The sequence below is a fragment of the Rhipicephalus microplus genome, unplaced genomic scaffold, assembly GCF_043290135.1.
Source record: "Rhipicephalus microplus isolate Deutch F79 unplaced genomic scaffold, USDA_Rmic scaffold_182, whole genome shotgun sequence".
Lineage (NCBI taxonomy): Eukaryota > Metazoa > Arthropoda > Arachnida > Ixodida > Ixodidae > Rhipicephalus > Rhipicephalus microplus.
The window spans coordinates 306,703-362,923 of NW_027464753.1; the positions used below are offsets into that span (position 1 = coordinate 306,703).

The 56,221-nt window shown below is 44.2% G+C and overlaps 2 protein-coding genes across 6 annotated transcripts; one reads left to right on the forward strand and one right to left on the reverse strand.

Annotated features, from left to right (window-relative positions):
* Positions 1-4,289: 4,289 nt before the first annotated feature.
* LOC119163184 (putative nuclease HARBI1) lies at positions 4,290-9,078 on the reverse strand. Its single transcript, XM_037415129.2, has 3 exons — positions 8,294-9,078; positions 6,440-6,998; positions 4,290-4,709 (listed from the first exon to the last, which is right to left on the reverse strand). Exons 1-3 carry the CDS (start codon positions 8,619-8,621, stop codon positions 4,409-4,411), a joined length of 1,188 nt encoding a protein of 395 aa, XP_037271026.1. The 5' UTR covers positions 8,622-9,078; the 3' UTR covers positions 4,290-4,408.
* Positions 9,079-9,809: 731 nt separating this feature from the next.
* On the forward strand, positions 9,810-39,916 carry LOC119165565 (BCL11 transcription factor A-like). Of its 5 annotated transcripts, none has more exons than XM_075885533.1 (3): positions 9,810-10,250; positions 25,592-25,683; positions 28,075-39,916. In XM_075885533.1, the coding sequence occupies exon 3, from the start codon at positions 34,329-34,331 to the stop codon at positions 34,830-34,832; it is 504 nt and encodes a 167-aa protein (XP_075741648.1). In that variant the 5' UTR covers positions 9,810-10,250; positions 25,592-25,683; positions 28,075-34,328; the 3' UTR covers positions 34,833-39,916. The 5 variants fall into 5 exon arrangements, with proteins under 5 accessions (XP_075741648.1, XP_075741647.1, XP_075741649.1 ...); XM_075885532.1 differs by lacking the exon at positions 9,810-10,250 and adding an exon at positions 18,716-18,851; XM_075885534.1 differs by lacking the exon at positions 9,810-10,250 and adding an exon at positions 18,716-18,851 and having other exon boundaries at positions 25,592-25,625.
* Positions 39,917-56,221: the final 16,305 nt, after the last annotated feature.

Here is a 56,221-nt window from a genome sequence, read left to right on the forward strand (position 1 = left end):
AGCGTACTCTAGTATAGCGCGTATGAGTTTATTACCTGCCCTAAGCAGAGTCTTTTACAACTTCAAGTGCACTATTACCTATCTCGAAGCGCTGCTCTTTTCTGAGATTGTTGTACATTACTTTCGTTTCCTGCGGATTAATTTTAAGACACATCTTTCTGCTCTCCTTGTCTAACTCCGTAATCATAAGTTGCAATTCGTCCCTTGAGTTACTCAGCTAGCTAACTGGATTCCCAGAGAAGGTAAGCGAGTTAGGGGGAGACAGAAGGTTTGGTGGGCAGATGAGATTAAGAAGTTTGCGAGTATAAATTGGCAGCAGCAAGCACAGGACCGGGTTAACTGGCGGAACATGGGAGAGGCCTTTGTCCTGCAGTGGACGTAGTCAGGCTGATGATGATGATGATTTTTACTCTTGTGCCCGGGGAATAATTGTGTTCTTCGAAGTGTACACACGCGGCAACGGGAAGTGGCTGTTAGTGCATGATACCACTACTGTTATCTGAAAGTTAATGTGCATCTGCCAATGCCTACACCATGTGCAAAAGCTGGTGAAAGAATCCTGAAGTATGGTACGATTGCCAAGAGATGAAATTACTTCATATAAGATGCAGTTGTCGGCATAATGACGGACTTTTGACTTCATATTGTTCGGAAGGTCATTTATAAATATTAAAAATAATAAAGGTCCTAGAACGGATTCCTGTGGAACACCCAAAGTTGCATCGACAGTTGAGGACGAAATGGAGTTGAAAGACTCATATTGAGATAGAGATTTAAGAAAGCTAGCTATCCCATTGGTTAATTCAGAGTTGTTTAGGGTAGCGTAAATTTTACTTAGCAGCTTATTGTGTATAACGGTGTCAAAAGCCTTGGAGAAGTCTATGAATAACGCATCAATTTGATTGCCAATGTCAAGATTGCTGGAAATGTCATGTACAAGTTCGACCAGTTGTGTTAGTGTGCTGAAACCACGACGAAAACCATGTTGAATGTTCGAGAGTAAATTATTCGACTAAAGGTATTCAGTTTTATGATTGTGAATGATATGCTCAAGCAGTTTACCGGAATTTGAAGTTAGTGATATCAGTCTGTAGTTGGACAGGAGTTGTTTGTTGCTTGATTCATGCAAGGGGAAGACTTTGGCTAGTTTCCAGGACTGGGGGACCGTGCTTGAAAGTTTAGATTTTCGAAAAATGATGGACAAATAATGTGCACACCAGAGTGAATATCGCACCAGAAAGCTGTTTGGAATGTTGTTGAGACCAGTGCACTTTTTTGTGTCTAACTTGAGTATCATCTTCAAGATGCCGCCCTCATTAATCAATACATCGTCAATAGCGAGCTCAGGATTAGGGCTTCTGAATAACGGCAGAGAACTGTTAACGTGCGTGAACACAGGCTGAAAGTAGACATTGAAGGCGTTGGCTATTTCAAGTGGGTCTGAAATAACCTTACCATCTAGTATAAACGATATGGTATTACTTTTAGTTGGTGCTATAGAAGCGTAAAATTTGCGTGGGTAGGATTGAAGTAATCTTGTAAGTACAACTAGATTATAGAAATCTTTAGCTTTTTGCCATTAGGTACGTAGTTGCAGCAAGGCACTAATAAAACGAAAGATACTGTCAGAATCTTGCGTATTTTTTTGGCGGCAAAGACAACAAACCCGATGTGATGTATGCAGAGAGAGTGCGATTCATCGAAGTAACGTTAGTATAGTTTTGAGGGGAACGAAGCTATTAATGCATAGTTTAACTATGTGCTCAAATTCTTCAACTAATTTGTCAACGTTTTCGTGAACACCAAGGTCTCGAAAAGAATCAAACTCAAATGCAAGAGTGTCCGTTATTGACTTGTCATCAGCACGAGAAAAATCAAGGAAACGAGCAATATTGGGCGGCACTTTACTCAGTGAAGAAGGAATTAAAACTAACACAGCTTTGTGGTCGTAAATACCATCGATCAAATTGCACTGAAAGCCAGTTTCTACTAGATGAGAACTTAAGAAAACCAGATCAAGGACAGATGTGTTTCGGACAGGTGTATGTACGATTTTAGTAAGACCAAGGGATAATGAAAAAGATAAAAGTTCTCTACAAGTGGCCAGATCATGATAGGTGCAACTCAGAGTTTGCCAATCAATACCCGGAGCATTAAAATCTCCCATGAACACAATCTACAAGGTGCCGAAGTCTTGTACACGCATGAACAAGCTAAGTTTTTCTAAAGTTCCTAATGGAGAACCAGGAGCTTTACAGCACACCAACAATCATAGATAGACCATTTAAACATAGCTTACAGCAAGTAACTTAAACATTAGGCGTTATAGGGAGCGCAGAAAATTTTATGTTCGAACGAAGAAAAAGAGCGTTTTACATATTATCGAGAACGAGCCCCTCAAACGATACCTCAGGCATCTTTCGAATTGACTAGAATAGTGTTTTCTGGGAAATGTGGCCTTTCCATCCCTGTAATTGTGAAGGCTACTCGTAATCAACACCATTCGCGTAATCAGTGATCATCGACTCTCCAGATGCTGCAGTCAGCTACCTTCCAGATTCATAGCACATTCAGACACTTAGCTGAAGACATAAACTCTGGAAGCTCTATCTGTGGTGCGGATAATTGCACACTAGGTCACATGCTTTGGTGGTGCCCGGCGTTACGTAGCGCGAAGTTCGGCACAGAAGAGGACTGGGAAAGGGCCCTTAAAGGCCAACTTCAGCAATTTTTTGAAGTCAATAGATCTCAATGAAATTCACTGGGCACGTTTATTTGCACGTTCGCACCATTAATGCTAAATTGCAGGCTTGAGAGTTTTACAGATTCTTTTGAAATGAATTTTATAGCTTGCCTCCAAATGCTGGCCTTACTTGCCAAAATTAATGGCGACGTTCTGTGTGTCACGTTGATATTTGCTAAGCAAAAGTGACACAACTGATGTGCACTTAGCATCTACTTGTCTGCTATGCACTGTGTGGGTTTGGCCAGCGCTTTCTTGGTTGAGCGTGCGATTTCCTTTTCTGTGTGTATGGGTAAGCGAAGGGTGGCAAGCGGCCTTGCGTTGTCGGGCACACGATTCGCCATATATTCACCATAACAGCGCAAGTGTTTCAGCCAATTGCCACAGGCACCGACATGGATGGCCTGGGCAAGTAGTGCCATCCGGCGGCGTTATGCACAGCCAGGCAGGTTCTGGCAAAGTATTATATCATACATAGAAGCGCACTCTGTTGGGCTTCGGTATTGCGTTTTTTTGCTAATTAAAAATTATTTTCGAATTTGTTGTGCATTTCAGCTGTCGGGAACGCGACAAGAGTGTCTCAGGAACACAAAAGCACCATTACTCCGACATGGTAAAAAAATCGTCGGAGTTGGCCTTTAAAAGCTCAGAGCTTTCAATCAAGCTCTCGGCAGTCCAAGAGGCCTGTGGACGATGGAGGGCCATGGTCTTCCAGAACCGGTGTGGGCGCGGCCAGCAACTGCAGCGGACCTCCCCTGGGGGGGGTGTCTGATCGAGGTTTCCCAGGACCAAATAAAGTTTATTTCCTCACTGAAAAACCACCCTGCAGTTTGTGTGCCACCTCTGTCATGTCACGAAATGAACCCTGAAGCTCACATACATTAAGCAACACTGACCTCAGTGCCTTCAATCTTTTCTTTGCCTCTTGCTACTAAATCATGCTATACAGACGTAACCTTAATAAGTTCTATCATTACGTCTAGACGTAACGGTAGACTTTCTATATTTTATAACTACCACACACTTATGTGGATTTAGAAGGACAGTAATGTGAAACAAAGAACCATTTTTAATAAAGTGAACTCAGAGAAGTCGAATTTGCTGATTTCCCCATAATATTTATTAATAGATAACGAAGTCAAAGGTTCCAATGTTTGACTTTGCAGCAAAATCGGCACAAATGACGTCACAGATTTCAAAGTGCATTTGCCGTATTTTGATAGCATTGGCTCAACCAGGTTTCCTGAAACTTGGTATATTAATTCTGTATCCTCCTCAGAGGTAAAGTGCACCATATTTACCAATCAGGAACCACGCAGGACCTGGTAGATGCCATCAAGATCTAGGACATTGCGACATTTAGTGCAGAAATTTCACGGTGACGTCGCCACCTCCAATTCTTTTTCTGCGTTTTCTCGTCCACCAAGTGAATTCTCGTGCCATGCATGGCGATTATGGAACTGAATTGTGAAAAAGTAATTTATAATAAAATAAAACTTTTCTCTTTAGCCTCCCCTCAAGCTCCAGAGAACTTGAAGCAATCAAATGCAGTCATTTGAACACCGTTTTATTTAGGCGTCCAGCCTCTTGAACGCACCTAAAACGTATCGCCATCACTTATTAAATACACAACCTCAGTCTCGCCACAGCACAGCAACTGATCTCTCAGCTACTGTTGAAAAATGCCGTTAAGACGTCTCTCGTGGCAGACCCGTCCACGGAAATGTTTCCGCATGACGAAGGGAAGCCGAAGAATAGCTCCGTGGGGTTGCTGCTGCTGCTTGCCTTGGCACTGGCACCCGCAGGAGAAGGCCCGCTGTTGCCCAAGAAGTTGTGCAGCACACAGGCTGCATTCACAATGGCGGCGACTCTCTCGGGTTTCTCTTGGATGACGGTTCGGAGGCACCCAAAACGACTTTCCATCGCCCCGAAGGCGTCGTTCATAACCTCGTGGACTCTAGATAACCTGTAAAGTGACACAAGAGGTGATGCTACTAAGCATCACACTCGGCAGTGAACGTTACTCCCAAGTAGTGCAGTCATAGAAGTCGCCTTCTGCATCCTCGCACTACAGCAAATAGTCTATAGTTAGCAATACAGTCAAAACCCTTTACAAGAGGCACTGATACAAAAGACAAATGGGTATAACAGACACCAGTGTGCTTACTAGACTGATATATGGGTTGATAGTAATTCGCATGATTTTCTTTATATTCTTTACTTTTTAACCTACTTGTGCTGAGATGCAGCAACTGTGTAAAATAGTATTACTTGTTGTTCTAGGCATCTTCTAGTACAGAGTTCTGTTGTCAATACGATGGCTGCTTTTGTGAATATGTATTTTTCTTGTAGTAACTCTGTTTTTCGATTGTATATGCAATGTTCTTTTCAGTTGCGAATGTCTATTTAGCACTACTGCTGGTACGCCCAGCGCGAGAAGGACCTCGTCAGAAGGCAAACCACCTCCTTTTGTCCTGACTGCGAGCAGTGCAATTGTACTGTCCAAAAAAGAAATAAATAAAAATAAATAAATAAGAGGATGCATGTGTCGTACCCCGCTTATAAGAGACATCTCATATAAAAGACAAGAATTGCTGCCCAGAGTATGCCTCTTATAAATGGGCTTGACTGTACTCCGTAATGACAATAAAAACAATAATAAATGAGTCTAGGGGTGTTGGAAATACTATTAAATTTAAATACAACCAAGTCGATAAAATTAGCAACTATTTTATGACATTGAAGCTATAATAAACTTATTCCCTTTTCGAGCAAGTAATTACAAAAGGCCTCTTCCTTGCTTTGGGAATACCAGAAGAATGCTTGATCAATACAACAGCAGAATAAATTAATTTCAATAACGCAAACTAAACAATATTTATGACTCTTGAGATACAGCGGGCACAGGTCGATGCTGCGCCGGCAAAGACCTTTTCACAGTGTCCGAACACATTGGCATGACGAGTGCAGCTAAAGTGGTTGCTTGGGCATGTTGGTACAACACATTGGAAGGAAACAGCGCGAAAAACAAGAAACCAGACAAAGAACCACACATACAGAGACAAAGAAGGACACATGAAGAGCGCTGCATGTGTCATTCTTTGTCTGATTTCTCGTTTTCCGAGCTGTTTACTCCCAATATAGTGAGTGCATCGCTTTGTGCTTTCATGAGGCCAGCTGCATTCACAGACAAACCGTGCTCTCTCGACACATTCCAAACTGCGACTGGGCGCTGCAAAGACATCCCCAAATAATGAACCATCACGGGCTCAAGCAAACAAGGTTTCCAGCCGTGATAAATACATCCATTAGCTAATCATTACTGCAGTAAGAACAGTATGAAAAATGTTCTACCCCTTTCATAGATAAGTAAATTACGTAATGTTACGTGCTGAACCCGCATTAAAATAGTGAGTTACACCACAGTGGGATACTGAATAATTTTTGACCATGTGGGGTTCTTTAATGTGTACTGAAATGAAACTACATGAGTGTTCTTACTTTGGCCCCCATTGAAATATGGCTACTGTGAATGTCAATCGACCCCTCAAACTTGTAGCTGACAGGACTGCACCTTCCACAATGGCTGTCGAAGCAACATCAACCTGCTCGACTCTCTCTTCACATTATACAAGACTTTGTTATACTTGCAATTCTGCACAAGTTCAATGGGTACTTTGTTATGATGGTAATTACCTGTGATTGAACCATCTTTTCTCTGTTGTGAGATTGGATCCTATGAAGGGCTTCATCACGTGTTTTTCAAGGGGCAACGTGTCGTCTGCTATGAACACTGGTGGCAGAAGGATGTCAGGAGAGTTTTCCACCTTGATGGCTTCTGGTAGCTGGGCCTTGTTGCTGCATATGGCTCTTTGTAGGGCTGTCATCTGCCACACGTCATTGCCACCCTTTGCTCCGGCTGCACCCACATCCGTGTAGATGAACTTCCCGTTGGCATCGACGACAGCGAAGAGAATCAGGCTAAACGAGTTCTTGTAGTTCGTGTAGGCTGCCCGGCACTTCGCCGGCGCCTTCATGACCACGTGCCTTCCACCGAGCGCACCAATGCAGTTTGGAATGCTACACTTGTCTTTGAAAACTCTCGCTACTTCCTTCCAGTCATCTTCGCTCTTCGGTGCTCTCATGAAGTCGTCCTTCAGTTCCTTGTAAATTACGTTGCACGTCTTTTGGATGAGGGCGCCCACGTCTGCACTTCCAAGCTTGAACTGATTCCTCAGCGACTCGGGCAACTCTCCTGCAAAGTGCACGCAGAAATGGTGAATGATTAACCCCATATGGCAACACAGGAAAGTGCGTAGCAGCTATCACAGTAAACACGAGCACAGTGTCATTCGTCACAAGTGCCATCACTAGTGAGATCAAAGAAGCATAAGTGTAGGCGTACAGTATGGATGTTGAGACACTCGATCACATATAACTACTCGCACAGTAACTAACATGCAGGAACAATTCCTGAAATTTCAATTATTTTTATTTACCACTTCAGGAAGTGGAATTATGGGAAGAAAAGGTAGTGAGCTTGACTAAGCAAACAAATTTCAAATACCATTTCACAAACCTTGAATATGTATTAAGGGCATTTTCTAGAGTGCAGCAGTAGTAGTCATAGAGCCAAAAGGCATGCTAAGCTCGGTTAGTACGAAAAGCAGTAATCAAGCCCAAAAGTGGCTAAGACATGCAAGTGATGGCAAGGCTAAAAGCTGCTAAATATTGTTCATCTGACATATAGCAAGAAATAATCAAGCCTAAAGGCGGCAAAATTTTATATCAAGCCAAACAGCGGCTAAAATTTGTTTGTCTGGCATACGACAGACCAGGCACAAAGGCAACTAAAACGCTCATGCATGTACGACAAGCAGTAATCAGGCCCAGAGGCCATCAAGTGTTTATGGCATACCACAAGCAGTAATAAGGCCCAAATGCGGCTAAATTTAGTTCATGGTGAGCATGAAAAACAGTGACGAGGCCAAAAAAAGCTAAATTTTGTACATCTCGCGTACAGCAAGCAGTGATCAGGCCAATAAGCAGCTAAATTTTGTTCATATGTGGTACAGCAAGTAGCGACCAGGCACAAAGGTAGTTTGATGTTCATGCGACACATGACAAGCAGTGATCAGACCAACAAGCAGCTGAATTTTGTTCAGCAAGTAGCGACCAGGCACAAAGGCAGTTTGGTGTTCATGCGACATATGACAAGCAGTGATCAGGCCAACAAGCAGCTAGATTTCGTTCATAAGCAGTACCGCAAGTAGTGACGAGGCACAAATGCGTCTAAATTTTGTACGTCTGACATATAGCAAGCACTGATTCAGGCACAAAGGCGGGTAAGCTTGTTAACCTGACCTACAGCATGCAGCGATAGAGCCAAAAAGAAAGCGTAGTTTATCTGTCATAAAAGACTGTCGATGGTTCGATTACCAGGTGCGACAAAGAGGAAAAAGGGCACGCAGAAGCACAGTGGCGATCGCGCAGCTAAAGACACGCGTTTTCGGGGGAGCAAAGAAACAATGAGCACGTGGAGATGTTTACCAGACGTCAGATAACGGAGCGTCACTTGCAGCCTCGTCTGCGTCGATACGTGACGGTTGGCGACAGTCTTGTCCCTGATGATGCCCATACGCACACGGGACATGAGGTGCAAGAACTGCTCCCTGCTCACGGAGAGCAGGTCTCTGTAGTCTTGCGGACCAGCGTTTAGCCGAGTGACAAGGAGCAGCTTGCTCGGTGTGCCGGGCTCCTTCTTGGCCGCGCTCTCCTTCTTGTGCCGCTTCGCAGCTTGGTGCAAAATATCGTCATCATCCGCGTTCGCCAAGAGAACCGCCGCCAATGCTAGGAACTGGCGCTTGTGCGAATTCATTGGTGGAAGCAACAGGCAAGTGGCGATGAAAGCCTGCTCGAAGCTGACCGTGCTTCGGGCGATGCAAGTAGAGTTGCACGTGCGTGCGCGAAGGATTACACTTGGCAAACCTGCAATCGGTAAAACCGCCGGAACGCTCGCAGAGATCTACCGGAAAAGCAAAGATCGGAATTCACGGGAGCTGGCTATCACCGCCAGTAGTTCAAATGGGCGAGCGTCTCGGAAACTTTTCGTAGCGAAACAACAGATGACGGCTAGTTGAGTTGATCCGCTGATGGCGCTACTGTTATTTTGTCTCCTTCTGTTATTTCTCTTTACCTTTATTTGTTAGATAACATTTGTTATCTAACCCTGCTATGATTTCCGCGACCGAAATGCAAATGTTTCCTGAATTAGTAAAAAAAAAAAAGAAACCACATCTTCACTTATCATCATCATGTAGAATTACAAATGGTCTAGTTGATTCTCCGGGCATAGCCTCCTCTATAACTTTGTGCCCGAGCGGTCGGTCCCTCAGCGCCGTCCCCCGAGCTATTATGGGATGCGAGCGCTCCTGGCGGAGCGCCGAGGCGCAAAACAAGAGAATGGATGGCAGCTATGGAGAAAAAACCGGCTTTGAGTAACTACCGAAAGGGCAAAAATGAAATAAGGAGGGAGGCATTTTACGATAATTCAAGGGGAAGCGCTTTACTGTTTGAAGCGAGATCGGGTTGCCTTAGAACGCGTAGTTATAAAGCAAGATTCAGTAAAGAAGAAGAACAATGCACATGCTGCGGGAAAGATAAGGAAACGGCGGAGCATGTTCTGATTGAATGTGGAGATATCCACCCAGGTGTACTCCTGTATCCGTCAACTGAGCTCGTAATGGTTCTAAATTCTCTAAAGAATTACGCGGAAGTTTACGCGGAAGTTACGCGGAAACGGCGGAAATTTGGTGTGTGCGCACTTCTTAACGTATACGCATAATCCAATGCAATGTAGACGGTTTCTAGACCGTCATAAACGCAAGCGTGCATAGGCCGCGTCGTCTGCTGTTATTATGGGATCGGTGCGGCATCTGGCGGCGAGCGCCAAAACTATAAGGGACGGATGGCGCGTATGTATTTAGCGCTAATGCGCGGGCACAAAAAAATATAGGAGGCTATGCTCCGGGTCAGGATCGTTCCCTGTGTACGGCCTTGCTACACAATGATGACTTACCTCTTGACTTGTTTCTCCGCAGTGGCGTGAGCTATATTCCCGTCGCTCTGGTACCTTTGGGTAGAAATTTCATTAAGCTGAAAAACCCCAAGGCAGCACAAGAACATCTGCATGCCGTGAACCCAAACTACCAGAGCATAACCGTCGTGCGGCGGTTTGGTCGCGATGGCATTGTATGTCGAACACCGGATCAGCAATGTGTAAAGGATCTTCTTAAGTGTTCTTCCTTTGCCTCGATCCCGGGAAGTGCGTACATACCGCAACATCTCGCATGCACTTAAGGCATTGTGCGTGGGGTTGACGCATAAGTAAGCCCTGTGGAGACGCTCGAGAAGCTGTCGGTGACAGGTGTGGTTGCAGTTTACCGGTGCAATCGACTGGTTAACAACAAACGACATCCCACAGAGTCAGTGATTGTGACTTTTGCAGGTATGTCGTGCCCTTAAGAAATTGAAGCATGGCCATTAGTATTTAGAGTAGATCAGTTAGCGTCCCGCCCATTGCAATGTCAGAACTGCTGAAGGTCTGGACACAGCTCTCGTGGCTGCAAATCGGAGGGTCGATGTGGTAGATGTGGCGAACGCCACTCAGGTCAAGATTGTAAGGCTCAAGATGACTTTTGTTGCTTGTGCGGTGGACATCACGCAGCTGATTTCGTAGAGTGCCCAATGCACCATAAAGAGGTACAAATTCTTGAAATTCTGGACAAAAGGAGATGCTCTAGAAAGGAAGCCATTTCAGCTGTTTATGGAGAGATCCCATAGCTATGCTGACGTTACAGCACGTCATTCATGTCGGGATACTAATGTCGCGCAAGCAGTTGAGGTAGCGGTAGGAAGAGCTATGGCTACAGTTATGGATCAATTGGTAGCTAGCATCTCCGAATGCATAGCACAAGTTTTAAGTAATCAAATTACTGAGCTGTTGATTCCAACTGCTTTCGGTAGTCCCGAGCACAGTAAAATACCGACCGCCAGTGATGCTACTGCAGTATGTAATGATGAGATGAGTAATCATGAACATCCAGCGCACCTCACAGTGCATGACATACGTTGAACAAGAACAAGTGTTAGACTTAAATGTGTCTACTGATGTCGAGCTGGATGCTCGGGCGCAGAAACGCAGCCGGTCCCCGTTGAACCATGAAGTTTCAAGTTCCCTTCCGTCAAATCCCAAAAAGACTCTACTAGTAAAATACTTGAAAGTATTTTGGAGAAAGTTATCTCAGCAACAATTCTTACACCAAAATAACGTCCCTGAGTGTTCTGCAGTGGAATTGCCGTTCTCTATTTGCTGCTCTTACTGATTTACATTTCTTGTGTGATAAACTAAATTCCCATTTAATCTTACTTCAAGATTCTTGGATTGCTCCTGATACTACTATTCATTTTAAGAATTACCGTTTGTTCAGACTAGACAGCCCTACGAGAGGTGGCGGAATAGTGACAATGATTTCGAACAAACTTAAAACGCTGGCGTAGGCAGAGACACAATCGCAAGGTTAAACTTCACGTTGCTCAACTCACTTTACAAGCTGAACAATACGCCACAGAGCTCACGAGGAACAATTGGCACAACTTTTGTAAGTCACTTAATGGAACACTAAGCACTGCACGCACGTGGGCCATACTAAGAGCCCTTGTTGACCCGAAAAGTACCAAGTCTTATACGTGCAGTACCATCCAAACACTTCTTCACAAACAGGATGGGGACGACAACAGCATCTTACAGACTCTTCAAGACAAGTACATCGCTGCAGGCCCTCAGCCAAAATATAAAAACTACCCATATACAGAGTCAACGCCACTGGATGCTGATATCACTGTGCACAAAGTTTGAGCTGCCCTTCTGAATATCAAGCTCAACACAGCGCCAGGGAAAGACAACATCCAATACTCTCTCATACGAAACCTCTACGACGAAGATCTAGAACAGCTCACAGATTTTTACAACACTCACTGGAAATCCGGAACGTTACCCCAGGAATGGAGACATTCCGAAATAACACTAATTCCTAAGTCCGGCAAACCCCTAGAGCTTGGAAACCTGCAACCAATCTCGTTGACATATTGCCTCGGTAAATTAATGGAGCATGTCGTCCTCCAGAGACTGCAACCATATCTGGAGGCCGAGGGATTTTTTTTCCGGACTCACTGTTTGGGTACCGGGCCCATCTTTCCATGCAAGACGTACTTCTCCCTCTAAAAGAGGAGGTAATGGACAGGCTCAGTTCTACGCAAACTAGAGCTCTGCTTGCCTCGGACATCCGCGGTGCGTTTGACAACGTCTCGCATGACCTAATACTGGGGAATCTCATGTCAATACGCTGCGGACGACGAGTTTACGACTATGTGAAAGCATTCCTAACAAACAGAACGGAACCATAGGATTAGGCTCTCTTCGCAGTGACATCATTAAGCTCATGGGTAAAGGCACGCCACAAGGATCGGTGTTATCCCCGACACTTTTTAACATCGCCATGGCTAAGTTACCGCCTCTACTCGCCACCATTCCGAGTCCGCGACATGCTTAATACGCGGACGACGTCACTATATGGGTGACCAAAGGCTCAGACGGACAAATACAAGATGCCCTCCAAGAAGCAGTACATACAGTTCAAGCATACGCACAAGCAGGTGGTCTAACGTGCTCTGCAAATAAGTCGGAACTTCTACTCATTCGTCGTCCCCAGCAAAAGCCCGACAACAGCCCGCAAACCACAGTCACATTAGAGGACCATGTGATTCCCTGCGTACAGAAACTCCGCGTCCTTGGCCTTCATATACAAGCTGATCTCAAGGCAACGCACACCATGAAAATATTAGAACAGCAAGTTTCTCAAATCACGCATATGATCCGCCGCATGATCAACCGAAGGCATGGACTTCAGGAACAAGACATTCTACGTATAGTTAATGCCTGCATTGTAAGTCGCATCACCTACCACGTGCCTTATCAAACCCTAGCGCTTGCACAAGAGAGAAGACTGGACATTCTCCTCCGTAGAGCCGTCAAGGCGGCGCTTGGACTACCTACGTACGCATCCACCAACCGTCTCCTAGCCATGGGTGTATACAAAAACCTGAGGGAACTAACCGAGGCACAACGTAATAGTCAGCTACGAAGACTCCGCAGCACTCAAGTGGGAAAGCGACTACTCGTCAGGCTAGGGTACCCTCCGAATCGATGTGGATACAGCACACAAGGGAAGCAGCTACCCGCTGACTTCCGAGCAAGAATTACAGTCGCGCCACTTCCATGCAATATGCACCCTGAGCGCAACGCTCAGCGCCGGCGGACAAGAGTGAAAAACCTCACACGCCTCATCAATCAGTCTCCTCCAAACACACTCTTATACTGCGCCGCCGCGAGACACCACTCCCGCAGTTTTACAGTTGGAGCAGTGGGGAACAATGATCACGACGTAGTAGCCTCAATCAGCGTACCTACAAAGAACATATATGAAGGCGAAGAGTGTGTCGTCGCTCTGGCAATTTCCCACGCTGCCATAAACCTTTCTCACGAAGATGTTATTCTAATCTTTACGGACTCAATGTATACCTGCCGTGCCTTAACACGAAGTATTGTCTCACAGCATATACACCAAATTCGAACACCTTGTTCCACACGCCACACAAGTTCCGACTTGTCTGGACCCCTGGGCACGCCTCTCTCCCCAGTCATGACTGCGCTCATGCAACTACCCGAGCACTCACTAACCGGGATCCGGAGGAAGAGCTGTCCAACCCAGATGAGGAGAACACAAACATGGAACTTCTAGGATATCGAGACACTCTCAATTACTATAGACGAGAACGCAATCGGTACCCTCTACCACACCACACGCTCACACGAGAAGATGCAACTGCAGTGTGTCAACTGCAGGCGAACACGTTTCGGAACCTCTATTTCCTCCACATCCTCCATCCCACTTCTTACCCTGACAAATGCCCTGGCTGTGAAGCGGTACCGACGTTATTTCATGTAATGCTGGAATGTCAGCGTCTGCCAGCCAGGCTTTCTGCCAACTCCTCTCCTATTCCTACCCTACAAGACTGGGAGGCCATGCTGCTTGATGAAAGCCCGAGTGGCCAGCGGGCGCGGGACGCAGCAGCGGCTGTTAGAGCTGTGGACTGAGAGCCCCACCCGACATTTTTCTATGCTTGAAATAAAAAAGTTTCTCTCTCTCTCTCTCTCGAACAAACTTAGCCACAAAGCCAAACTGATGTTAAAGTTCCTCTCCCCTGTATACGAAATATTAGTTGTAGGCTTAAGTCTCCAGATCGGTCAGGTTTTGTCAGTAGTAAATGCTTACTTTCCTTCAGGCGTACATGACACGCGGTCATTAGATACTTTAATAACCACGTGTGAAGGAAATATTTTACTAGCAGACAACTACCACCACGTTACATGGGGAGTAAAAACTGATGTGTGGCAGCCGGTTGTGGCATTGGGCCTAAGATAACAATTTTTCATGTCAGGATTCGGGAAGCCCAACACACGTGTGCAGTCAATACTTCTTCTGTGCTAGATTTAACTTTTGCAAGCTCCAGCCTTTATGTTTCATCTTAGTCAGTCGTTGATTGCGCAATAAACAGCGACCACTTATCGATAACTTTTAAAATAGAAATTCAGATAGCCTCTTCAATCTCCATTACTGGTGCCCATATAAACTACTTGAAATTTAAGGATTCCTTCTTTTTTTCACTGTCTTCTTTGTCAGATAATAGCACAATGCCAAAGGCTCGGAGCTTATATTTTTTATTAAAGGAATTCCCGGGAAAAATCTGAATTCGTGGTGTCGTCCGCTAATCATAACTCGAGTTCTCCTTGGTGGAATGACGATTGCTCGAGAGACTACAGTCGCAAAAAGGCAGCATGGAAAAAAGCTTTTGTACAATGAGTGCCCTCAAAATTGGAAAGACTACCGGTTCGTTGCAGGTGTTTTTAAGCGTCAGGTTGCCAATTCCGCCGCGGTGGTCTAGTGGCTAAGGTACTCGGCTGCTGACCCGCAGGCCGCGGGATCGAATCCTGGCTGCGGCGGCTTCATTTTCGATGGGGGCGGTAATGTTGTAGGCCCGTGTGCTCAGATTTGGGTGGAAGTTAAAGAACCCCAGTTGGTCTAAATTTCTAGAGCCCTCCACTACGGCGTCTCTCATTACGATATGGTGGTTTTGGGACGTTAAACTCCACATATCAACGTCACGTTGCCAAGTCAAAAGAAGATTACGAAAGGCGGAAATTCAATTATCTTTCTAAATCCAAGAACAAAAAAGCATTATTCAGATTCCTACGTAAAAATAAAATGATTCCACAATTAATAAATGCAGACTCTATCATTTTGTCGGCCGAAGAAATGAAAGCTTCATTAGAAATGATTGGTAAGGGATTGGAGCAATGTTTTTCCAGCCAACTATCACCACCTTCTTCACATGCGCTTAGGGACCAGGAATTCACAGAAGTTTCCAAGTATGAATTGTCGCAGGTGTTAGCTAACTTGCCACCAGCTGCTCTGGGCCCTGACGGAGTTACGTGGTTCATGTAAAAAATGATGCATAAAGAGTGCCAAGAGTACCTATTGGATATTATCAACTATTTTTTAAGGACGGCGTGGCTCCCATTGAAGTGGAAAATAACAAAGGTAATACCAATACTGAAAGTTCCGGGTAAAGAATATGTTTGGATAACATTAGGCCCATTGTGTTAACCTCAAACTTTGTAAAAGTAATTGAGAGAATCCTAAACATTCGAATACCAAATTTCATCAATGAGAGAGAAATTCTGAATCTATCCCAAATTGGCTTCAGATCCGGATGCTCCATATGGCAGGCCCATATAGACCTTGAAAGTCGCATAAAATTAGCTAAGCTTGAAGGAAAACAGGCTGTGCTCGTCACTCTTGATATAGCAAAAGCGTACGACAGCGCTGAGCATATAGTCTTAATCAACCAGCTGCACAACCTTAACTTCCCAAACTACATACAGTCAGGGATAGCAAAATTTTTACGCACTAGAACGTTTTACTGTTACAAAAGCGGCACCTCATCTTATAAATATCTGCAAACAAGAGGTGTCCTGCAAGGGGCCGTTCTTTCCCCGGTATTGTTCAATATCTTGATGAGCTTTGTGCCACGGCACCAGGACATCCACACTTATGTGTATGCAGACGACATCGCATTTTTTTCAGCAGCAAAGGACATTCATAAGCTACTTCAAACATTACAGACATACCTATCTGCCGTAAAAATGTGGCTTGATAGTTTACATCTGTATTTAAATGTCAAGAAATGTTCTGTTTTAACATTTCCACTCAAAGACCCTTTACACATTTCGCTCTCCTATATCATCTGGATCCTATCCCTCAAGTAGTGTATGTGAAATATCTGGGAGTAATCTATGACCAATCAATGTCTTGGAAGACACACATTGAGTACATTGCAGCAAAGGGAGGCCGTGCAGTGGGAATATTAAGCAAAATCAGTAATAGTCGCTTAGGTATGCGGAGAAATACTCTTATTTCAGTGTATTGTATGTATATTCGCCCGGTGCTTGAGTTCGGGTGCGTGTTATACGCGGGGGCACCTGCCTACAAGATACATCCTCTGGTAGTCATAGAGAGACAAGCCTTGAGACGCTTAGGTCTCCCTAAGTTTGTTTCAATCAAGATCTTGTATCTGAAAGCTAGGCTTCCCTCACTTGCGACCCATTTTAAATTGTTAGCTACACAGGCATTTTTCGGACGGTATGAATCGCCGGTAAGGCGCTTAGAAACAGTTTTTATTGAGCGTCCTAACTTGTTTTTTGGACAATACTGGTCGAGATTTCGTATACCCCAAATTCTGGTTATACAGCGCTTTTTAGATGATTTAGACATAAAATAATGCTGTTTTTTTAATCAGTACCAATAACAATGCTATTAAATTACAGTTTGATGATATATTTCCGAAAAAAATTCAAAAGTGATGCCGCTCAGTTTTTAGAAGCTATATCAAGCGATTACTTGGCACATACATCAATACAAGCAGTCATAGCAACTGATGCATCACAAAGAGAAGAAAAATGTGGAATTGGTATTTTTCTCCTACCCTAGACTGGTCCTTTTCGCTTCCCCTTCCAGATTTTGTGTCCATATTTGAAGCAGAATTTTTTGCAATAATTCTAGCTCTCAGTAAAATAACTGCTTCACTAAGGCCCGCAGTTATTTTAACAGATTCACTATCAGTATGTGCCTCCCTTACTGTAGATGAGAACTCGTATGCTCAGAATGCTTTCAAAGCATTAGTTCCCTCGCATTTAAATCTGATCGAATCGGTCTTTATTCCAGGACATAAAGGCATTTATATGAATGAAATGGCAGATGCACCGACAAAGTCATCTTTAAATTGGCCTGTTATTGAGGTATTACCAGCATCATCTAAGGTATTTTATGCTAGAACGAATTGTTTTGTATCTGATGGCGGAATGCACGAAGTGCATGCAACAGCTCTCGCTTCGTTCTTTTTCTCCTGGGTGGCATAAGCTCTATCTTCAATAATTTTGTTTATTTGGTGTGTACGCACCCATGAGGTGGCACATGACACGTTACATAGTCCTGAAGTACATTTTTTGTTCCAAGGTCCTCGCTTCTGTGGCATATGGAGAATTCGTGACATACACAGAAGTATGCATCAATGTTGCATTTTAGATAATTTAACTATGCAATCATTTATGGGTTGCTATTTAAAGCTGGAAAATGAAAACAATTTTCATTTGCTTGCCAGTTTGATAATTCCGACTCTAAAAGGTGAAACGGTGTTGCAGAGCCCCTTTAAAGTGGGCTGAATTGTTGCCTTTTAAATAATTTTCTTTTGAACTCAAATTGGCTGTGAACACTTACATTCCTGAAGGTTAGCAAATTCTGTTGCTCTTGAAATTGAGCTGAGGCACTTATTGGCTACCTCATGACATCGGTTGACGTTGCCAGTGTGACGTGCATGTGCTGCGGGGTAACTACATGAAAGTGCCATGGAGCCTGCCCATCCTGCCAGGCTCATGAAGGCAGTGGCATACTGTGGCTCATTCCACTTGTAACTGTACTAAATGGCTGTACCATAATCATGCACCTCTTACGAACCTGTTTCGCTGTTGAAGAACTGTCTTTAGCAGTTGTAGGTACATTATGAATATCATAAAATTTTATTACAAAGAAGCAAGAAGGGTGGTATCACATAATGAGCCTTTGTGAGTGTTGTATAGCAAAAGCTGTCATGAGATTACAACTCAGGTCTCGCGCAGCGCAGTAGTTGTCTGCCGCCGGTGTAACCACATCGCGCAAAATTAGCAAAAAAACTTAGTACCAGTGGCACAGTGGGACTCCATAGAGTTTCACACAATAATGCCTAGAGGGGAATCTGGCGCTAGTGTCTACGCAGGATTCTTCAGTGGCACTTGTACCCCTATGGGAATTATGGGAAGTACAGGCTTCGGATCTGCTTTGGATGGATTACATTCTTGGAATTCGCGACGCTTCTTTTCCAAGTGTAAAACAAAGTGATATTCACTTATATTTCATTAAAACTTACTTGATTTATTTGTATGCAAACTTTATTGCAAAAGGTTTTCGTTACGAGGCGACAAAAGTGAAACCGGGCAAATTTAACCACCAGGGTATGCATCGCTTTGCCATTGCGTTCCAGATTTGGCATCAAGATTTATTGAATATTTCTTTACAGCACTTGAAACCAAGCATGCTTGTTTTTCTCTCGAAATTACGCATTATCTATTAATGGAAATAACAGTACAGTATTAAGTGAGAAACAGTGAACGTTTCGTCATCTGTGACGCTAGGTGCGTCTGTCCAAGTGGTCTGCCCCCAACACAGCTCTGGTTCTGTTATGAAGCCAAGTCAGCGGAGCGTGACAGTGTGTCTACTTAGCTTCGTCACCATTTTGCAGTCGATATAAAGGAGTTTAGGCAAGACGCGCTCATTAAAAAACATGAACTTGATGCGATATCCTGCACCGGCATGAAATGCTACATCTATTCACAGCGGTGAGTTCACGACGCCTCGTTTAAACTGTCAAATATGACCCCTAAAGCTCGAAAATGTCAGCTGTACAAGAGACCTAGTGGTCTTCAGCCTCTTCAAACAACAAAGGCACTGCTTCACCGCTTTTCACCGCACTCACTACCTGTGCTGCGCGAAGAACGAAACTGAAACTGTGGAAAAAGGTTTGTAGACAGTTCGCTAGCTAACCCTATCCAATCCGAAGCCTGTACTTCTCATAATTTCCATGGGGTACACGATCGCAGCGACAAATTTCTCTCTAGGTGTTATTGTATTAAACTTTATGGTGGGGCTCGAACCTGGGTCCTCTGTGTGCCAGCCCAGTATACTACCACTGAGCTGCGCCAGTGCTTGGGACTTGTTGGCAAACATGCCCTAGGCAGGCTTGATGTTGAGAAAGGAATCGCGTTATTGTAAGTGTAAAGGGGGTTTATTGAAGGAACTGAGCAAGCGGGTGGTAGCTCGAAAGGAATGCAGGCGGACTCAGATGACGGTGCTTGATCGCCGATCTCGTGCCTTTTTCTTGTGTTGATGATTGTTGAGCCGATGGCATCGTCTTTCTTATTCACTATAATTACCCCCGGTGAAAAAGTTGAAGCCATCCTGGCAATCTAACACGTGGGGACAAGCGGGTCGAAGTAGGGCTTGAGACGGTTTACGTGAACAATATCACGCCCACGCTGATGACGGTCGCTTGGTGGTGTGAGGGGTTCAATGGCGTAGTTCACGGTTAAGGTATGCTTGAGGACGCGGTAGGGACCATGATAATTAGAGAGTAGCTTGGGTGATACACCAGGGGCGCAGGGCGGTACATGCAGCCATACATGTGCTCCAGGAATGAACGTTGGTGCAGAACGATTGTCGTCGTCACGGGTCTTCTTCCGGCACTGTTGGTCGGGTGTAGTAAGCCGCTTGGCTAGCTTGCGGCACTCTTTTGCGTATCGAGCGGCTTCCGAGACAGGCTTTCATTCGGAGGGATCTGGCGAGTATGGCAGTAAAGTGTCGATGGTGTGCGATGGTTGGCGACCGTACAGGAAAAAAAATGGGGAAAACCCGGTAGTGACTTGCGTAGCGGTGTTATACACGTATGTCACAAATAGGAGAAAGAGGTCCCAGTTTGTTTGATCAGAAGCGACATGCGTCGCGAGCATGTCCCCCAGAGTATGATTAAACCGCTCAGTCAAGCCGTTCGTCTGTGGGTGGTAGGCTGTACTCTTCAGGTGTACAATATGGCACTGTTGAAGAAGTGCTTGGATTACATCGGAGAGGAAAACACGCCCTCGGTTACTGAGGAGTTCGCGAGGAGGACTATGACGAAGCACAAAACGATTTAGTATGAAAGTTGCAACGTCTTGTGCTGCAGCTGTAGGGAGAGCAGCAGTTTCAGTGTACCGTGTAAGATGATCCACAGCCACTATAGCCCATCGGTTGCCTGCCGTTGTCATTGGTAGTGGTCCGTAGAGGTCAATTCCTACGCGGCCGAATGGGTGGTCTGGGCATGAAAGTGGCTGCAATGAACCTGTTGCAGGATGGGGCGGGTTTTTCCACCGCTGACATTTGTGGCAGCCACGAATGAATTGACAGACGAGGGTAAACATTCCACGCCAGTAATACCTTTTTCATAGGCGCTCGTAGGTCTTGAAAACACCGGTATGAGCACATTGCGGGTCGGAATGAAACGACGTGCAGATAGTAGAGTGCAGCGTTCGGGGAATGACCAGTAGCCATTTCCTACATCTGCTGAATAGTTGCGCCGATACAAAAGGCCGTCCCAAATACTGAAGTGCGAGCCTGGCGGCGCAGGGTTCGAGTGGTTGAAAGTGTCGGTGCCTCGGATAACGCGTCAAGAAGCGAAGGGATCCACGGGTCATTGCGTTGTGTAGAAGAGATGGGTGTATTTGTCAAGAGCTGACAAGGTGTTGTCCGAGGAAACAGATGCGATGTCCGGGGACAGGGGAGATCGCAACGGTGCATCAGCATCAGCATGCTTGTGGCCGGAACGATATACAACGCGAATGTCATATTCTTGAAACTGAAGAGCCCAACGTGCAAGACGACCCGATGGATCCTTGAGTGAAGACAACCAGCATAATGCGTGGTAGTCTGTTACTACGTCAAAAGTACGGCCATAAAGGTATGGGCGGAACATTACAAGCGCCCAAACCATCGCCAAGCCGGAACAATATACAACGCGGGTGTCATATTTTTGAAGTTGAAGAGCCCAACGGGCAAGACGACTCGATGGATTTTTGAGCGATGACAACCAGCATAATGCGTGGTGGTCCGTTACTACATCAAAAGTACAGCCATAGAGGTATGGGCGGAACTTGACAAGTGCCCAAACAATCGCCAAGCATTCCTTCTCGGTGACGCTGTAGTTCGATTCAGCCTTGGTTAGAGTTCTGCTGGCGTAGGCGACGACATACTTGGCGAATCCAGGCTTGCGCTGCGCGAGAACCGCACCGAGGCCGACACCACTGCCGTCGGTGTGAACCTTAGTTGCCGCCGTAGGATCGTAGTGACACAGTATTAGTGGTGAAGTGAGGAGACGACGAAGGGTACAGAAAGCTTGGTCGCACTCAGAAGACCATGACGAAATATCACTGGCGCTGCCTAGAAGTTCGGTCAAAGGCGCAATGATAGAGGTGAAGTTGCGCACGAACCGGCGAAAGTAGGAACATAACCCCATGAAGCTCCGTAACTGCTTCATAGTTGTTGGGTTGGGGAAGTCGGAGACAGCACGTAATTTAACGTGGTCTGAAAGTATACCGTCCTTTGATACGATGTGCCCGAGAATCGTTAGTTGCTGAGCAGCAAAGTGGCACTTCTTGAGGTTGAGTTGGAGCTGAGCATTCTTCAGGCACGTGAGGACGTGTTTTAGGCGCTCGAGATGTGTTGCAAAGTCTGGTGCAAAGATTACAATATCGTCGAGATAGCAGAGACAAATTTGCCACTTCAAACCTTAAAGAACCCAGTCCATCATGCGCTCCAAGGTGGCAGGCGCATTGCAGAGGCCGAAGGGCATGACATTAAACTCGTATAGATCGTCGGGTGTCACGAAGGCTGTTTTTGGTCGATCGGCATCTGCAAGAAGGACCTGCCAGTACCCTGAGTGCAAATCTAATGATGAAATAAACTCGGCACCTTGTAAAGTATCAAGGGTATCGTCAATCCTGGGTAAAGGACAGACGTATTTTCGAGTGATCTTATTTAGGCGCCGGTAATCCACGCAGAAGTGAACAAAGCCATCTTTTTTTTAACGAGCACTACAGATGAGGACCATGGACTTTGTGAAGGTTGAATGACGCCGCGTTGCAGCATATCGTCCACCTGTTTGGTAATAACTTGGCATTCTGTCGCAGAAACACAGTATGGTCGTTGCCATAGTGGCGCATGGGAGCCGGTGTCGATGTAATATAGAGTGGTAGAAGTGCGGCCAAGTGAAGGTTGAACAACATCGAAAGATTGGTGGTACTGGTACAGCAGTTGGAGGAGTTCAGATCGTTCAGATGGTGACAGTCCGTATGCGATCACCGAATTGAACACTTTCGAAGCCTGTAGATCAGAGTGGTTAAGAGCACTGACGGCGGCGAGGTCACTTTGGGATGATTTTTGCGGCAGGGTAAAAATTTGTCCGTTATCAATGGGCTGTACATTCGCCTTTAAACAGTTTGATGGTATGCGAAAAGGGATTGGTAAGGCAGAGAGCACTGGCTCCTTTAGAAATGGAGAGGGCTGAATAAGAGGGCAGAAGTGGTTTTCGATTTAGAAAGAGGCTTCATGGCTCAAAAAATGCTATCTCATTACGCATGCCGTCGGAGACCACAGGGAGCAAAACAGCTGTTGTCGGTGGAATGTCAGTGTCGTCTTTTACAACTAGCTTGTGCGCGACTTGGTTCATGTGATCGTAGGGCTGGTCGAACAACGAAAGCAGTTCAAGTTTGGAACGGGCACAATCTATAACGGCACGATTACGCGATAGGGAATCCCAGCAAAGTATGATGTGAGAGCAGGAAGAAAGGTCGATGAACTCAACAATGTAGTGGTCCTCCGCAATTGTAAGTCGGGCAGTGCAAGCGGCTATAGGTCAAACAGGTTCTCCATTTGCTGCACGTAAGGACATCATATCAAGCGCGTGGTCACCTTTCGGAGCTTGTGGCAGTTTGGCGTCTATAACAGACACAGCGGCACCGGTATCTACAAAAGCGTATGCATGGGCGCCGTCCACAAAAACTTCGACGATATTTGACGGCAAAGGGCGATGACTTGAACGTTAGGACAGCACAGTTCTTGCCCCCTGAACTGCGACGGCTAGTTTCCCTTATTTTGAGGGGCTGGTCGTGGACGCATGGGTGACAAGGAGCGACGATTGGGTGAAGGTGAGTGACGAGACGAAGTTGCCGGATAGTCACGGAAAGGCGTGTTTGACTGATGATCCGATCTTTCATAACCAAAAAAGGGTCGGTCCATGTAGTTGCTCCGTGATCGGACGTCTGTGTAGCCGGGCACGCGACGACGGCAGTATCGGGAGATATGGCCAGGACCGCCGCACGCAAAACAGATCGGCTGGTTATCGCGCGTTTGCCAGGCATTCGCAGCAAGGGGCGCCATCCACGCGGCATATGGCTGAGTCGAGACTGTTGTAGCGAAGAGAGGAGCCCATGCGATGGAAGACTGAGTAGGAGCGGTGACATGCGGCAGTCCATTGAACGGTGAAGGCTGGTGTGGCTGCTGCCTCTTACTGCGTCAGCATAAGTAAGAAACGCGGCGACAACTTGCTGCTGAAAGGGCACTGGCATGGCCTCGGCAATCTGGTCCTGAAGCACATGTTGGAGCATGGGAGTTAACGGGGTCGGTGGTCGCTCTTGCTGCTGCTGCGGGAGCTCTTGGTGCTGACCAAACGGCAGGAGGGAAAACAGACGTGCGACCTCCTCGCGCACAGTCTTTCATTTGTGCTAGAAGGCAGGAGTGGTCAGGCACGACGTCTAGTGCAGCGAGTGGTTGGTTAGGCTGAAATGGACGACGGGTGAGAGCTCATTGCCGTCGCAATTCGTCGTAGCTCCGGCACAGAGTTACCACTTAAGACACCGTGCTAGGAGACTTCGCGAGGAGCATTTGAAGTGCGTCGTCATCAACACCTTTCATGATGTGCTGGATTTTGGCACTTTCGCTCATTGTGGCATCGACGTGCCTGCAGAGATCGAGTACGTCTTCAATATAGGCGGTAAACGTTTCGCCAACGTTTCGTTTCGTTTCTTGTGCCCATGTATGCAAGTGTTGTTCGGCGCGCAACTTCCGCACGGCAGGTCGACCGAAAACCGTGGATATTGCCTGCTTGGAAGTGGCCCAGTTTTCTTACTTGGATTAGTGGTTTGTGTACCACAGCTTCGTCACATTCACCAAGTAAAAGTTGACGGTGCTCAACTTAGCAGCGTCATTACATGTGTTTGGTCCACTGACTTTTTTGTAGGACGACAGCCAGTCGTCGACGTCGTGGTCTTCAGTGCCTGAAAAGATTGGGGGGTCTCGCAGGTGAACTGGGCCGGGGCAAGTAGTGGCCGCGAGAGGGGCTGTCTGTTGGGCTGCGTCAACTTGCATGGTCGACGGCAGGATGCGGGATCGGAGTTCCAGGATGTAGGTGATGTAGTTACCCAGCACGATCCATCAAATGTAAAGGGGGTTTATTGAAGGAACGGAGCAAGTGGGTGGTAGCTCGAAAGGAACGCAGACAGACCCAGATGACAGTGCTCGATCGCCGATCTCGTGCCTTTTTCTTGTGTTGATGATTGTTGAGCCGATGGTATCGTCTTTCTTATTTACTATATGAGTAACAAAGTATTTTAGAACAGCAAACAAACAACCAGGCATCACACAATGCGAATAGTGTAACGAGTGGGTCGTCCAATGCTCCAACCCACTACGAAAGCTTGTTCTTGATCACCTATTAGCTGTGGCGTATACCCACTTCAGGCATAATTCCTCATCGTCGTCAGCCACTGCATGAACAATTGGCATTAGTGGATACCACGCTTCTCAAAAGAAAGATGAAGAATAACATAGCAAATGCTAGCCTACTACCCTAAAATTTTTATTAATAATGCCGTAGTGGGTACCCAGCAAGTGTGCTTGCAAGAGTTACCCAATGAGTGTTTAGAAAAAGCTCTGAAAGGCTGCTCATCTACGCTTTCGCTGTGACTGTGCTGTGCCTTCTGCGCAGGCCTGGCGTTTTTTTTTTTTTTTCATTGGAAAGTGGTGTCATGGTTACATTTGTGGTGTGTCCTTTAACTTTAAGGGTGAGAAGTGAGGGAAGGCTCAAAACTCTAATAACGTGTGTGTTGAGCCATGTTCATGAGTTTCTTTGGGGTTGATGGTCACCTGCAAAAGTAAGGTTGCTGCTTGTGAGGGGGGCACTTGCGCTACGTCTGCACGTCAAGTGGGTTCTCTGTTTTGTCGGGACCAGCTTTCGCTTTTTACATCTCGTGTGTTCATATTGCATAACCGAGATGCCGTGTGTCCTGTCACGACATTTTCTATGTCTGCACTGTTTCAGCTGCCATACTGTACGCCTTTTCTGCTCATGTTTTAACTTCAACTATTCGTTTCGATATTTGCAGTTACAAAGCATGCGTGAAATTCCATCGGCAACGTTTCTTGAGTCAACCATATATTGCTTTCTTGTGCTTACAGACACTATCAAATCAATACTACTGTTTTCTCTTTACAGATAATATGGGACCCTCAAGCCGTGCTTCCTCATGGTTAGCAAGCTCTTGGGATAGTATGGCCCTGTCCAGATACTCGGCTGCTTCATTCACGGTTTTATGCTTTGATCATCTCCTCACTGTGTGGGCACATTGCGAAGCAATGGGAGCATACTGGTATCCTTTTTTGGTGGTGGTGGGACTTGGGCATTGCACTGCTCTGCATGTGTACTAGGGTTCTATTCCAGTCGCACTGGGTGCATTAAGTTGGCACTCTTTCAACTCCTAATAAACATGCTTGAATGCGCTCAAGTGTGACGCTTTTGTAGTTTACCTTAAAGTGAGCGGCGTCCTCATTGGCATTGCAAACTTTTTTTGGTGTCCCCAAGTCTTCGTGTAGTGCCGTCGCTATGTGCTGGCTTTATACAGAACAACAACGGAACGCATGCCTCATTGACCGTGATGTCACATTTGGCACGACCAAATGGTTGTGTACAGTTTCCAGGCTGGTGGGCTAGTGGCGGAGCAGTGTATGGGCTAGTGAAGGAGGCACATAGCTGTGCAATCATTTGCTATGCAACGCAAATGGTTGTTGTAGTGCCCTTTTTTGTTTGTTTGTTTCTTTATGTTAAACATAATACAGCTAGCTCAAGCTTCTGCACTTGGGTAACCGCAATGTCACTCATTTCACCATTGTAGCTTTAATAACAAGAGAAATGAAAGTCAAATTTCCATTTTTAAATGTGTGCTGAAATCTCGAAGCAGATTTCTAAGTGAATTCATTATATTTTCTCTGCATTGGCTCAACGACATTTTCTGAAGCTTGATCTGTTAAATTCTCTGGCCATCTCAGACTACCACAAACTTCATTTTTAACTACCAGAAACTACATCAGCCCAAGTAGACACCATCAAAATATATGACATCTTGGTCATTGGTGTGGAAATTTGAAGGTGGCATCACCACCTGCATTTTATTTTTTTGTGCCTTTTCTTGCTTCCTTCGTGTGTTCTCACTGCAAGCATGGTGATTGTGGTAGTGTGTAAGCATAATTTAACGCATAATTTACTAATATGAGAAGGTTATGCTTTCTTTTTGGAGTCTGTCTAAAGCCGTGTCCCAAATCTGCGGCCTGCCAACATCTCGCTTGCGGCCCACAGCCTGCACGTGGCCATGGTTATACCATGCTTTTTTTTTTATTTTCATAAAAAGCATGTGCATGAGCTACGCTGACACGACTGGTCTAAATCGTTTTCCCGAGGCACACAATGTCGTCACCATGTGCCGAAGTGTAACCAAGAAACAAAAACAGTATTTCAGAATCGGTGTCCTGATTTTACTCATTTTGAAGATCAGCATCGACATGTTGAATGGAATCCTGGATTCAAATCTTGCTCAGAAATGACCCGTATATAATGTATGAGAAAAGATTTCTTTTCATTGGTAACGATTGCTGACGATATGTATGAACTACCTCACTGCCTCTCTTGCCACCACTTGTATACTTTCCTTTCTGACATGGTTCTCGCGAGACTAAATTCTCTGGCTACGGCCAGCTACCTGATATGAGTTTGAGACCCCTACTCTGAAGTTATTATGGTAAACTGAAAAACTATTAGATTTTTCTTTGCTTACAGTTGACATTTGTGAATGGGCAAATGTGTCTATCATAATTATGTTGGAGGCCTTGTTTTCCTCCAAATAAAATAAAAACACAGTGTCAATGCTGCTTTAGATTTGCTACTCCGATGTTCCTTTGTTACTTTAGATTATATGGCTAATAGTAATTATGTTACACATAATTTACTGTTGAATGTTGCGAATTCGCAACATACCGAAAAACTTTCAGCAAGCAAGTCACGAAATGCGTGCCGCCTTTAATGCCGGCTGTCAAGCACTCGCGGGGAGCGTAGTTTTCAGCTTGAAAAATAAATATAGCGTCGTCTCGTGTGAGACATTTTATGCTAGAACCAATACTTTTGTAGCTGATAATGGAAAGCACGAAGCATGTGCAGCAGGTCTTTCTTCTGGCCTAGGCGACGTAAGTTCTATCTTCAGTCATTCTTTTTATTTGGTGTGTATACACCCAAGAGGTGCCACAGAACATGTTACACAGTCTTGAAGCTTTTCTTGTTAAAGGTCCTCGATTCGGTGGCGTATGGAGAATTCGCAACACACATATATAGCGTCCACATTCATGTACATATATAGCGTACACATTCAAGTTGTATTTTGTTTAATTTACATGTGGAATCATTTAAAGTTTGCTATTTAAAGTTGGCACCTGACAAGATTATTTGTTTTGTTCAGCAGTTTCATAATATGGGCATTAAAGGTTATAAGCCTACACAAAGCCACTTAAGCGTATAACCTCTCAGTCTATGTTGTTTTACATTTTCTTGTTGGAGTTTATTTTGAATGCTTCTAAGCAAATCTGTTTTTGGAAGTGATCCTTACAGCACAATTGTTTGGTAGGTCTTAACTTTTAAAACGTGATGTTTTGCAGGAAGTCAAGGCAGACAGAATTGTACCTCTTGATGGCTACTTTCTCACCTGGCTGCAAGAGTGGGAGGTTGGAGTAGCAAGAAAATGAGGCACAGAAGGCATTGCATGCCACACTCGTTCGCTCGGCAGTGTAAAAGCCCACTGCATAAATGGCTCGTAGTTATATGAACTCTACAGTGACTACTCGCCACTTGCAAGTGGAAACATGATTGTAGCTAGTAAGATGTGAACAGAAAAAAGTTCATTAGTCTTGGGTTTGATGTACCGTTAAGCACAGTACATACGTGGTTTATAAAAAGTTTTGATAAAATTCATTCTTCGGTTAGGTTTTTGTCATCAGCGCTACAACTGCTCAAGTGTGGTAGCTGTTAGGATATGGCAAAAATATGAAACATTAGTAAGGATTGATTAGATGTGATGGTTATGAACCTTGTGTATGTTATGAGAAGCAATGTGGTATTTAGGATGGATAGGAAGAACCAGGGGCTTGGGTAAAAATTTGTATTTCAGGAGGGGGGGGGGGGGCAGTGCAGGGGATAGCACTTTAATGATGTGAAGTGGGGGCCGGGCTGGCAGATGTGGAGAGTGTCAGTTCATGCTCTGCACCTTGTGCTAAAAAAAAAAAAAAATTGTGGTGGTTTGGGCATCAAGAGAGTGTGCAAGGCTGCCCAGCCCCCCCTCCCTTGGAAATACGGGGGATATTTTTCTGTGCTGTAGCCATAAACTGCACAGCTTGTTCGCCACACTCAGGTCCTAGTTTTCAAATTTCTCATTCAATTTCACATGTTTCACACTGTTCATTAACTTGGTTATCATGTCATGGCAGCGAAAGAAAGATTACCAGTGCTGGATGATACCTTCTTTTTTGGGCATGGACCCCCCTAGAAAAAGTTCTGAGGACATCCTTGATGTGTTCGGTGTGCCATCCCTGGGCTATGCCACTTACAGAGCACTCTTTGTGTGAGCGGTGCTTTGAAAAAGGACTCCTCTTTTGTACTTCCCCCTTCAACAGGTTGCGCCATCTAGATGCACATGTGCAAACGCCACGCCTGTCTAGCGGTCGTGGCATTCAGCTGTTAACCCAAAAGTTGCGCAATCGAATACCAGCTGCATTTGGATCGATACAAAGATGCTTGAGGCCTGTGTACTTGGAATCGGGTGCAGGTTAAAGAACACCAGGGAGTCGTCATTTCTTGAGCCCTCCATTACACGAAATCCCTCGTAATCACATTGGGGTCTCAGTGTGTTAAACCTGAATACGGTTGTATCTCTTTATAAGATACATGCACAAGGGAGCACTTCTTTTATATGTGGTGCCTCCTATAAGCAGGGTACTGTGCATGCATTTTCTCGTCTACCTGTTGTTCGTGCTCTGGTGTTTATTATACGTATTTATCTGTTTTATCAGTGCCCCCTATAAAGGCATCTAACTGTACTGATTATTAGTAACCATTAAAATAAACACCCTGTAGATTTCGTGTCTAGGCTGGAAAAGGTCTTCATGGGGACACAACATAAATACCATTGCATAAAGTGAATCATGTTTAGAGATCTGCTTTAATGATTGGCAGCCTAATCATTGAAGGTCAGGTGTGTTACGAGCTAGTGCAGCCACAGTGCTAGATAAGCTGGCTGGTGTACTTGTTCACCTATCTGTGCTTGAGGCACATGCTGTTTCACTCATGGGTCTGAGCTTATAGGTGGGATTCACACTCACGGTCGCTCCACTATGATCCGTGTTACTAGATCAACTTTATGTTCCTTCAGCTCAAAGCCATTGGCAGTGTATTAGTCGGTCAATGTAGGTTCTACAGGGTTTGGATAGAAAGGCGGTCGAGTAGGAAACGGTGCATACTCGAAAAATCGGCGTGAACATGCCAGACGCACAAGACTAGAAGGACAGTGCTCGTATAGTGTCCTTCTCGTATTGGGTGTCTATTGTGTTCATTCTGATTTTTTTCAGTATTTTTTGTACCATCTTGCATGCTATTCTATTTGGACCAATAGCCTTCTCAGCTGTTCCAATATACTAAATAAAAAGGCATTTTAGGACAACCACGTGCATGTTAGAAGATATACAGTTTAATAAATGCAACCTCTTCATTTTTTTTATCCTTCTGTGGACGTAAGAATGAGCTGATTATAAAAGCACCTAAAATAATGACTGGTGCAGCGGCAAGCAAGAGCATGTTAACAGCACCAGGCTGGCTGGTAATCGAGATACAAGTGTTCACATACAAAACTAAATTTTCTCATGGCTACTTCAATAAGCACATCATTACAGTTATTAAAGCATTATAAAACTAACAAGTTACGTTTCAGTGAAGCGCCTGTTGGCAGTGATGGATTGAATTCTTGTACGATGTTGCCCTCTCTGTGAGATCGCCAGGGAGATTTTCGTGAAGAATGAGTGCTCGTTTTACTCTTAATGCCTGTACAATGTATAGATCAAGCTTTTGCTGCCTCCTGCATCTAATGTGGCGCCTGTTCATTGTAGCTTTTTGGCTTGTTTGCAGCTGCAAGAGGAGACATTGATTCTGAGCGGACTACGTGGCGTCGTAGTGCCGGAAAGGCAAACACACAAATGCTTTGAAATGTAGTAGCCATTGAGTGACCATCGAAGACTGCGGCCTTAAAAATAGAGTGCTGTTTTATTGCATGGTATCTAAACCCAAATCGCACAAAACTTTCTCCTTTATCTTCACAAAATGTTGCAGCGAAATTTCATTTTACTTGCTTCAACATGTTCACTTCGGCATGCATTTTTGTGGTCTTGTTTGTGGCGCGGAGCGACCCGCCAGTGGGCTATTGGATATATCCCCCGGGTGCAACGTAGCCAAGAATGTTTTGAAAAAAAAGAATTATGGAGTGGAAGTTCTCACTGTCTTGGAAGCAGAAGTGAAGCCAGACTTTGCCTGGAGTCTCAACACGTGGCTTTCTCACGTGATACCGAATGCGAGATAAAGTGCCTATGTTCTGCTAACATGAATCCTAGCCTAAACACTGAATAACAGATCACTGCTCCTGACAAAATTAATAAATATTGATTAGCATAAGCAGCTTGCTCCATACTAATGTTTTCCAAGACTTCAAGGCTTCTTAAGAAAACCAGTAACACTAGGACACATGTTCAACATTATCTATCCAAGAAAATTACCGCTATTAAGCTTGTACAGAGTGTAAGGCATGTGTGCTCTTTGCTAATGTATTATTGTGCCTGGAGTGAGATGGTGGTGGTGTGACTTCATCATCGAAACGTAATTTTCACTTCAGCAGTTTTTTTTTTTAACCTCCGTGGTCGTGACCCACTGGTAAGACATGCACCTATGCCTCTTTTGTTTTTCTCCAGCGATATGGCGCCGCCAGCTGTGCAGCGGGTGTTTCGCGCACTTATTTGAAAGACGCGCAGCTATTTTCTGTCTTCTTGGCATGAATTTATGTTTATGTGCAAAGTGCTTGGCTCAAGAAAACGCACGAAGTCCGTTTCTGCGATGTGTGGGTTTCTTTCCTCCATGCTGCACTTTCTTTGCGCCTGTCGAGGGTGCGAGCCTCCATTCGGTACTTTGAAAAGTTTTGGATGGCACATGTTTCAAGAACTGCAGGAAAAGGATTTACAAGCAACTCAATGGAGGAACGTGCCGCCACTCGGAGAAACGATCGTGCCATCTCACGTCCAATGCCATAGGCAATATATATTAGTTGCAGTTTTGAACTTCAGGCAGCATCAAAAGATGTAGAGCTTTCACACATCAGTCACCGGTGGGTCACGCTGCACACAGTACAAAAATATTAATTATTTAAGTGCGTCATGGGTCACCAGTGGGTCTCAGCCTTTGACATCAGGCAAGTATTTTCCTGTTCATGTGTATTCTCCTGCAGCATAAATCGCATCTCTTTGTTTAAATGTCATAAAGTTATCGCAGCCACAAGCAGATAAATGCACGTAATTTGGCAGCCGCATGCGGCGAGCACAGGCTGTAACCCACCAGTGACCCGCAACGCAGTGAATGTGTTAATGACTGTTAGTGTGTATTCCCAAGCACTATTTCTTGATACAGTATCAATTATCATTACATTAAAGTATTTTTCCTAAATGTTTTACAATTTTTATGGTCCTTTATAATTTGAACGAAAAGTGCAATTTTTTTTACTTATCTGAAAAAAAATTGATTGCATTTTAACTACCTGTACTTTGTTCTGAATGGTCGAGATTCACATGCATATCATGTCATATCATCATCTTCTATAAAGTGGTTTTCTTTTTGTTTCACCTGTTTCTTGCGAATTAAGCTCTGTATAGCTTTTTCTCTTACCTCTGGGGGTTTCTATAATTGCTGATCATTGCACAGAATAATGATTTCTTTGCGTATGTCAGCATTGCAGCATACCCTTTTAAAGCGTTCTTCTTCATTCCCGAAGCGTGACGGTTGTTTCATAGACATTGACATCATAAAGTAGAAATGCTGTGTTAGAGAGACAAAGTCTTAGATCATTCAAGTGCACTCATACCTCATTATAACAAGGTTGCGTTTTACATAAAAGTAATTTTGTTATAGTATTCAAAAACTCGTTATAAATGTATATTTCTAACACTATTATCTATTGCATGACTGTTCTTAATTTACTTTGTTTAACCGATATTTTGTTATATCCAGATTCGTTATATCGAGGTTTGAGTTTAATGTGCAGCTTTGCATGCATGTTAAAAGTTTTTGGCTTGTAAAAGAACACTGCATTATCTCAAATGATATCACCAGATGTGCTGTGTAATTGATCGCGTGATGGCCATTGCGATTTGCTTCATAATACTTCTTAGCATTTCTTGTATGATTATCTTTGTTGACATTGTTTTAGTGCATAACACCTACACTTCAGCTTGAGCAGAGTAGATCATAGTTAAGATTCGCTCCAACGAAATCTTTCCTGATCCCTTGTACTCTTCACTTGTACGAAATCGCTGATGAGAGCTAATGATTGCAATAATGTGGATGTCATGCTCGGCAGTTAATTTTTTACCCTGTGTGCAATCTGCCAATGTGCACATTGATTGGATCCTCTTAATATCCTCGTTACATTGTCTTACCTTTTGCCAATTTTATGAGATGGCGTTTGCATTCGATATCAACAACTACAATTGCACTTCGAGTGGTTGAAAAGTAATTCAAATATGTTTCGACGCATATGTGTTCTTTATGAAGAAGTTATATCAAGAAAGCAATACGAAAATAAAAGAAGTGAGCAATGTATTGCGAACTTTGGTTTAGAAATTAAGTTATTGTTCTTAAGTGAGCAGGTACTGTGCAGTCTTCGTAGCAGAGCAAACCGTTTACATCTCTTTGTCGTGCTCCGAGACCTCAAAGTTTGCTTGGACCACATTTGTACTTAGTATGAATGATCGTCACTATGACAATATATGTAACTTTGACATGAATACAGTATAAGTAAAAATACTTTCTATGAAATAATTTCATAGAAAGCACTTAGAATGGCACATTCAATATCTTTTATTTCTTTTTTGGCAAGAAATTGCTTATGCGTAGTTAAAATTTTGCTACTACAGCACTACATGAAACATTATTTGATGATGCATAAAATGTTATTTTACTGAAGTGTCGCGACTTTTTAATGATTCAGCTATTGAAATTTGTGATATGCTGCACTATCTCTGCTTTGTGCACTATCAGGTTCAATACACTTGACCGCAGCAGCCTCATGTAAGGAATGCTTTGCTTGTTGACAGCACTTTTTTTCCAAGGCGAGTTTACTCTGCCATACAAATATCCTGCATACGGAGACGGCTGTGGGCAAGTGTTAAGCTCTGCAAATGCTGATAAGATATTTCATTTTTGATATTAAAGTCAATTTTTTTCGTGGTGCACCTTACTGACAGCTACCTTCACGTCAAGCTACAGTGCTAGTTCTGGTGACTTCATGCTGCAATCTGGCTAGTTGTAATGACAACTGAAACTTTTCGTATCAGTTCTTCTTTAGTTTCTAAGAACTACTAACTAGCCATTCTCCCCCATTAGACTGACACTTGTACAACACCTGTTTTTTTTTAATCATCATGACATGTTGAGCTAGCATTCCTGTGAGTCATACAAAATGATGTGGGCTTCTTTGCAGCAATTTTCCTAACATCTACAGTGGACCAGCAGTACTTTTGAAGTAAATCAACTTCATGTGCCAAACCTTTTGTCTTTTCATCTGGCCGCAGCATCCGAGGCTAATTCTTGGAGCTTGGACCAGTCCCGTATGTTCCTCAGTGCAATCCCAAGTACAAGCTTCAGTGATCACGTGCCTGGAGCGGTGCAGAGCACGTTACGGGAGTTCGACGACAGTGGACCACCAACTTCAGAGACGAGAGTGGACCACCAACCAATCGAGTCGCAGCCGGAGACCCCGGCAACAGACAAAATGTACAAGTGCCATGTGTGTTCACTCGAATTCCAGCAATGGGTCGAGCTGAGGGCTCATCGGCAGATTCACAATGCCGAGAAGCCCTATAAGTGCAACTCGTGCCCTTACAGGGCGGCCGAGAAGAGTGACCTGATGACCCACGTTTGCACGGGTGAGAAGCCCTTCATGTGCAAACACTGCCTGTACAGGTTCAAGAAGAGGTGCCAACTGGAGTCACACATGCGGACGCACACTGGCGAGAAGCCCTTCAAGTGCGAACACTGCTCGTACAAGTGCGCAAGGAAGAGCATGCTGGATTCGCACATGCTCACACACTGGCAAGAAGCCCTTCATGTGTGAACACTGCCCATACGCATCTGCGTGGAAGATAAACGTGACGTGCCACATGCAGTTGTGCTGCAACAGGGTGGGGCAGATGCAACCACAAGACGAAGTGGGTGAGCAGAAAGCGAATGCACAGTGCTGAAAAAAAAAAAAAAAAAAAAGCTAGCGAAGTAGGTGTTTGTGAAGTGACACTTTTTGAAACTGAAATGGGAAAATTTTGGATTCTGCTCATACCTGAAGAGTACAGGGCTCATACGACCTTAGGGAGCAGAGATTTGCGTTTAGATTTCCATTCATCGCTCATTGTTAAAATCACTCAAGCAAAGTCACCACCTTGAAAAAAGAATCACGCACTGTTTAAAGCACTCACAGCAATGTAGTAGACAGTCCCTGATACGGCAGCTTCATTACCTCATCCCACCTTGCCACCAAATTTATTGAATGCGAAGCAGGTTAGGGTCGAGCTCAATCCGGTGTACGGCTTGACTACTCTTACTGCGCATACATGTCCGCTCCCACTCTCTCCTTTCCTGTGCTCTTTTTCTGTCGCATTGCAATGCCAATGCAGGGAGCGTCTGCTAACCTACGCTCGCTCTCCCCTTTCTCTCCTCGAGGCATTGCTCCCAGCAGTGCTAACACCACCATTGTGCATGCACGTCCTCTCCTTCTCTCTGTTCTCTCCTACGCTCTCTGTTCTCTCCTACGCTCTCACCTGGCAATGCCGGCGCAGGCAGCGTCTGCTAGCGAGTTTCCTGATTGAAAAAACTGACTGCTCGTTCTACAGAGCCGTTCGTGGGCCACTCCGTATATATAGGCACTGGATCTTGACCACCAATGTACGGCCGGTGAGAGCTTCTTCTAGTGCGTTGTTGAACAATGAAAATTTGCAATGTGCACGTTAACTAAAAGCGGTCTGTGGGTGTCTGTGTCCAATCCGAGTTTTCTGTTGCCCATTAGCAGCAATTGGCATGTTCCAGTAGGAAATACCGGTCCATCACTGCGTGCTTTGCGTCTCTCTAGATTTCTCTCCTGCGCAACGCCGTGATAAGCGCCTGCATCAACGCCGCCTCCTGTGTAAGTGTTACCGCCCACTGCTTCGCATCTGAACTTGGTTCCCTTTAGTGGGAGGTGGTTTAATTTTTTTATTACAGAAGTTGTTCTCACTGATTCAGTTGAAAGGCTTACTGATGAGAACTTTGTTAGTTTTTGCACTCACCATTGCCCTCATGCTGTAACTATCAACCTCAAATGAAGCACAAACAGTGGCAAGCATTATAAGATATAGTGCATGCCATCCCATCGTTGCTAGTGGAAGGCTGTGCAATGTTGTACCCCTGTAGTGCAATGTTATAGATCTGTGCTAATCGAGCTGCATCGACGTCGCCATCGGTGACATATCCAATAGACAAAAAAATAAAACCGATAAAAAAATACCTTGAATCTAATGTGGTTTGAACCCAGGCACATTGCATGGCAGTCGAGTATTCTACCACAGATCTATTTTGCCGCTCTACACCTGCAAAAAGACTCTACGCGGGTATTGTGCCAGCTACGGAATCTCGTTAAGCTTGTGTGGCAGAGCAGTAAATACTCACAATGCTAATTGCACAATTAGTGTGGTTTAATGCTTCCCGCCCACTGCATAGTGCTCAATCATTAGGGGTTCGAGGCTGAGGCTAGCCCAAGAGCCTCTCAGGAAAGAGGCAAAGTCCGACAGAAACCATGTTTATTGATCGGAACCTGGCCCGTAAGTGCCCGCAGCCAGCGGCTGCCACGTGCCACGAACGCACCCGGAATTCTCGTCTTCCTCTTCTACCTCCGATCGGCTCAGTCACGGTTGCTGCTCTCGTAACCTTCATCATTAGCCTCGTGAAGCATCAACAAAGTGCACAGTACCATACATATGTGTGGCATCTACCTTGCTTATCCACAGAAAGATAAATTGCATTGTGTGTTTTGTCCGTCTTCACAAAAAATGTGATTTATGGTGGATTCGGCACCTTGTGGAAAGCCAAAACTTCAAAACACAGCTGGCCTTGCCCCAACATGAAGCTGCGCTCAGAATTCGCATTATGTCATATTGTAATAATCGGTGAATTTTTCTTTTTCCTTTCCAAGTTCTGATATGGTGATTAGCATGGGCGTGCAAAAGTGCATGTGGTCTTTGAAAGTTTTTTTTTATTATTTTAGTATTTCGAATTATCAGAGCTAGAACGCAAGTGAAATTATTGCACTACGGCACGATGGCGCAGCTTGGCCAAATCAGACGCGCGCTTGTCTGGGGTGCTAACTGGAAGGCATGCTACACGCCATTGCTAATGCTTGTCGCAGTTCACATTTCGTTTGGCGCCAATAGTACATTATGTGCAAATTGTTCAGCATTTAACGGCTGCTGTTGAAACACACTGTAACTGCAGTCACCAATGCTTCATTTGCAGTCATCAATGCCTGACGGTTCTGAATTATATCTGGTAAACGTGCCCTTTTGTGCATACTGGATTCTGCATGTATTGAGTATGGCTTTCCCTCACAGCCCCTGTTTAATTGCGCAGTGCTCTCACCTTGGGGAGGGGCCCAGCCAGAGCTCTGTTGATTCTGACTTAGCCCTTGGTGTGACCGCCATATGTTCTGGTGTTGGAGAATCGAGATTCACTATAATTTAAGGAGCATGTAAATAAATGACTGACTGCTGAAATGTATTCGCACAGTCACCGAGAAGAGGGTTAGCTGAGGGAACATTCATTTGGTCGTGCAGCAGGGACGGAAGCATTGCCCCATGCCTTGTGTACTGAAACATGCACAACAACAACAAAGAAATTCCATTTTCGGGAAAGCTTGTCAGGTTTTTGTCTGGCAAGGTTTTTAAACTTCTTATTTTGACCTTTGAAAATTAGTTTTCTTTTTTTTCCTCTCATGTGTTTATCTGGAAGCAGTCTCAGAAAAGGAACGGCATTTTAATAATTCTTGAAAAAGGCATGTTAGATTTTTCTCTGAACGTGCATGGAATAGAATGAGAAGCTGATAACTGTGATCAAACTCTGCTCTGTGACACTTTCAACACCAATTGACAGATTGTAATAGAACTCATTGGTCCCATTAAGAATTGTGCAGGCACTGGCATTGGTTGTGATTACATGTAGCATGAACAGAGCACAATTCGTTGCATGAACTCTACTTGTGTTGTAAGCTCTCTAATGCCGTTTAAGTTTCCTAATGCTAATGTATTCAGATATAGTGCTCTCTCTTAATATGTAATCTCATTGAAGGCAGTGGCATTAAACTCACTTGGTTAATCAAGCAATTTACACTTCTATGCTGATTTCATGTATGCTTTTCCTTGCTTATTTGCACTTGCTACATCACAGGGACAGGTTTATTGTTCTCATTTGAAGCAGAGTTTTCACCCACAATAGCTTTCGCCCGAGATTATGCTTGTGAACAGCAGTTAAAGACAAGGCTGGAGCAGTTGTACAGAAATGGGAATCATAAGTTTTCACGCAGGATAGCAACATCAAATTGAAAACAGTTTTACAATATGGTACTGTGTGAAAAAATGTTCTTAATGAATAGTACCAGAAATCAGAAATTTGTGTTTTTTCAGTCATGTTGTAGCACTGCATAACGAAATATAAGCAGGGGTACACATTCGATGGCACAATGCTGAAACATCATGTTCTTAATTTACTGCTGTCTTTCACTGGTTACCTTTACTTTTCTGCTAAGGCATTATGCTAATGATGCTTGGAGTAAGGCACAATAAGGGGCTCGATTCTGTTCCTATTTGCCATTGTCACATGTTCAGGAGAATTGTGATGTATGAAATTACAATTGAGGCTAAAATTTGTTTGAGCCAGGAATCTTGGTGACCGGGCTCAATTTCAGGATTGCCTAACGTCATGCTGACATCAGCATGAACAACTACATTCACTTCTTGGCAAATGCAGTGCTAATGCCAAAAAATGGTGCCCAGCATCGCATGGAAATAAGGAACCCCATCTCCTCAGAATATGATAGTTCTTGCGAGTGAGGGCAACACGAATGTGCCATTTATGATATGCTCTGTTGAGCTTGTTAGCTGATTATTCCAAGGCCGTAGCAGTATGTGTTAGTTATTGTATTGAGATGGTAATGCAATAATGTGATATTTCAGAGTACTATTTAATGAAATGCAAATACTAATGAGTTCCTAGGGTTGTCAAATTTCAGCTGCCTGTATAGAAATTAGAAAATGGTTTTGACATTCATGCTTTGATTGCACTATACTGGGCTGTTTTTGTTTTTAATGGTAGCTTTCACTGCCAAACACGGCAAGGTTATTGAGTTGTTCTTGTCCTCCCATCCGGATGTCGTGAGGCTTGTGTTTTTGTTGGTTCAGAAAATGAAATCACATGACTAATGTTTCTTTTGCATGTGTGTCAACTTATTAAATGAGTAGGTGTACACTCAAGCCTCATCGAAACAAAGTTGCATCTTACACAAAAATAAGTTTGTTATGTCCGAAAATTCATTATAAGGGTATATTCCCAACACTGTATATATTGCAAGACTAATCTTTATTCACTTCGTTATAACTGATGTTTCATTAATCTGGGCTCATTATATCGAGGTTTGAGTGTATTTGCTTTTTAATTCTAAGGCTAAGAATAATAAAATGCAAACTTGAGCAATTATACACTTGGGAATCGCTACATCCCAATCAAAGTAGACTTGAGAAAGGAAGAGTGAATCATAGACTTCTTGAGTAAAGAAAATGCTGTGCTTTCCTATATACGAGACACACCGCCTATTTTGGCGACATTCAAGCTAGAAGAAATTTGGTTGAAGAGTACACCTAGCATCAACATGGTCGGAACGGGGACATGCAGCTATGCATCCTTGGGCATTCATCAAGTGTACCTATAAGGCATCGCTACGTTTATAGGCCTTTTTTTACTAGCACTTACCGTAATTCGTTGTCCACTGTTGCTTTCGCCTTGTATAGTTTCGTAAATGGGGTGCTGGCCTTTGTCAAGCCGTTAGAGGCTTTTTGCTAGCCCCGTAGCCTCACCAGTGTTGTTTTCCTTCCTGTTGATGCTGTAATAAAGTTCTTATTATTATTATTACAGGCAAACTTATACAAGACACCGAATATTTGTAAGTGTCACGTTTACCAACTGCAAATTCCAGCAGGCTAAAAACACCTGACTCACTCCCAAGGCACGCTATAACACCAAAACTCTTGTAGCATGATTGTGGCTGCCGCTGCAGCCTGCTACCATAGCTGTTTTATGCAACCATGGCTGTGCTGCAAATGCTGACTAGTGTTTTGACCATCGCTCTGGTGTCTAAACAAGTTCGATTTTTCTTCAGAATGCCACAGGCAATTCATCATAATCTTGAACGAAAATGCGTGCATTGTTCACACAATTGATTTTTTAGTATGTAGGAAGCACCAACAAAAAAATTTTAGGGGCTTCTTATGCACCAGAAAGTTCAGTAGTCTACTAGTCTTTCAGAATATCTCCACTTGCTAGTTGACGATGACACGTCCACTTGTAAATCTAATGTCACTGTTTATGTGCAAGCTGTTGCACAGTTTGCCCGTAGTTGTACTTTTTTGTTGAACTGAAAATTCATCTTAGCTGGGACGCAGCACAGTCTAAAATACGATAGACCTGGAAATGAGAGACAGGAGGAACATGTCAACCATGAGCTGACTAGCATAACCAAGTAATGACATTTATGTGTAAAAGGAGGTATAAAATGAGCAGATTACAGATTAATATAATAAAAACTCATTGAAGAAGTTTGTTACCTTTCTATGTAATTATCACCAAGTTGGGCTCTTTCCTTTTTTTCTTTTTCTTGTTTTTATCGTCTATCACTGTGTGGTTTATGACCATAGATGTAATAAATCTTCAGTAATGAGTCAGTGCTTGTGCGATGTCTTTCATGCATTTAGAACCATGGTGTTAATTGACTCAAGTAAGTGTTTAGCCAACTTTGATTATTATCTGGGTTGAACATTTACAACAGCTAATGAGCAGTCACACTCCAGGCAATTTTTACTTGTATGTGTAACCGACTTGTAAATAGACGATTATCGGCGATTCATAGGCTGTGCTGTAGCCCCGCCCCGGTGGTCTCTAAGGCACTCAGCTGGTGATTTGCAAATCGCGGGATCGAATCTCGGTTGCGGCGGCTGCATTTTTGATGGAGGCGAAAATGCTGCAGGCCCGTGTGCTCAGGTACGGGTGCACGTTAAAAAACACCAGGGGATTTTAATTTTCCGAGCCCTTCACTGCGGCGTCCCTCATAATCCTACGGCGGTTTTGGGACGGGAAACCCCACGAATCATTCTTCATAGGCTGTACTGTATTGACCGAACTCTGCATGACATCAATACCTGCCAATCACATCATCTGTTTATACAAGCAGATCTGAACGCTAAGCCGGGCTGTTATTTTTTCAGTGCTTAATTAGCCACACTGTGCGGTTCAGCTATTATGCTTGAGTTGATCAGTCGGCGATAACTGCACAGAGTGATTCATCCAGGCTGATTTTTATGCCTTCTTAAAAACGCTTTACTGTGGCTTATGCTTCGACTGCAGTAATCTTTGAAATGTGGAAAAATGAGCATACGAAAGCTTGTTAAAAAGCTTAGCCATCCAGTACTGTAGTTTTGGTGCTTAGGTGCGAATCTGAAAGATGTGGGTTTAATCGGTGTCTTGGCAGTCTCTTTTGATGGAGGTGAATGTATAGAGGTCGCTCGTGTGGGTTTTATATTTAGGTGCACATTTGAGAACCTCGGTTTTAAATTTCCTCAGCCCTCTATGTCTGCGCCTAGTGGCCTTGTCAATCTGTGTTTACACCATCCCTTCATGCATCCGGATGTCTTATTTATACCAGAACTTGTTGCTGAGTCAGCTGGTACAGAATGCCCTGCCGCGGTGGTCTAGTGGCTAAGGTACTCGGCTGCTGACCCGCAGGTCGCGGGATCAAATCCCGGCTGCGGCGGCTGCATTTTCGATGGAGGCGGAAATGTTGTAGGCCCATGTGCTCAGATTTGGGTGCACGTCAAAGAACCCCAGGTGGTTGAAATTTCCGGAGCCCTCCACTATGGCGTCTCTCAAAATCATATGGTGGTTTTGGGACGTTAAACCCCACATATCGATCGATCCAGCTGGTACAGAATAAGTGAAAGCTGAGGTAGTTGGTAAGTATATTGCATTCTAAAAGACGTGGCGTGCAAACACAGACTCAAGTCAAGACACCACAAATGCTGACATTTGTGGTGTCATGACTTTTTTTTTGTGTTTGTGTACACTCTAGCTGTATTCTAGCATGACTATAGTTTATACATTAGTTCGAGAAATTAAAGACAAGAGCAAAAAGCATTGCCCAAGAGCTGCCAACAGGAACCTTGTGCTGCTTTCAACTGGCGATAACCTGGCACCTAGGGTTTCTTGACATTCTTGAGACAAATTTTATTTCTCATCAAAAGTTGTACAACTCATACTATCATGTGTAACACAGAAATACCAGGACAAGCGCATGTGAAATACTTGCAAAAACATGTACATGCAGTTTTTGAGAAAATATCTATCGCAAACGATGCACTTTCTCTGTGCTCAGTAAGTGTCCCTCTTTGTCTGGTCTCTCGTTTTTAGGCTGTTTCATTTTAATTGTGTCGTACCAACACGCCCAAGCAAAAAATCGAAAACTGCTCATGGTTGCAACATGAAACTTTTGTGGCGGCGGTGTATGGGTAGCGACCATGTTCACTTTACAAGTTTCGCATGGCAGGGCTATAATCCTACATTCAATACCCTTACTAAGACAAATTGTGCATCATTTAGGAAGCGTTACTTACTGAGAAAATCATAATAGATTTCATTGCAGTTTTTTAGGTTATTTTGGGCAACAAAGCTTAAAGGGACCGACAACTGATTTTTTCTCGACCCAGTTTTTTCCGGCGCGACAAAAAGCTTACTCTTCGTAGTGTTCATAGCTGCCATAGTTATTTTAAAATCAGTATTTTTTAATCTGGAAGGCTCTGAACACGGACGTGTACTTTTGCCTAGCAACGCTGAGAATTGATAGCGATGCCGGTAGCTCTACTAGCGACCTGTGCATGCTGTCGTTCTGCTTTTGCAGGAGTTCCTGTATCTATGCTTAACCACATTTATTCTTAGCTTTACAACTATTTTTGAAAATAACAAGCTATTACAATACGATGTGGTTTTATACAACTGTATCTGTACATCATTGCCTGCGCACAACGTTGTTCCGCCTGTGTCGGGGATGGCTTGTCCCGTTGTCGTTACTCTCTCGACACACGAGCCAAGCCAAGTCACCGAAATGTCACGGCGCATATGCGTGGCCGTGACGACTAGCAGTACACGTCATTTCTGATACAAATTGTAAATATAAAAACCACATTGTTAAAAAATCTTAGCTGCCTGGAAACTGCTTGCACAGTTTCATGAGCACATAAAAAAGTTACGTGCATGGGATGATTACATCATGCGAAGGCAGTGCCACTTTAATGCATAGACAGGCCTATATGTACATTTTTGTGGAATAATATCTTTTACTTCAAAGAAACAAACAATATTTCAATACTAACAGGAAAATTGTTGACCACATTCAGTTTATGGTCATGTGACAGGGCAGCTTGGATAATTGAAGTTTGTACGACCAGGTGACACCACAGGCTATTTTTGCGATTTTCAATGAAGGAATAAAAATTTAACTCTATATCTCACGAAAAAAATTGGGGTGGTTTGAGTCACTATGAGAGACAATCTTTCCATTTGTGCAGTCATCTCATTTCATGTTCTGGGTAGTTGTCGGTCTCTTTAACTAGGGGCATGTGAATGTCTGAAAATTTCGAATATTTTTCAAATAGTGCTTGCTGTACCACTCGATTTTCACTAGAATTTTATCATTTGGACTACCCAAAAACAAATGCCGTCAACATCCGATTGGCACTGGCCCCCTCAAATTTTTATTATGCTTCACTTCATTGTGTTCTCGTATTGCGGCAAAGCTGCCTCTCAAAGCTCTCCTACAGTCGCAAATGTATTGACAGGGAAACGCTAGTTCCAACGTGCAGATGATAGACGTGGCAGAAGTGGGGGATCAATTAGTGCGATTTTGAACCTGAAACTTGGGTAGGGAGTCTAAAAAATCGGATGCCGAAGATTTTTAGCATCCACAGTTTTATATATATATATATATTGACGTCTACGAGGCAGATTTGTAACTTTGGATTCTAAAGGAGCATACATTTGACCACCATAGAAGTTCAAAAAGAAGGCGAGGCTGAGGAAATAGCATCGTTGCCTTTCATGTGTAAAGTGTTGTTGGTAACACATTGGTTGCACCAAATGATGTGCGTAAATACAATTCAGCCTCTACATTGCCTCAGTCTTGGCCCGTGTCGGTGGAACACTAACTACAGTGCTCAGCTGCTGACCCAAAAGTCATAGGTTTCATCCCGGCTGAAGCGGTCGCACTTCGGACACAAGAGAAAAGCCAAACAAGAGCAGAAGGGACACAAGAGGGGCGCAAACTAACGGTGTCCCGCTAGTTTGCGCTCCTAATTTCATTATGAATATATACCAACTAGCTAACCTATCAACCTTTCTACAATTGTAGATTCTACATTTGCCCAACTTTTTCTGTGTCCTGTTTGTTTGCGCTGTCAAAATTTTACTATGAAGATTAATACCAATAATTCCGAAGGCGAATTTTGAGTCTACAATTGTAGAAGGGTTGATAGGCGGGCTAGTTGGTATATATTCATAATTAAATAATTGGGAGCGCAAACTGATAGGACATCGTTAGTTTGCCCGCCTATCAACCCTTCTGCAATCGTAGACTCAACATTTGCCTTCGGGATTATTGGTATCAATCTTCATAGTGAAATTTCGACAGCGCAAACAAACTGGACACAGAAACAGTTAGGCACAAACAAGCTAACACTAAAACTTTTCTTTTTTTCACATAATACACATCCCAAAGAACTCAAGGAAAAAGAAAAATATAAAAGGAAAGGGTCCATTGAAATCAACAGTCGTCCAGAAACAAGATCTTGCAATCTAAAAGCGATATAGAGGGTGAGCTAACACAGCGGTTAGTGTTGTTCTTTATAAAAAAGGCTTCTGCAACCTTAGTTAATGTACGGGACATACGTTTGCAATAATTCCTGTATGTGACCCCACTTTGTGCAATGGGCGGTTAAGTGTAAACCCGGTGCGCACTTTAGCACACTACAGGTGCTGACACAGGCACACGTTCGGGAAGTGCCAACCCTGTTACAAGACAATCGAATGGAATAAACCACATCTGTTCGACAGTTAGTGAAACTATTGACACGATTAACGCTACAATGAAGACAGGCTCCATAAAAAAGGGTTGTGGCATCGTGTCAATCATTTCTCTAATTAACTGTGCCATTAACCTTCTGGCTCTCTCATTATCGGTCATCTCTTCTGTTGCAGCGAGACATCTGAGCCATGGTTCAGCAGGTATTCGATGAGGTGACAAAGATGCGAAGTGAAACCTCAGAACTACGGGGTGATCAGTGACTGGGTGCTTTGTAAATAGCATTTTTATGTCATTTATTTTTTTAGTTTTTTTAGCTTTTTACTTCTAGGTGTCTGCATTTGCTTTTTCTTTTCATATTTCAAACTACTTACGTAACTTCATTCTTCATGAGAGAGAGTAGTGTGAAACCTAGTCAAATCAGCTATAAAAATAGCTGCGCCATATCTGACTGGTATAAGCAATGTACACGGATTTCTAAAAAACTATGTTAGAACAATAGGAACTGTAGGGATTTTCTTGTGTGAAGAAGGCGTTTGACAAATTTTCATTTTTGCTTGGACAAAGTTACGTAGGTGACACATGGGAAGGCAAGAATTTTAATAGCTCCATTCTCCTGCATTTCACTCTGGAAGCAATGAAAATTGTTCGGGAACACTGATGCAAGAGGCACAAAGGAGGTCATCTTCAAGACTAGGCAGACTGGCTAGCACCTACATAATGTGAACTGTTGCAAAGCGATGCTGCCAGAGATGCTTATGCGCTTTGAGCCGGTGGGACCTGTATGCATACATGGGGGTTGATTTCAGCCATGTAAGTTCAACGTCATTAAATTATACTGCCCTCAGGATGGACCCATCTTGTGATGACGAAGGTAGTTAGTGCCTTTGAGGGTCTATTTCAAGGATGTGGTATTAAGCGTGCGGTATACCTTTTTCTATCAATCAGGTGATAGAGAAATGCTCAGGGTACACCCAACCACTGTACAGAGCCTTTATAGATTACGAGAACGCATTTTATTCAGTAGAGATGTCGGCAGACACTGTGGGATCAGGGCATCGACTAAACACATATAAACATTCTGTAAGAAATCTACAGAGGATCAACTGCCACCATAGTGCTCCATAAAGAAAGTGACAAAATACCAATAAAGAAAGATGTAAGACAAGGGGATATGATCTCCTGAATGCTATTTATCGTATGCTTACAGGAGGTTTGCAGAGGCCTAGAATGGGAAAAGTTAGAGATAAGAGTTAATCAAGAGTACCTTAGTAACCTACGCTTAGTCGATGACATTGCATTGCTGAGTAACTCCGGGGGACAAATTGCAATCCATGATTACTGAATTAGAAAAGGGAAGCAGAAAAGTAGGTCTTAAAATAATTCTGCAGAAAATGGAAGGAATGTGCAACAACTCGGAAGAGAATGGTGGTTAGACATGTGTAGCAGTGCTTTTGAAGTTGTAAAAGAGTAGTCTACCTAAAACAGGTAGTAACCGCAGAGCCAAACCACGACGTCGAAGTAACTAGAAGAATAAGAATGAGGTGGAGCACATTGGGCAAGCATTCTCAAATAGTGACTGGTAGATTGCTACTATTTCTCAAGAGGAAAAGTATACAGTGGCTGCATCTTGCCGGTACTTGCCCTAGGAGCAGAAACCTGGAGGCTTACAGCTTAAATTGAGGACGACGCAGTGAGCCGTGGAAAGGAAAATGATATGTGTAACCTTTACAGATGAGAAAAGAGCAGAGTGGGTCAGGGATAAAACTGGGGTTAATGATATCATAGTAGAAATCGAGAAGAAATGGACATGGGCTTGGTCATTAAGGATGATAGACTAGGTTCCAAGAGAATGCAAGCGGATGAAGGGGAGAAAGTTAGGTGGGCGGATGAGATTAGGATGTTCGTGGGTATGGAGTGGCAGCAACAAGCACAGAACCAAGTTGTCTGGCAGATCAAGGGAGAGGTCTCTGTCCTGCAGTGGGCATAATCAGGCTGATGATGATGATACCTGGAAGGTCGACCAAGCATATGCACCAAACCAAAAACTTTGGAAAAGGAGGCATATTCTGTAATTACACTCAAATCTTATTATAATGATGTCACACCTGCCACAAAAATACTCTATTATATCTGAAAATTTGTTATAAACATATATTCGTAGCACTGTATCTGTGACAAAGCTACTCTTCATTCACTTCGTTATAACAGATAATTCATCACAACTGGGTTTCTTATATTGAGGTTTGAGTGTAAATGAATTGTGCTCTTGATCAAGTATCACTTGTACGGAGAATGTTCAAGTATCACTTATTTTATTGTGTAGTTGTCGAACATAGAGCCTCTGTCTGTGCTATTCTACTGTGTTCTGCATGCAGTACCAGACCAGATAGAGAACATACCTCTCAGCTAACGTGGCTATTTGTGCACTGTTCGCTTGTTGCGTGGCCTGATGAAAGACGGACAAGGACTGAAGCCTCTTTAATTAGCGAAGCAATTGCCTCTCACTTGAAAGAGAAATGTTATTGACTACAGCATGCACATGAACATGGGATGTTTTGTGAGAAATACGCGAACTAACCCACTTTGTGTGTAGCAATCGTGAATTTCAATCTGTACTCTATTGGATATTGTATACAAGTTAAGATTATTCATTTGGACATGGCTAAATGGTTCATTGTAATAGCTGGTACCCTTGTACAATTTATAGACAATCATTTAGTAAATTTCAAATCTCTGTTCCTGTAACCACTGTTCTTTTAAATCACCACACTTTCAAACTCTGATATTTCGCCGATTGCATTCATGCATACTCTGAAATCGTGAGCAAGTGCCCCTCGTACAATAAAAGATAATCCAATAAAATTCAAAGGTGGGGCCCTTGCTCGTGCAAAGATCGAAATTTGGGATGGTGGTGAAAGAGCGGTTGAGAATAAAGAATGCATACCCGTGCTATACTAAATACGAATGGCACTCGTTGTTTTCATTCGCCCTCCTTGGGCGAGTAAAAACACGTGAATGAAACGGTGAAAATGCTGGAAGTAGAAAAGGAGGCGCATATTGAAAAATCTTCCAAATAAGTAAGGTAGACGTTTGCTCCTACGGGTGCTTGATGAGAATTTTATGGTTGGCGAAAAGTCTTCATTCACGGGAAGCTTTTCCAATTCTGATTTGTGTGTGCATTGGCCACTCGAGCCGTCACCTAAGGGTGCGAGCTTGAGAATATTTGTTTACATCTTTTTATTCTATTTTATTCTTTTGTGACATTCCTGGCATTATTTAAACGATGAACTTTTTAATGGCAAAACTGCCTCTTAGCATTTTTTTTTAGTTGGTACCATTATGCAGTTCAGATTTAACTGCCTAGTTAATAAATGCTAGGTTAGAAACTATTGATTCGTATTTACTACAGCTTTTTCTGAAAGGAGATCGGGTGTGAGCTTAAAAAATAATTTCGTCATTGTTGTGATCCGAATGTAGAAATTAATTTATGCAAGGTTGTTTCGAGCAGCTAGTTATTGGGGCTGCTGAGGACTAAGTGAGGTGTCTTTAAGGGTGGGGTGTGGCACCTCCTCTCTTTAACCGGTGCTCAAATTTGGGAGTTGAGGAGCTAACCTTCTCCCGCCACCGCAACTTGGTGCATTGCACTGGGAAGATGCATGTCCCCGAATTCATTGATGTTTTGTTGGAGGGACACCGAAGTTTCAGTGAATTGATTCGAAACAATAAAATTAGTCCAAAACTGCGAATTTCGTGGGAACTCTAGTGTCAGTTTTGCGCTAGAAGGTTTATTAGAAAATAAAATGACTGAATTTGTTTTGAATTTCGCGCGGAACTGCGACAGCTGAGAATTGTGATGACGTCATGGATTTCAGAAGCTTTTCGTATTTTGGTCACGGAACAATAAATTTCCTGAAACTTTTGATGTGCCACTGGCTTGTTTATTGAATAAGGACGAGGCTCTAGCGGACGCCTTTAAGATAACGGTGAGTTGTTGCGCGGGAATTTTAATGAAGCATTGCTCCCTGTACTTTGCATTGCCGTGTTTTTCGGCATATGTTCGTAAGCAAGAGAGATCTCTAACGTCAGCACCGAAAATTTCGTTTATTGTTATTATGAGCAGCCCTGTCCGACTCTCGGAACATAACAGAAAGTTTTGCAATACGAGCTCCAACACTCATGCCGCAACTGTGCCGTGATGAGCTTTGCAAACGGTGAACTGGCGCTTCGCCTTACCTTTTGCGTCAACGCGTCTCCCATAACCTTTTGTGATTACGCTACTTCTGACACTTGCATCAATTGCATGTCATAAGAAGTGTGAAGGAATGCACCGAAATCCCAGTGCCGAGCGTTACGTCCGCAATAACAACAGCGATGTTTAATTTCGCGCTAGAAGATTCACGCTCCCTTCGCCACTCGTTATTACCGTTACAAAGTGCCGGTGTCCACGGCACTCACGACAAAGGTCGAGAAGGAGGCAATAATATCAAACACACAGCTGACGTCAGGGCCACCATTTTCGGACAGAGTGCTATGAAATTTGCTGGTGCAGCTAGGAATGCCGATGCCCTCTCTTTTCGGACTGCGCACTGTCGAATTTGACGCAAAAGTGAAGCAAAACTGCGATTCGGCCTAGTTGGAATCTATCCATCCTGAAAATGTATGCGCAGGCGAACAAGGACAAAGAAAGGAATACAAACTGGCGCAATCTAACAACTGATTTATTAATCGAAAAACATTGACTCTTTTTAACCCTCGGAACAGCGCTCCCTGGTGACCTAAAAAAACACACAATGCACTGCGCACTTACGACAACGATAACAAAAACATAAAAACGATAACAGTTTCATTGATTGACTGACAGGAGCGCGATTTCTTTTGTTAGTAAAGCTACTGAAGGGTGGCTAACACAGTTGTCTTTCTGCTTGTCTATATGATATGCCTCCATTATCTCCCTTGACGTCTTGTTTCTACTCCTATACAGCAAGGTAGTGTCACTAAAGCAAGGAGAGCATGCGCACTCATTGCAATGCATTGCCAAATGGGTTACAGGCCGACCTTTCAGGCTTGACATATGCTCTCTTAGCCTCGTTAGAGTGTACTAGAACAAGGGGAGTGCCCGGACCGGCCGCAGCACCAATGCATTAAAAGTGAAGCCCAAACGGGGTCAAATCCGCTAGTGGCGCTGCGATCGGTAGTCTGTGACCTGTCGTCGTTTTAAGAGCCGTGCGCAGCTCCGCCGAAGTGGTCGAGGGGTAGAATGCTCGCATACCACTAAAAAGACCCAGGTTCGAATCACCGCTGTGACCATAGATTTTTTTTTTAATTTCACGTGTACAACTGTATTGTTTGGCTTTTTTTTTAAATATGCCTTCAGTTTCTACATATTGCTACAAAACATTACGCGAGATATGAAGTAAAGGAGAAAAAAACTTGACAGCAAGCGCATTTATTTGCAGCGCCACCGCACGGGATTCAACGAAAACTTAAAAGCATAGCTTGCGAGATTTTAGCGAATAAAAGAGAGACGGTGTGCTTTCACTCGCCTGCGGTCGCCGCCCACTGGCTCGCTTAAAAAAAGAAAAAGAAAAACTGAAAGTAAACGATTTTCAGTCGGCGGGAAGTCGCGAAGGTTTGAATACTGGTAAAGCAGCGATGTTCTGTCTGCTCGAGTAAAGCGATCACGAGGTGTGCGGAAAGAGGTGAACGTGTTGATATTTTGGATACATATGTAGTATTCCTGTACAACTGATATTGCGAACATATATCTTATAATTATGGCCGCCCTCAGCGAAAATAAATGATGCAAACCAATGCTTGTGTTTTGCGGGCGCATCTATATGTGATCGGCGCGCTTTTTGTTGTATTTAGCTTTTGCGTCATTGGCGCCTGCATCGTTTTCAACTCTCTCAGCGGCAGCTAAACGGCAAAACTAAAGCGCGCCGGTTGCCTGTGCTTTTGATGAAGTAGTATTGAAATACAAATGTACTTTTCTTGTACAACTATTTTTTGTCAACGTATACATTTTGTCTTTTGAAAGCATATTTAGTGGTGCACACTTTGTGCATACGGCCGATGGTCACTAGCGTTTATTGTAGGGATGGGGTGGCACGGAACAGTGCTTAAGACGCGTGACACAAGGTAAGAATGACAGATACGTCATGACCATTCCAGTAGTGTACCAACCAGGCCTGCCCATTACAGTTGTAAAGGAATCGGTTTTGATGTCAATGGCACAGTGGTGATTGATGTGCACGAGGCTGCTGACCCGCAGATAAGGATCGCATCCCGATCTCGACAGTTGCATTTCGATGGCGTGGAAATGATAGAGGCCTGCGTTCTTAGATGTAGGCGCTAAGAACCACAGGTGGTCGTAATTGGGAGAGTGCTACACTGAATACGGCGAGCCTCACGCGGTATATAGTTTTATCACGCAAAACCATTGTCGTCGTCGTCGTTGTTGTTTTGTTTTGTTGAAAGTGCGTTGGTTCTATTCAGACGTGATGCCAAAAATGTAGACATGAAATGATCCGCGGTTGCATGGTAGCTACGGGAGTTTTCGCAGTCAGGCTTAAATGTGAGGTCTCCTAATCCTAAGTAGAGTGTACTAGAACAACCTTGTTCTAGTACACTCTATCCTAAGTATAGCGTGCTATGCCGAAGGCAAGCAAGTGGTCGTGGTTTGTTTTGTCTTGTTAGTGACGTACATAAAAAACACGCTAGCACATAGTACAAAATCATTCGTTGAACGCGTATCCGCATAAGTTGTGTTCAACTGGCGAAGAAGTCATAGGTGTACAGCAAACAATGAATGAAATTTCTCTGTATTTGCGTTGAGATTTCGAAAGGAGACGACTTGCATACGCAATTGCACGGTCGTTGCCCCGCTGAGTTTGCGCCAAAACTGCACCAATGCCGTGACTACACGTGTCTGTGCGCGCTTCTGTAGGAGCATCGGGGTCGAAATGCGCAAGAATAGGGTTGTCGTGAGAGTGGTAATTAGTTGAGAGAAGGCGTCAGTTTGAAGAGGGCCCCAATGAAATGGGGCATCTTGTTTGAGAAGGTCGGTAAGTGGCCGTGCGAGTGCCGCAAAGTTTTCACGAACCGCCGAAAGTAGGAGCAGAGGCCCACGAAACTGAGAACATCATGGACAGAGCGGAATATTATAGAATGGTAGAAAGGCGTTCAAGGTGTGTGGCGAAGGTGGGTGAGAAGTTATCACGTCATCCAAGTAGCACAAGCACGTCGCCCATTTAAATCCTTGAAGTAGCGTATCTGTCATTCTCTCGAAGGTTGCCGGGGCATTGCAGAGGCCAAACGGCATGACCTTGAATTGGTAAATGCCGTCAGGGGGTAACGAATGCAGTTGTCTCACGATCCATTTCGTCTACAGCAATTTGCCAGTAGCCAGATCGGAGGTCGGGAGATGAAAAGAAGGTGGCGCCATGCAGACAGTCAAGTGCGTCGTCAATACGGAGAAGAGGGTACACGTTTTTTTTTTCGTAATTTTTTTGAGGTGCCGATAACTAGCGCAGAAACGCCAGGAGCCGCTTTTCTTCTTTACCAAGACCACTGGGAAGGCCCAAGGGCTCGACGATGGCTCGATGGTGTCTTTCGTTGGCATTTTGGCCACTTCCTTTTGAATCACTGCTCGTTCTGATGCGGACACGCGGCAAGGCCGACAGTGGATAAGCGCAGAGTCACCATTGTTAATTAGGTGCTTGACAATATTAGTCTGGCCCAAGGGATGACCACGGATACCAAAAATGTCACCGTGATCGAGTCCGAAACCTGACAGAGAGCATCGGCCTGATCAGGCGAAAGGTCTGATCCAATCATACTTCGAAAATGGCTTCGTCAGAACTGGGTAACCGTGAGACGTCTACCGATTCGGTAGACGCCTATACCCGAGTAGCCGACTGATTTAGTGCAGTCGTCTGCCGTGCAGCAGTGTCGCCGAAAAGGTCACGGATCGTCTCCTTGAAAGTGTCCCAGCTGGCAATGTCGACTTCGTGCGTCTCGAACCACAACAAACGCAGTAAATGTCACACTATATATTCTACGTAGAGGAAATTTGGTTTAGCCTTGTGAGCTTGACATTTCAGTAACGTGTTCGAATAACCTACAGGAACCACATCTGCAGTGGGCCATCAAGGTAAAGAAACACGTTGGCGAGCATGAGTGTCGGGCCCACCTATAGCCGGCGCTGATCTGTTCGTACACGTTAAGGCACTTGTCAACGTCAAAGCGTGCCCCGCCATGGTGGTCCAGTAGCTAAAGTACTCGGCTGCTGACCCACAGGTCGCGAGATCGAATCCCGGCTGCTGCGGCTGCATTTCCCATGCGGTCTGAAATGATGTAGGCCCGTGTGCTAAGATTTGGGTGCACGTTAAAGGACCCCAGGTGGTCGAAATTTCCGGAGCCCTCCACTACGGCGTCTCTCATAATCATATCGTGGTTTTGGGACGTTAAACCCCCCATATATATCTAACGTCAAAGCGATCTATATATCCTGGAAATATGCCAGGATCACGAGCAGGAGGTATACGACAACGTAGGTAGGAGTCACAGAAGAGGCGGGTGGTGAAGACGATGTTCCTTGAACCTGTGACATGGTTGGACCCGTGATGATACGTCCGAAGTGGAGCTTCGTGATGGGTACAGGGAAGAGCCAGCAGCTCCACCACAAATATGTCACGTAAAATGACTATTCGCGAGTGTAATAACACCGAACCACACAGAGCACAGCAAGCACGGCGGGCAAGTCAGTCCATTCTTTCGTTGTCATCTTCTGATCGCTGATATGTCAGCTACGTAGCACTGCACGAGTACTCCCAATGCACATCGAAACCGAACTTTCAATGAATTTGTTTTGATGGCCACTTCTTCATTTATAAACAACCCTGGCTCCTTACGAGCACCTGCTCTGTTTTCTTTGTTGTGCAGACTTCCGCCTAGATGGCTGTGCACGATTCAAGGCTTTGACAAAGAATCTCAGTCTTGTCAGCACATAAAAACCTACCACTCGTGCCGTGACATGTTCACGGTGCTCCTCGCATCCAATTAGTTTTGCTTTTTTCACCTTCAGAAGCTCTATCACATCCATGATGCTGTCATGGTGCACGCGGCGAGTGCTAAAACATTCAGTGAAAGTGTCTTCGAGAAAACCAATAAAGTTGGACAAGGTCGAAGATGGGTACAAAAGGCCCCCGTAATCACACTGTTGTGTGAACTGTGCGATAGCACTTTCAGATTCTCGTGAAGTCAACAAGTCGTTTTCGCAAGCAGAACAGTGCAACGGCACGATGCATTTCCTTGCAACATACCCGCTTATGTAGTGGACCAGTCTGCGGTCACTTCTGACAGACACGTATGCCTCATGGTCACTCTCATGTGTCACCACATCATCCAACATGTCGTTTTCATTGCTTTCAAAGTGAATTTCATCTAGTGCATGAGTGAAGCCGGAGGTCTGCGGTGGCGGTGACGGAGGCGAGCACAGTATAGGGGACAAAAGAGAGTCAAGTGTGCCAGGAGTCACATTGCCCTTGTCCGGCGAGCGCACAAGGTTGCAAAAGCTGATGCATGCCATTGTGTCGAGGAACTGCTGCGGCGTAGGATGATCATTATTCCCGCTGCACTGCCGCACTATACCAAAAGTGTTCTCCAGGGGGTCTTGGTTGAGCCGGGCTGTCATCAGGTAGGCATAGCCTACTTCCGTCGTCAGGTATTCCAGCAATAGCAAGGTGCTTTTGATGGTTACTCGAAACCCTGCTGCTGTGGACTGACTAAGGAAGCCCCGCGTGCCTTTTACGTGCGACTCCCATTCAGTCAAGTACGCAAGAAAGGTGTAGAGGCAGTCGACCGCACTTGAGTTCAACCGCAGCGCTACTCTCGCGTACCGAGAGGACATGATGTTGATGATGCTGTTTATCATCCTGCATAAAATAAAAGAAAATAAGAAGAACGTTACTCTCTGCACGCCGTTTTATGTATTTGTACGTGTGCAAGATAATTTTACCAAGACCGCGCAATGCACATCACACTGCATGCCATCGTGGGGATTCGTGCCTCACTATTTCAGGTGCATGAAGGTGTCGCCAAATTAATAGTATGATATAATTATGCTGTTTGGTTTACGGACAGATGTACACTGAGTACAACTTAGCACAGGTAACGTTGCGAAATTTACTACTAAGTTTGAAAGAAACGCTGGGGGTTTGGGCGACAAGAAACGCAGTAAATGCCACATGTTATAATCTGCGTAGAGAAAATTTGTTTTATCCCTGTGAGCTTAACATTCTAGTAAGATGTTCGAATAACCTATAAGAGCGTTTTATGTGGTTTCGGAACATGCCACAGGCTTCCCTTGCAGCATGTTCGAAGTGTCCTGCAATATATCACAAGGAGAACAAAACGCCGTAGTAATGAGGTGTCCGTTGACGACAGTTCCTAGGCTTGCCGTTTCAGGTGACTCTGATATATACACACACTCAGCACGGTACACTCGCTCTAGTGTATATTGCATGCTCAAGTGCCCAGCTGTGCAAACATATATGTCCTTCTACTTCCCTCTTCAAACATATCGTAAGCTTTGCTGTTAATACCAACACAATTAGGATGTCGGACACACTTACTCAAAGAACCGCAAAGTCGCCTGTATGCAGCTGCGTCTCGACGGTTCGACATCTTGTTGGTAGAACCGCAGACCACGGGTCACTTGTGGACCGAACAATTGGTAGGCGTAGGGGACGCGCATCTTCTCAAAGTTGTTCGGATTGAGGTGGGCCTCCCGTATGCCATGCATCACGCGAAGTGTCACGATGCTCCCATCCATTGCGTAGACGTCTTTGACAGCGTCCAAGGAGACCTGAAACATAAATCATATGTAATTGAAACTAGTTCTAACAATTGATGGGGAAGTTCGAATTATGTTGTAAAACCCGGAAACTCTTCAACTAGAGGAAGTAATTTTATGGCTCTTCAAGGGCTCAAATATTTAACGAGGCAACGAATAAAAAATATCAGGTCATCGTTAATGCCACCAATCTAATCCTGCGTATGTGAAAATCTGCTAGGGGGTTCTGACATGA

Bases quoted from the DNA above. Each gene is read 5' to 3' on its own strand.
- LOC119163184 (XM_037415129.2), bottom strand. From the start codon at position 8,621: ATGAATTCGCACAAGCGCCAGTTCCTAGCATTGGCGGCGGTTCTCTTG. The intron at 6,999-8,293 runs GTAAACATCTCC...TGCACTTTGCAG, and splicing joins GCTCCGTTATCTGACGTCTG to GAGAGTTGCCCGAGTCGCTG. The intron at 4,710-6,439 runs GTAATTACCATC...GTCACTTTACAG, and splicing joins AAAAGATGGTTCAATCACAG to GTTATCTAGAGTCCACGAGG.
- LOC119165565 (XM_075885533.1), top strand. From the start codon at position 34,329: ATGTTCCTCAGTGCAATCCCAAGTACAAGCTTCAGTGATCACGTGCCT.